The sequence below is a fragment of the Narcine bancroftii genome, chromosome 1 (genome assembly GCF_036971445.1).
Source record: "Narcine bancroftii isolate sNarBan1 chromosome 1, sNarBan1.hap1, whole genome shotgun sequence".
Lineage (NCBI taxonomy): Eukaryota > Metazoa > Chordata > Chondrichthyes > Torpediniformes > Narcinidae > Narcine > Narcine bancroftii.
Genome location: NC_091469.1, coordinates 86,206,427 through 86,278,515, shown reverse-complemented (window position 1 = coordinate 86,278,515; position 72,089 = coordinate 86,206,427). Strand labels below are relative to the sequence as shown.

Below are 72,089 nucleotides of genomic sequence, written 5' to 3'. Positions count from 1 at the left end.
AGTTAATCTTTCAACTCAGATCTCTCATCATGGGCCGTGAATTCTGTTACCCTTTCCAGAGATACTCCCTGACCTGCTAAGGGTTTTCTGAATTTACTTGCAATTTTATTCAAATCCATTTGGTACTGTTTTATTCCCAGCATGTCTCTATATTCACCAGATGTCCATCACAAGCTCCAATTATTATATTTTTCATTCTGAAATCAATATTCAGGCTTAAACACATTGCAATTGCATGAAACCTCAGCCACAACAGAATGCAGTGACAGGACATTAAAACATAAGTTTTATATGGTAGTAATTAAAAGAAAATTTGAGTTTTTGTTAAATTTAAATTGAAAGTGTTTTAATTATTTTTAAAATTTGGACATACAGCATGGTAACAGGTCATTTCACCCCATTAGTCCGTGACGCTCAATTTACACCCAATTAACCGACACCCTCGGGTACATTTTGAACAGTAGGAGAAAACCATAGACCCCAGAGAAAACACATGCAGACATAGGGGGAATGTACAAACTCCTTACAGACAGCGTGGGATTCAAACCCTGGTCCCAATCGCTGGCACTGTAAAGATGTTGGACCAACCGTACCGCAAAATTGGAGCATGGCTGAACAGTGTCTGAATAAAATTCCTCCACTATTTCAACAAATCACCAACCCTTTTACTTGGAAGAGTAAAATGGAAAGCAAAATTCATGACAGCAAATGTGGATTTTAAAGCTTTGCAGTGGTCACATCTGTTTTTGATCACTGATAATGCCCTTGGTCATCAAAATGTCATCTAATTTGTGAACATAATGGCATAAACTAGCTGGATGTCTCATGAAAATGTTGGTACACAAGTAGCTTCTCTGAACCATATGCAGAGCTGGCTGATTATGATGTGAATCAACAATATGAGATAGTGATTTGATCACAATTCTGTCGAGCTGAAGTTTCCAGTCCCTGAATCTCTGAATCTTGCATAAAAATATACCAGAACCAAGGAGCTGATTGTTAATTTCAGAAAGGAAAAACTGGAGGTATGGGATCCAGTGATCACTGGGGGATCAAAGGGGGAGACGGTGAGCAAATTTAAGTTCAAGGGAGCCACTATCTTGGAAGATCTTTCCTGGACCCAACAAACTAATAGCATCATAAAGCAGTCATGTCATCGCCTCTACTTCCTCAGGAGTTTGCGGAGGTTTGGCATGACATTGAAAACACTGTTGAATTTCTACAGATGTGTGGTGGAAAGTGTGCTGTCCAGCTGCATCACAGTCTGGTGTGGGGACACCAATACCGTTGAAATAAAGCCTGCAAAAGGTAGTGGACACAGCCCACAACATCACAGGCAAAACCCTCCCCGCCATCGAGAAAATCTACAAGAACGCTGGTGTCAGAGAGCAGCAGCAATCATCAAGGATCCACACCACCCAGCATATGTCCTGTTCTCGGTGCTGCCATCAGGAAAGAATTATAGGTGCCACAAACTCCCACCACCAGGTTCAGGAACAGCTGCTACGCCTCCACCATCAGACTCCTCGACAACAAACTCAATCAGAGATTCATTTAAGGACTCTTACTTTTGCACTTTGTTGATTTTTTTTCTGTCAATTTGTTTACTTGTTTACATCTGTATGTTGAGTACTGCTTTTTGCACTACCAATAAGTGGTAATTCTGCCTCGTCGGCAGGAAAAAGAATCTCAGGGTTTTATGTGATGTCCTGTACGTACTTTGACAATCAATTTGAAAATCCAAAATCTGAAAAATCTGTGAAGCAATGTAAATTATCATCTTACTGCTTCTTTCAGCTTCCTCCTTAAAAGACATCTGCAGAAAAGAAAAAGTGCATTATTTATTTTTATCATTTGATTTAGAAATAAGAGAGTGGATGGAGAAACCACACTGCAAGCCTCTGCAATATACATATTGGATTCATAGTGACATTGGGATGCGAGCCTGCTGATGTACTGGAAGAACTCGACACCTTTATTTGTGAAACCAGAGGCGTTCAGGGAAACTCTGGATAAAATGAGTCAATGTAACCCAATATATTTTCTATTTTTCATTGTATTCACAGCATTAAGGGAAGAATGCTTAAATTCAAAGTTCAGATTTATTGAGTTTCTACAGGGCATTACATACAACCCTGAGACGGAAAAGTACTAAACTGAAGAGGATTAGAATTAAAAGATAATTTTATAGGATTGGTGTCTGGGATGGAGAAATATCATAAAGAGGAAAGATTTATGAGAATGGAAGGGAATTCTTTCAGCAGATTGAATGGAGATTTACATAATTACAAGAAACCAAGATCAGGCAATTAGAAAGGAATCCCCTTATTTGAAATATCATTAACTGAATAACATAGAAATAAGGATTAGAAAACAACTGGAAAGTATCATCTTAAAAGCGGTGTGAGTCTGAATGGCGGTGGAGACAGAAAAATCACCGCCTTTAAAATCTCCCAAGATGACCTCTTGATGTTTCGTAAACTTCCGGGGCGACTGGATGAGAGCTGGAAAAATGCAGAGATAGTCTGAGGAGCTTTTTCTCAGCTGCCATGGGTAAAATGAACAGAATGGCAACCATCTGTGCTTTAATTTCTGGGATGTTATTATTCACTGTATTTGATCCACACATCTGGAATTGATTGCATCTGTGTAATGTAATAGAGAGTGAGGACTGAGGAATGTTGTTGAAGCAATTTATTTCATAATAATAATATAATTTAGGAGAGGATTCTCTGAGCAGTTTATAAAATGGTGATAGAGCTAGGCCAAAAGTGACTGTAATTTCCTCTGTTATTTCACTGAGCTGCTGCTCCAACTATGTTTCTCCTGTTGAATAATCACGGAGCTGTTATTTACAAGTACAAATTTCAGTTTGGCCTCAGAGACTTTCAGGGGCTCTTCGCCTTTGATCTTTTAAATAAAACAATGTTACTCCACAGAGACATTGAATGATAACAACATGGAATCAGACCCCTTCAACCCACTGAGTCCACATCAACTTTCAACTGCCTCAAGCCAAATTTATTGTCATCTGATTGCACAAGTACAACCCAACAAAACAGTGTTCTCCGGACCTCGGTGCAAGTCACGCAGTCACACCACCAGACACAACACACATACCAACAAACAATACATATGCAGGACATGTATTCCTATATACAAATAAATGAATAAATTAATATCGTTTCATGAATCTGAAAATCTCAGATGGTTAGTGGGAACAATTCCTTTGGTTGTTCAGCCTTCTCACTGCCCTTCTCACTGCCTGATGGTGCTGGCTCTGATCCTCCTGTATCTCTTTCCCAACAGTAGCAGCTGAAAGATGCTGTGAGATTTGCACACTTCTTCAGACAATGAGCCTAGTAGATCACGTTGATGAATTAATAAATTTTATAAATTTAAATTTTAAATTTAGACACGCAGCACCGAAACAGGCCATTTCAGCCCATGAGTCCATGCCGCCCTATTTACTCCCAATTGACCTACACCCCTGGTACGTTTTGAACAATGGGAGGAAACTGGAAGCCCCGAGAATAACCCACACAGACACAGGGAGAATATACAAACTCCTTACGGACAGAGTGGGATTCAAACCCGGTCCCGATCTCTGGTGCTCTAATCAATGCACCCACTGTGCTGAGGGGAAGGAAGACTCCAGTGATCCTCTCTGCCACTCTTATGGTCCTGTGAATCTATTTTTCTGCAGCCACAACACCACACTGTGAAGCAGCTTGCCAGTATGCTCTTGATAGAGCTCCTGAAGAAGGTTAACATGATAATGGCCAGTAAACTAGCCTGCTTCAGTCTTCTCAGGAAATGCAATCACTGTTGTGCCTTCCTGACAAGTGAGGAAATGTGGTGTGTCCACAAAGGTCACTAGTTAAAGTGAACTCCAAGAAATTTGGTGCTCATCACGCTCTCCGCTACAGAGTTATTGATGTATAGTGGAGAATTGTCCTCCTGAAGTCCATGATCATCTCCTTCATCTTGTCCACGTTGAGACTCATGTTGTTATTCTCACACCTTAACATAAGATTTTCCATATCGTTATTGCCGATGAGGCCAACTACTGTTGTGTCATCTGCAAACTTGATGACACTGTTGGGGCTGGATCTGACACTGCAGTCGTAGGTTAGTAGCATGAATAGGAGTGCGCTGATTATACAGCCCTGAGGTGCACCAGTGCTCAGAGTGACAGTGCTCAATGTTCTGCTACCGATCCGGTCTTTCTGTTAGGAAGGTCCAGAATGCAGATACAGAGAGGGGTTTTCAGTAAAAATCTTGACTATGAACATCCAGGCAATTAAAGACAAATTTGTCTCCAATCACTAATTCTGTGCTGTTCCTGATAGGTCAGAAATCTATGTGTAAGGGTTATATAATGACTGAAAATTACTTGAAAACATAAACTGCCAGTTTCTAGCAGTTTGCAGAAGTTTGTTGATATTCTTTTGAGTGTTTCTATAGTTTCAGTGAAGGTTAAAAGCTTTCTTTTTGACCATCTTAGAGAAACAATTTTAGCTTTGAATTTGCTTTTGTGTTGATAGAACCAAGAACATGGAGCTTTTCTAGATAATGTCTTTGACCATGTAATTTTGAGAGTGTCAATTTATTTATTTATTAATTAAGTATAATTCATTGTTTCAAGAATATGAATAAATAGTGAATAACTCAATGGTATTTTGGAATGGACTTTTCATTAGCAAGTCCAAATAAACAACGCCTACATGCTATTCTAAAGGGAGATGGAAGCAATACTGGGTTTGGAGGAAGGAAAAAGGTCATTCATTTACATAGTGTCCATACAGTCATTGAGGAAAGTAGTCAATGGGGAAGTCTGTCAACAAGGCCACTCCAAATCCCTTCATACATCATGGTATCTACCTCTTCAACCCAATACTCCAACACTCTAAGTCATGTGACACCCCTACAAAACTTGTATTTATGGCTGGATCTCTGCTGTCTTGAGTGTGTTGAGATACAAAAAGAATAATACTTCGCCCAAAAATTCAGAAATAAAATATGTAAACAATTAATTAAAAATTGCAGAGAACATGTTTGCTTTCATGTCTTCCTGATTATAATAGAACCCCTGCAAATGTTTTTAAACAATGAAAGGGAAGAGTTTGATGGATTTGTTGATACTATCATTGTGGAATGAATATTCATAATCCTTTTCTGTAGAAAGCCATGTTAAAGTGGATGGATGGAAGGTCAAATAGAGTTTAAACTATCTTCCAGCAAAGTAAAATACCAAAATTAAATGCACAAGAAATGTTAGATCTCTTTAATACTTGAACATGCATGCTTGGGTTTGCCTGAAGTTGTGTCAATGCATGAATGCGGTAATGACAAAATGGCAGTGTTCTGCCCTTGATATGTACTGGTAATGTATAAGTACTATGTGTGCCATATTTGTGCATCCAAGATACTGCAGGATATTGGATGAAGAAGAATCTAAGATTCTCACCATCCCTGACCAAATGATGTGTTCCCCTGTTCATGTCATCAAAAGGTACTATAGAAACTCTCAGGTCACCTTGAAATTTGTGTGAATTGTAAGTAGTGAATTAAGTAATTAATTACTTGCAGGAAGCACAGTAATCCAGCGTTCAATCAACCAGAAACACACAACTGGCAAAATAAATTAAGGAAATAAGTAAATAAGCAGATGTTAAAATAAATACAAATAAATAAAGTTTTAAATAAAAACTTTAATTAAAGGTTATAAATTGTAAATGTAAATGTTCTCTGAAGCAATACACAACCCCTTGGGAGCAAACATTCAGGCAGAGGAGCAACATGGTCATACCACCCACAGCAGCTGTTTTAATAAAGTTTCAATAAAGTTGTGTTTGAATAAATGGCGGTCCCCAGTATGAGACCTGGCCAATGTCACTTGCTGCTAGAGCGACTCACCCAGGTATCTCCCTATCCCTACCTGATAAGAGTCTTTATTAGTATATTATTAAGTATATTAGTAAAGCTTTATCTGTAAACTTGGGGGGGTGGGGGTTTATGGTGGAGGCAGGGTTAACATAGTGGTTAGTGCAACACTGTTACAGCGCCATCTATCGAGGTTTAAATTTAGTTACAGGAATTACTTGATTAAAGTGAACTTTACATAATTAAAGACTACAGTGTTGATTTTTTTTCCAAATCACTATAATTTACATTTTCCACTCGCTTTTGTCGTTTAAATGGTGAATTCTTAATGCAGGTGTATGAGTTAAGCATTGGAGGAATGAGTCTCAGTCAGATGGAAAATATGCATTTGCATCATCCGCAATCCCCATACTTGCCAGATAATGCGGATTTTACTGTATTTTAGTTATTCCTGGAATAGAATTACATCATGTAAAAGTTAATATCTTGATTAGTATAATTTTGATTTTCCTGACACTAAGATAGAATAAAATCTTCAGGTTCAGATTATATACTCTCAGTTTTATTACAAAAATTGACAATATTTCAATTAACTGTTGTACTAATTAGGATAAAAATGGTGTTACATTATATATAAATATGTTTATATTATATGTTATATTATATATGAATATGTCTAAAAGAGATAGATTGTGGGGGGATTTAGTGGAGGTCACTTCACAGATACTTACACTTAGCATCTCATTTAAAGTGCAAGAGCTTGGCTGAAGCCAGTCATGCAGGTACCAGTGGCTTTGCAAAAGATAATAAAACTATTTTGGAAGAAATTTTAAAAAGCAGGTGCAAATAAACAATCCAGGCTCAAAGTGCTGATAAGATCTTTCAAGGATTGGGTTAGCCCTGCATGAAGCTTTGGTTTTTATAAGCAGTGAGAGAGAGGAAAACAAACAAACAGAATTCTTCACTTAGAGAGAGAGAGACAGACAGACAGAATTCAGTATCACAGTTCAGCAGCAGGCTGAGACTGGAAGATGGCAAGCTGGCAAGCTTGTGGAAAAACCCCATTTGGAAAACAGGTTGAGTTCAGCCTTTTGAAAATCCTTGTAGACCTTATAAGAGGAAATGGCTGGCTAAAGTGTTTCTCTTGAAACAAGGGAAACGAGGAACTCTGAGGTGACCTGGAAGAAGAGGTTATCATTTGAAAAACCCATGATGGGGCAAGTTTCTTTGGCAAGACACTGAAGTGGCTGATCGGAAAGATACAGTTTGTGTGTGTCCAATGAGCAACAAATCTCTTTCTGGAACCAACAAGAATCTTTCTGAGTGGTAACCAATTACTTTTCAGCACTAGAGCCTGGTGAAAACTTCGTAAATATTAAATTCTGTGCACAGTATAAGAATTGCCTGAAACCGGTGAACTTGGAGGAAAAGAAGTGAGATGCAACTTTGAATCAAAGAACTTTCCTGAACATATACACATCACATACATGTATGCTTAAAATTAGAAGGGGATTAAGTTAGGTTAAGTTAATAGTAATAAGATAAAGTTTGATCTTTTTTTTATGTTTAAAGAAAATTAAAACAACTTTTATTTAAGTAACCTTCTGTCTATTGCTGCTGGGCTTTGGGGTCCTCTGGTCTTGTAACAATGGCAATATATAATTTTTAAATTTATTTAATTTAGACATACAGGATGATAACAGATCCTTCCAGCTCACGAGCCCATGCCAGCCAAATACACCAATTGACCTACATTTCCCATATGTTTTTTGATTATATCATTATTGAACAGAACAAGGAATTGTTATTATTTTGCAGGTAAAAATCCAGGTATAGATTTATGAATGTTGAAGCACTGGATTGAAAGGGTATTCTGCAAATTATTAGGACTAGGAGTGTAGTGAAGTGCTAATAATTCAATGTTATCATATTCAGAAGTTGTTGATGGGGACCATCTGAGGCATTGAACAGCTGAGATAATAAATCTTCTCAAATATCATGTCTTGTGTGGCCTTGCAGTATCCTTTGGGTGACACAGAAACAATTACAAGAACCTGCACCATCACAAATACCAAAGAAAATAACCACCATAGGATATCATACTTAAACAAAAATTCTACCTAAATCTTTTTTAAATATTTTTATTAAATTTAAAATATAAATCCTACAAAGTCTACTAATGTAACAAATAGCTATTTGTTACAAATAGCTATATAAATCTGTAGGATTTATATATTATATATGTATACACAAATCACAAATTAATACAAATGTAATTCAAAATGTCTATCTGAATTTGTTTATATAACATGATTTCTTAAAAATAATTCTGGATAAAGACCAAGTAAAATTGCCTAAATCAACCATACGTTAAATGGGTTTCTGTATTTCTCACTGTGTCATTTCTGGATGAACATAAATGACTTCCCATGATCACTTTAGTGCTAATGTTGAACAAAACCACACTTAGATCACCAAAATGCATTTATTAATGTGCCAATTCCAATGTACAATTAATTCATATTTATTTTCCTATTTGTTGTCTTTGTTATCTAATTCTGCATTTAATCCTTAGAACCAAAAAACCATAGAAGATTACAACACAGATAAAGGTCACTTCAGCTCTTCTAGACTGAGCCAAAAAAATTTTTTTGCCTAGTCCCATTGACCTGCACCCTGTCAATAGCCCTCCAAACCTCTCCCAACCATGCACCTGTCCAAATTCTTCTTCAATGTTAAAATTAAGGCTGTATTCACCACTTCAGATGGCAGCTTGTTTCACACTCCTTCCACTCTATGTGTGAAGAATTTCCTCCTCATGTTCCCCCGAAACATTTCCCTTTTCACCTTTCACCCATGTCCTCTGATTTTTATCTCTCCTACCCTTAATGGAAAAAAACTTATCTGTATTTACTCTATCCCCCTCATCACTTTAAATACTTCTATCAAATCTCCCCTCATTCTATGCGCCAGGGAATAAAGTCCTAACCTGTTTAACCTTTCCCTGTAACTCAGTTCCTGAAGTCCAGGCAGTAAATCTTCTCAGCATTATTTCTACCTTATTGATATCTTTCCTGTAGTTAGGTGACCAAAACTGCACACAATGCTCTGAATTTGGCCTCACCAATATCTTACACAACTTTATTGTAACACCCCAACTCCTATACTCAATACTTTGATTATGAAGGCAAATATGCCAAAGGCTCTCTTTACAACCCTATTCACCTGTGACGCCACTTTCAGAGAATTGTGTATCTGTATTCCCAGATTCTCTGTTCTACTGCACTCCTAAGTGCACTACCATTTACAGTGTATATCCTTTCTTGGTTTATCCTTCCAAAATTCAACACCTTACACTTGTCTGCATTAAATTCCATCTGCAATTTTTCAGCTAATTTTCCAGCTGGTCCAGATCCTTCTGCAAGCTTTGAAAACCTTCTTCACTGTCCATAACGGCCCCAATCTTAGTGTTACCTGCAAACTTGGTTATCCAATTACCACATCATTCCATTCATTGATATAAATGATTAAAAAAAACAATGGTCCCAGCACTGACCCATGAGATGCACCCATGGTCAGTGCCAAGAGGGGGAGAATGGCCCCTCCTTGGAAGGTGTGGTGCCCACATGCACTCACATGGCATGGCATGGCATGGCCCCCTCCTTGCGAGGTGCTGTACCCTTATACACTTGCAGTCAATGCTCACCGTCAGACCCACACCCACCCTCACCTGTGTCACTACCGTGCATCAAGTGTCACTAGCGTCAGGAAGAGGTTTATGTCTGCTTGGCAGGTAGCCCATTGCCAGCACCCCCTCTGCCCCTGCTGACCGAGTCTATGCTGAGCAAATTTACAACTGTCAAACTGTGCTCCACCCGATTACCCTAATGTCCTCATCCAACACTCATTCTGGCACTGACTCTTGGGACACCACTAGTCACAGGCCTTGAATGTGAGAAGCCATTGTCCACCACTTCTCTTTGGTTTCTCCCATCCAGACATTGTCAAATCTAGTTCAATACTTCACCAAGAAAACCTAGTGTCTGAACCTTCCTGACTAACCTCCCATGTGGGACATTGTCCAAGGCTTATAAAAGTCCATGTAGACAACATCTACTTTTTTGTCAATTTTCCTGTTAACCTCTTCAACAAACTCCATAAGATTGGTTAAACATGACCTTACATACACAAAACCATGTTGACTATCCCTAATCAATCCCTGGCTATCCAAATAATTGTATATTCAATCTCTTAGGAAAGCCTTCTAATAATTTACCTACTACTGATATCAGGCTCACTGGCCTATAATTTCCACGGTTACTTTGGAGCCTTTTTTAAACAATGGAACAATGTGAGCTACCCTCCATCCTCTGGCACCATACCCGTGGCTGAGGCATTTTAAATATTTCTGCCAGAGCTTCTGCATTTCCTGCACTAGCCTTCCTCAAGGTCTGAGGGAATATTTTGTCAGGCTATGGTGATTTATCTACCCTTATTTGCTTTAAGACAGCAAGCACTCCCCCCTCTTCAATCTGTATTGGTTCCATGACCTCACTGCTTCCTTGCCTTACTTTCCATGACTCTGTGCCCTTTTCCTGAGTGAATACTGTGCTGGTGAAAAAAAACTTAAGATCTCCCCCATCTCTTTTGGTTCCATATAAAGCCAACCACTATGATCTCCAAAGGGACCAATTTTGTCCCTTACTATCCTTTTGCTCTTTAATATACCTGTAGAAGCCTTTAGTATTTTGCTTCACATTGGCTGCCAAAGGAACCTCATGTCTTCTTTTAGCCTTCCTGATTTCTTTTTGAAGGTTTTTCTTGCATTTTTTATGCTCCTCAAGTTCCGCATTTGCTCCGTTCCAATTTCTGCTATACACCTCTCTCTTCTTCAAAACCAGATCCCTAATATACCTCGAAAACCAAGGTTCCTTACCTGCTAATTTTGCCTTGAATACTGAAAGGAGCATTTAAATTCCGTACTCTCAAAATTTCTCTCCATTCAGAGAGCTATCCCTTTTGCTAGGACTTTGCAGTTTTCTTTTCTTCTGCCCTCCCATCCATATCCACCTCTGAAATCTTGCATGTGGATCTGTGCTCCTCCTCCCTGCAACCCCCCCCCCCACCACCATTTTATTCAGGTGCCTGTCTGATTTTTGCTCATACTTTAATGAAGGGTTCAGGCCTGAAAACATTGGTTACATACCTTTGCTACATTTTTTTTTTCAAACTTTATTTAAAAGATAGAAAAAACCATAACGTACAGTATAGTAATAATCAAAAAAATGATTTTACAAAGATATATAGATATATAAAAAACAAATAATTTTAAAAATCCCAAAAAACCACCCCTACAGCCAGCTCCCTTAATGGGGGCAAAAAAATATATAGATTATATATATAAAAAGAAAATATTATAAATGTTAATAATATTTCAAAGTATATCTAAATGCATATATTTCAAATACGGAGACCACTTACTAACAAAAGAAGAATTATCATGTAAATTATAGGTAATTTTTCCATGACAATACATAATTTGAATTAATTGTGCCAGCGTAATATATTAATCTCAGTATCACCTTTCCAAGTACTAGCAACACATTTACACGCTACTGATAACACCAAATGTACAAAAGCAATTTGAATTTTATCTAATCCCATTCCCCTTAATGAATACAAATTTCCCAACAACAAAATCATTGGATCTAATGGTAATATAAAATTATATAATTTCTCCAAAACTACTTTAATTCCTTTCCAAAATGATTGAACTTTAACACAAGTCCAAACGGCATGTAGAAAAGTTCCAATACATGAGCCACATCTAAAACAAGAATCCAAATTACTAAATCCATTTTTTTTTTTAGCTTTTCTGGGGTCAAATATAACTGATGTAAAAAATTATAATTAAACATTCCATATCTTACATTAGTCAATTTAATTACATTATCCTGACATATAGTCTCCCGATCATCTTCAGGAAAAATAAAAACTAAATCACTCTCCCATTTAAGTTTAGATTTCTCCCAATCTGACTTATACATACCATCTTGTAACAAATTATACATAACTGAAATATAACCCTTTTTTCAGTATAGAGGAAATCAAAGATTCAAATCTTGACAAAGTAGGTAAAGTCATTTCTCTACCAAAATTATCTTTTGTCAAAGCTCTAAGTTGATAATACACAAACAAAGTATTTACAGGTATATCAAATCTCAATTAATTAAAAGAAAGAAATTTCCCCTCTTCAAAACAATTTTGTATTTTCTTTATACCTTTAGAGTCCCAAATCTTTAAATGATTAGTAAACATTGAAAAAGGAATAAACTGATTATTGTACAATGGAGTTAGAATTGATAATTTATCTTTTGACCCAAACACCCTGTTTTTTTTATCCAAATCTTTAATATCTTTAATCTTTCAATATCGGCTTATCGTATTTACTGTAATAAAATCAAATTCCAATGAAATATAAATTCATGTATCTCAACCCTAGAAATACACACCATCTCCACTTTAGCCCAGCTAGGAGGCTGATCTAAATCCATCAATCTACTAAAAAACTTCAACTGGGCCGCTTCATAATAATTTTGAAAATCTGGTAAATGTAGTCAGCCCAATGCATACTTCCATGTAAGTCTATGTAATGCCACTCGAGCTAATTTACCTTCCTATAAAAATTCTCGCACTGCTTTATTCAAATCTTGAAAAAAAAACCCTTTTACTTCTGCAGCTGAAGGACCCATACAGGCAGCATGCTGTTGGTGACTTGAGGAGAGGAACCCAGGCTGTGGGCTGCTGGACCCTGCAGTCAAGGGACTCACCCCAGGCTGCAGACTGCCGGAGACTGGCTCAAAACTGGCTGAATAGGTACGAGGTATCGGAACTGGGATGCAAGAGGGTGGCAAGGGTGCAGAAGGTGTCCTAATTGTATCGGAGGTTCAGATCTGCAGCTCAGGTAGCCGATGGTTTGGACTGGACTCTGTGTGGCTGTAGAGGCTGTTGGAGTGCTGGAGGCAAATCCACGGGCATTCAGTGACTGTAGGGGGAACTCTCATTTGCTATTCTCTCTGACTTAAGAGGTGCTGCAGACAATTTTTTCTGATGGCAAATCTGTCTGCTTTACAACAGACAAAAGGCAATTTTGTGTAATATAACACTATTTTTTAATTACATGCCAATACCTTGAATCTTGAATCTTGAATCTTGAGGTCCTCCAGCACTTTTGTTCATTCAAATGTTTAAAACTATATTATACTTTTGAGATAACCTCAGAATATGAATACAATGTAGAAGCATTAAACTTGTCTGACCTGGTGATGTTCATGTAGATTCATCAATGCAAGTGGTAAGAAACTCCAGAGCCTCACACTCTACTGTTGGATTCCAACACTGAAACTCCATAAGTGAAGTGGCACAGCAATTCGAGTTGCTGCCTCATAGTTCCAGTGACCCGAGTTCAATCCTAACCTCCAGTGTTGTCTATGGGATGGGGTTTGCACATTCTCCCTGTGAACATCTGGGTTTCCTCGATCTGCTTTGGTTTCCTTCTGCATGTCCACATGCACAAGATGGGAGATTAATCAACCACTGTAAATTGTCTCAAGTGTGTGGGTGACTGTGTTAGTACTGTAAAATCCCCTGTATCTGGAATCTATGGGATTTGGTAGATGCTGGATAAGTGAATTTTCCGGTTTCTTGAGATTTTGTTATGTGGATTGGTGAACTGATCACTAGGATGGCAATAATTTTAAATTTACACATTTTTGAACTATTTATTTTCCATGATATTTTTCCCAGTCGCTTGAGGCTACCAGTTCTTGAATTCCAGATAATGAGATTTCACTGTAGTTGTAGAATCTAAGGGAAGCTGATGGGAAGGTGAAAAAAGTTAAATAGGACTGGTGCATAATTAATTGATGCAATGTTGGTGGATTAAATCACCTTTCTCTTTGCAGTATAATCTGAGAACTTCTAATATAAATTCATGGAAATCTCAAACTTATGGACGTGTATGTCAATACTTGAGAGGGTCATGTGTCAGCAGAATATATCACGTGTTATATTCTGCTCTTTGTCTCATCTATTTGAAGGCTATTTCTTGTTCAGAATATCTACATAATGGCAGTTTGATGCATTCCAAAACCAACAATGTACTATGTGAAACAGTTTGCTCTGTGTAATAGAGGTTTAGCTATGCCACTCTGAGTACAAGATGGAAGCTTAAAATAAGAATTCACACACAAAGTTATTTTACAATAATGAATTGTAATGTGCATAAATTGCAGAACAGATGAGCATGATTATGCCAATATGTGGTCCCATCTCACATCAGGAGACACATATTGTTATTCTAATAGTTGAATGTAAGTTTTGAAAACTTTTTTTGCCATGATGATTTAGTTCAGCAGTGAAACATTCATAATACATCAGACAGGTTTGTAGTGATCGAGTGCTGGTGATCCTCCTAACCACTAGAGGAAGTTGGAGACTAATTTGTTGCAGCTTCCAGTAGATTCAGGTTAGATGCCTTCACACAGTCTGGAGTGAGTTGTTTAGCTAATAAATAGTTGTTTTAAAGGAACCCAAGTTTCTTTATTACAATAAAATAAACATCACATAGTATCAGGAGTGAGCATCAGTCAATATAGCAGCAGAGAAAGTTTGGAGAGTTTAAAGTCTCCTGATGTTGTAAATTGAATTGGAAATGTCGACCATGAGTGGAGGTTGTTTAAACAAAGATTTATGCTGTACCTGCAAACCTTTGGACTCAATGGAAAATCTGATGCATGGAAGATTGCACTGGTACTTACCGTGGTGGGACCTCAAGGAATAGAGGTTTTCAACACATTTATTTTTGCCGAGGCAAAGACCAGAGCAAATTCGACAAGGTTATTGAGATGTTTGATGAACACTGCTCACAAAAGAAAAATGAAAAGCTTGAGAGGTACATGTTTCACTTGCACCTGCAGCTGCAGGTAAAGTGCTTTGATTTTTTTTTAACGGACATGAAATTATAAGAAAGAACATGCAATTTTGGATTGCTGCAAGATCCAATGATCTGTGATCAAATTATGTTCAGGATTATTAATAAGAAAGTGAGAGAGAGGTCACTATGAGAGACAGAAGCTTGTCTTACCTTAGCTGGAGCTGTGAAAACATGCCACACCAGTGAATTAGCTCAGCAGCACATGAAAAAGTTCAATGAGAGTGAAAGGACTGGTGAAAACGAAGGCACAGTCGTAGCCACAGAGTTTGAATGCACACATCAACAGAGAACAAAACATAGGAAACAACAAAACAGAAGAGAGACAATCAATTGCAAACAATGTGGCACTCAGCATGCACCAAAATAATGCCCTGCCTATGGAAAAGTCTGTAATAAATGCAAAGGGCAGAATCATGCAAAGCAATGGTTTTTTTTTCCCCAAAAGGAACCAAAACAGAAGTGAAAATGTGCACACTATAAAACACATTAGAGAAAAAAACTGCTATAAGTTATACACTTTTCATTTGTATGGTAGTGCAGGAAGATTATAAACCAACAGACATTGAACAGCAAAGCATGAATAGAGTGGAGCAGGTCAAGTGGACTGTGTCATTACATACAAATGGAACAAATGTACCTTTCAAGCTGGACACGGGGCAAAAGTCTATTTGATCTGTGAGCACAACATCAGGGCAATGAAGATAAATCCATACATCCATGCAAATCCAGTACAGTTCAAAGACTACAATGGACAAAGCATCTACATGAGGTGAAAGTTAATGATAAAGGGTGTATTCATGGCAGAGACACACTCCAAGCCATGAATAACAATAATCAAGAAAAATCTCAGTGCAATGTCACCGAAAATCCAAGGATTGATGATGAAGCTACAACATTATGACTTTGAATTGGTGTACACACCAGGGAAATATATTGTGTTAGCTGATGCCCTATCCAGAGCAATGGCACAGAGAGAAGCATACAATTAGAGTTCCACAGAGACAGATGTGAATCTCCACGTGAATCTGATCATTGAATCTCTTACCATATCTGACATGAAATCCAAGCAGATCACAGCTGAAACAGAAAAGGACACAGTTTTATAGAAGGTCATCAAGAATCGGAATGAATGTCAGCCATTCTACAACATCAGAATTGAGCCGAGTATTGTCAAAGGGCTTCTATTCAAACAGAGCAGAATGGTCATTCCTCAATCACTGTGACAAGAGATGTTGAAAAGTGGTCACCTTGGAATGGAAAAATGCAGGAGGAGGGCTAGAACTGCTGTGTATTGGCCGGGGATAAATCCTGACATTTTTGACAGGGTGGTTTCCATTTGTGAGATCTGTTTGAAACATCACGCAAAGCAAACAAAGGAACCCATGATAATAACTGATGTACCAACAGATCCATGGCAGAAAGTTGGGACTGATCTGTTCCACATGGATAGAAAGAATTACTTGCTGGTTATTGACTATCTATTGAACTATCCAGAGTTTGCACTGCTTCCTAGCATGTCTGATGCTTGTGTGATCGAATCTATGAAATCAATCTTTGCAAGACATGAATTCCTCAAATTGTCTACAAGTGATAATGGACCATACTACAGCTGTAGAGAATTCCAGAACTTTTCAGAAGAGTATGATTTTCAACATGTGACTTCAAGCCCTCTGCATCTACAATCAAATCATATAGTTAAACAGTTGCTCAAGAAAGCACAAGACAGTGGCTCAGATCCATTTCGAGTGCTAGCGTCGTCACTTGAACATGGCGTGTCACCTGTTGAGTTTCTGATGGGACTACACACAACGCCCTATTCTGCGGACCCAAACAAGAACAAAATTTCGAAGATGTCAAATGGAAACGAAAGTGTCTGCAATGGAGACAAAAAGCAAACTATGACAAGTCAGCAAGAATCTTAGGGCCTCTGACACAACATGACACAACATTTGAAACAAAAAGGCTACAGTACCGGAGAAAGTAAATCCAAGATCCTACACTGTCAGAATAGAGGATGGTCAAATACTGAGGAGGAATTGAAGTAGCCTGCAGAAAAAGCAAGAGACACAGCAGAACATACAAATGCAGAAGATCCAGCCTGCACAGCAACAGAGGAAACACTACTAGTGCTAGACAGTGGTGACCAGTAGAGCCAACACAAGCACCCCCTGTGTTAAGGAGATCCACATGTGTTATAAAGGCATCTGACAAACTGAATCTCTAAAAGAAAAAGAACTGCACACTTAAAAAGTTTGTGCTGCTGATGTTGTGTTTATGTTTAAATTTAAATGAATACAATATTAGTATGTTGTGTTGTTAGATTAAAGGGGATGTAGTGATAGAGTTCTGGTGATCCTTCAGAACACTAGAGACTAGTTTGTTGCAGCTTTGGGTAGTTTCAAGATGGATGCCTCCACATGGCCCTGAGTTAAGTTGTTTAGCTAATAAATAGTTGTTTTAAACAAACTCAAGTTTCCTTATTACATTAAAAGAAGCTTCAGAAGATTGCTATCATTGAGATTTTCCTTTGATGAACACAATGTGTCAGGACAAAGCTAAATTTGCCATCTAGTCAAATTTACCTTTGATAAAAGGGACAAGCTGTTCATGAAAAGCTGCTGGGAATAATTTTGGAGGCACATTTAGCACAGCAGTTTCAAATCCAGCACTGTCTGTAAGGAGGTTGAACATTCTCCCTCATCTGCATGGGTTTCCTCCAGGTACTCTGGTTTCCTCCCACTGTTCAAAATGTACCAGAGTTGTGGATCAAGTGGGTCTAATTGGGTGGCACAGGCATGTGGGCTGAAAGGGTTTTATTACCGTGTTGAAGTCTAAAAAAAAATGTAAAATTAAAAATATCTGTTCCCTCACCAAAGTGTCAAGTCTCATGACAGTAGCATCCACAGATTTAGTACAAGGAATGTGATGATATGATTAATATCAGTTTTGCAATACAGCATGTAAAAAAAGTTACAGATCCTCTTCAAAAGGGTGCATAGCCTAAAGGTTCATAATAAAAATATGAAATGGGAAACAGTTTTGTAATTTACATAGAAGGATGCTTGATGTTTCTTTTACTTATTGAGGCTCCATCAATTGCCCTTCTGTAATCAATCATTAACATTAGTTCCAGCTGACTTGTACATACTGATAGAGGATGCAACAACCAGTTTGGTCATGTCAAAATGTGTTTTCCATTTTGATTCAACTAAGTACTGAAAGTGGAGAAATAAATAAATCTGAAACTTCAGGAGCAAAAGTGAACTACAAAACATGAAAATATATTTTCCATTAAGAAGCTTAGATGATATACATTCCTTCTCTGTAGAGCAGTGTTCATAAAGTTTAATTGCTGTAACTCAAGAATCCAGCAACAATAATGATCTTCATGGGTGGTCTTTCACTGGATTGCAAGCAAAAGAGGCCATGAATAGGATTTTTTTATAAGTGTTCAGTAAGTCAATTCTTATTCAATTTTTTCAATCGCCATCAATATTGGTCTAAATGATCCAGTAAGTTTTAATGCAAGGTGATTACCATGAAAGGTCAATTCTGTTTCTCCCCCCACAGTGGCTGATTGACCCGCTGAATGCATCAAGGTTGTTTTAAGTGTTTTACGATTATAACATCCAAAGGAATTTTGAAGTTAGTGTCTTAAAGATAACACATTCCTTGAATCACTGACAAATATCCTAGGAATTTGAAGAAGCCTGCAGTAATTTGTGGGGGATTGCTATTAATACAAAACTTGTTTTATAAGGATGGAAAGAGACCATTTTCTCAGCAGGCATCATTAGAACTAGTGTCATTAATTTGCTCCTGGTGTCCTTTTTATCTTTTCACGCCTCCTTATCTGCAACCTAAAGCATGCTAATGGATTGATAGGTTAGGTTGGTTAACTAGCTATTGTATGTAGTTGAATGACCAAGTAAGGGGGGGAGATGATAGAAATGTGACAAGAATAAAATGGGCTACAGTAAAGTTCATGTAAAATGGTTGCTTAATAGCTAGCATGGACTCAGTACAGCCTCCTTCTGTACTGAGTTACTCTGTGATTCCGTAACCTTTTTAACCATATAACCATTTACAGAGCGGAAACAGGCCAGGTTGATCTTTCGAGTCCGCACCGGTTCACTAGAACAACTCCACTAGCTCAAACCTCCCGCTCTCCGCCAATAACCCTCCAACCCCCTCTCCTCCACGTACACATCCAAACTTCTCTTAAATGACAGAATGGACTCTGCTGCAACTATCTCATTCGGAAGATCATTCCATTCTGCCACCACTCGCTGAGTGAAAAAGCCATCTCTAATATTTCTCCTAAAGTGTTACCCCCTTACCCTTAACTCGTGGCCTCTTGTTTCAGCCTCCCCTGCGCTCAAGGGAAAGAGTCTATTTATGTCTAGTCTATCTATTCCTTTCATAATTTTAAATACCTCTATCAAGTCCCCTCTCAGTCATCTACATTCCAATGAATAAAGTCCCAGTCTCCTTCATTTCTCCCTGTAATCCAGATGCTGTAAGCCAGGCAACATCCTTGTAAACTTTCTCTGCACTCTCTCCACCTTATCTATATCCTTTCTATAATTTGGAGACCACTCGAGGTTTTCTCAATTATGATATGATATTCCCATAATGTGCTTCAGTGGGATGAATTCTGAAGGTGGGTGGAGGTTATAAGTGGAGTGTCGGCGGACCCGTAAGGCTTTCTGGGCTGAAAAACACACAGGAGGCAAGATGCTGGTGACTCGGGGAGAGGCACCCACATAGGATGTGGGCTGCTGGCAACTGCGGTAAGAGGACTCACACCAAGCTGCGGACTGCTGGAGGCTGGCTCGTGTCTGACTGAAGGGGAACCAGGTATCAGAAGCAGGATGCAAGAGACCATTGGAGGCTTCCTGATCGTGTGCATCTGGAGCTCGGGTTGTTGATGGTTCGGAGAGTAGGCTGTGTGGCTGCAGAGGCTGCGGAACCAATGGAAGTGAAGCCATGGACATTCAGTGACCCTGTGGGATTCTCTTTCACTTCTTTTCCTGTGGTCGTAAAGGGCGCCAGGAATTTTTTGCTGATAACAAATCTTTGTCTACCTTATGGTAGATTAAAGGAAATTTTGTGCAATATTACACTTTCTGTTTTATGATATGACAATAAAATAATTTTTATTTTAATGGCCATTAATGTTGCTGACCAGGAATTAATTTCTAGAAGTTCCTTGGATTAATAAGTTAAGATGGCTAATATTTAATATGCAAATATTTTTTCTCAAAGAGATATGGACACACCAAAGGATAACTCATCAGCTGGGTTAGTAGGATAAAATACTCATTGGACTACAATAACATTATTGTGTATACAGTCACCACTCTGCAGAAAGGTCATGGTAGAAATAAAAGCGATTCACCATGCTACAGTAACACTTTTGGTTTCCAGAGTCAAGCAACTGGCAGCCTCGAGCAACCGGCAAAATAAATCAAGGAAAATAAATTTACATTTTTTTAATAAATAAGAATAAAATAATAGGTACAAAATACATAAGTTTAAAAATGTAAAAGTAAATGTTCTCTGAAGTCACACATAAATCTTTGGTGAAGATGGGAGCAAATATTCAGCCAGCAGAGTGAATTGGTCATGCTTTGCTCATAGCAGCTGGTTGAATTGTGTGAAACACCAATGGTGTCGCCCAGGATAAAGAATTGATTGATGCCGCTCGCCATTGGAGTGACTCTCTTAAAGTGTCTTTTTATCTCTGCTTAGTAAGGGTCACCCTGGTCAGAGGCTTTATGTGTAAACTTGGGGGATAGGGGGTTAATTATCTATAATGTTATTGTTTGTCTTTCAGGCAGCACCATGGAGGGGGATGAACCTGTAGATACAGCAACAGTTCAATGTTTTCAAAGAATGTGACAACATAAAGTAAAATAGTTTAAAGTTTATATATTCATGCAAGTGAAATTTGTTCTGTGTAAGTACAGTGTCATATTTTTGTCTTTTGTCTTTTAAGCTGTTCATTCTTAATGCAGGTGTGTTAATTAAGCATTGTACATATAAGTCTCAAGCAACCTGAAAATACACTTATTCTATATTTACCAAGGTTTTACTGTAAATGCAAACTGGAGGAACAATGCCTTGTATTCCATCTAGGCACTCTCCAACAAGATGGTGTTTTACTTCACAGTTTCTGTTAACCCCTCCCTCCCCCCTCTCTCTCTCTCTCTCCTTATCCCTTTGACTCCATTCCTCCAGCTCCCCACCCCTTTCCCTTTCCCTTCCTTCTCCCATAAGGGAGCTACCCTCTCTCCCCATCACTTCTCAAGCTTTTTTCTCTTCAACCTGGATCCACTCATGGCCTCTTATCTGTTATCCTGTGCTCCTCCCCCCCCCCCCCCACTCCTTCCTCCTCCTCTTCCCCTCTTCACTCACCCCACCCCACCTTTTTATTCAGACACCTGCCTGATTTTGGTTAACCCTGACAAAGGGCCCAGGCAAAAAAAAATGGCCGTGCTGCCATCAGGACTCTCTGTTTCTCTTTCTCAGTCTGAAATGGGCACTGGGCAATTTCCGTTGAAAGTGAATTTTTGTCTGCCTAATGGCAAACTAAAGCAATTTTGTGTGATATTACACCTGGGTTATGACAACGACAGATGCAGTGTGATCTGCTGAGTTTCTCCAGCAGGTTTGTTTATTGCACTCATTCCCAGCAACCGCAGACTTTCCTGTTTAACCACATGATATTATATTGGTTGCATTTACTCTTACTGGAATGAAGGAGGTGGAAAGATGATCTTATGGATATTTTCAAAAATACGAGGAGGACAATTGGATAGATAATCAGAATTATTTTCTCAGGACATCAAGGTCTGAAACTCATGGGCACAGGTTTAAGGTGATAAGAGAGAGCTTTAAAGTAGAACTGGAGGTAAAGGATAGGTTTTTAACACAGAGGATGGTGATTGGGATTTGGTGATCCTCCTGACCACTAGAGGGTGTCAGATATGGAATATCCCAGCTCGGGTTAGATGCGGAAAATGTATGTGTCCCATGAGGTCATGAGTTGATAATAAAATATAAGTAATACAAAATAAACCAAGTTTCTTTATCGCAATAGAAAAAGCATCACACAGTACCAGGAGTGGGTATCAGCAGGAGACATGGAAAGTGTGAAGCTGCCTGATGCTGTGAATTGGACGGGAATGTCAACCACAGGTGGCGTTTGTTCAAACAATGCTATATCTGCAAGCCATTGGACTTGATAGTCAACCGAATGCATAGAAAATTGCACTGCTACTTACTGTGGTGGGACCTCAAGCACTAGAGATTTTCAACACATTTATTTTTTCCAAGGCTGATAGTCAGAGCAAGTTTGAGAAGGTTATCAAGGTGTTTGATGGATACTGCTCATTAAAGAAAACTGAAAATTTTGAGAGGTCCATGTTTCACTCACACACACAGCTGCAGGCAGAGAGCTTTGATACTTTTTTAACAGACTTGAAATTGAAAGCAAGAACATGCAATTTTAGATTGCTGCAAGATTCAATGATCCGTGATCAGATTGTGCTCCGAATTATTGACAAGAAAGTGAGAGAGAGGTTGTTACAACAGACAGAGCTTACCTTTGCTCGAGCTGTGAAAACATGCCACACCAGTGAATTAGCTATGCAGCACGTGAAAAATGTTCAGTGAGAGTGAAAGGACTGGTAAAAATTAAGGCACAGCTGTGGCTACAGTGCCTGGATGCACACATAAACAGAGAATGGGACATACGAAACATCAAAAAGATGGAGAGACATTCAATCGTAAACAACGTGGCACTCAATATACACCAAAACAATGCCAAGCCTATGGAAAAGTCTGTAACAAGTGCAAAAGAAAGAATCATTGCAAAACAATGTTTTTCCAAAGAGAAACAAAAGTGTAAGTGTACATGCTTTTGAAGAAACTGCTCACAGTGATACATTCTTCATGGGCATGGTAGCACAGGAAGATTTCAAACCAACAGACACTGAGCAGCCAAGCATGAACAGAGTTGTGAAGGACAAGTGGATGCTGCCATTACATGAAAATGGAGCAAATATTCCTTTCATGCTGGACATAGGGGCAAAGGCCAATTTGATCTGTGAGTGCAATTTCAGGGCAACAAAGATAAAGCCACACATCCATCCAAATGCTGTTCCACTCAAGGCCTAGAATAGGCAGCACATTGATATGAAAGGCCCATGTAGATTCAAGGTGAAAGTTAAAGGTAAAGAGAATCACCTTATGTTTGTAGTAGTACCAGATGGACATGACTCACTGCTTGGTGACAAAACATGTGAAAACTTAGGCCTAGTCAAGAGTGTGTACCACATTAACAGCACCAATGCACAGACCAGTGTAGAGGAAATACTGCATCAATTTCCAGACATCTTCAAGGGGTTTGATATTCTTCCATTCACCTATAAGATACAGTTCAAGGAGGATGCACAGCCAGTAGTGCATGCCCCAAGGTTGGTTACAGCATCATTATAAAACAAGCTCAAGCAGGGACTACACCGAATGACATCACTAGGGGTCATAGAGAAAGTGGAGGATCCCTCAGAATGGGTGAATTCAATGGTGTATGTCAAAAAGAAGAACAGTGTGCATGGACCTGGTCAGGAAAAAGGGCAGCAAGGGAGGGAAAAATCAACCGTGGTTAACAAAGGAAATAAAGAAGAGTATAAAATTGAAAGCGCAGGTGTACAAAGCTGCAAAGAGCAGTGGGAAACTGGAAGATTGGGAAAACTTTAAGAGACAACAAGGGGTTACAAAGTGGGTAATAAGAAATGGGGAAAAGGATTATGAAAGTAAATTGGCACAAAATATAAAAACAGAAAACAAAAAATTTTATAAATATATAAAACGGAAGAGGGTGGCCAGAGTTAACATAGGCCCCTTGGAGGATGAGAAAGGAAAACTGGTAGCAAAAAATGAGGAAATGGCCGAGGCATTAAACAAATATTTTGTGTCAGTCTTCACGGTGGAAGACACGGCCAGTATGCTCAAGTGCGGAGTTAAGGATGCGAATGTTGGGGAGGGCCTTGTTACAAAGGAAGTAGTGATGGAGAAACTAATGGGACTAAAACCAGACAAATCACCTGGTCCTGATGATATGCATCCAAGGGTTCTGAAGGAAAAGGCAGAAGTTATAGTTGATGCATTGGTGGTCATATACCAAAATTCCTTGGATTCTGAGCAAGTCCCGGCAGACTGGAAGACAGCAAATGTCACGCCACTTTTTAAGAAGGGATGTAGGCAGAAGACTGGAAATTATCGGCCAATTAGCTTGACATCTGTAGTTGGAAAAATGCTTGAAGCCGTCATTAAAGATGAAATAGTGAAACTTTTGGAATGTAAGGGTTCAATCAGGCAGACGCAGCATGGTTTTAGAAAGGGAAGATCTTGTTTGACAAACTTGTTAGGCTTCTTTGAGGATATAATGGGTGCAGTGGATAGAGGGGAACAGGTTGATGTTGTATATTTGGATTTCCAGAAAGCTTTTGATAAGGTGCCGCACAAGAGTCTTCTCAGTAAGTTACAGGAAAGTGGAGTCCGGGGAAGTATATTGGCCTGGATTGAAAATTGGTTGTCTGACAGGAGGCAGAGAGTCGGGATAAATGGGAGTTTATCAGGTTGGCAGAGAGTGGTAAGTGTTAGGCCCACAACTGTTCATCATTTACATTGATGACTTGGAGGAGGGGACAAAATATGGTGTAGCCAAGTTTGCGGATGACACCAAATTGAGTGGAAGAGCAAATTGTAATGAGGATGTGGAGAGTCTGCAGAGGGATATAGTTAAGCTGGATGAGTGGGCAAAGGTCTGGCAGATGGAGTACAATGTTAGTAAGTGTGAGATTATCCATTTAGGCAAGAAAAATAAAAGAGCTGAATATTATTTAAAGGGTGAAAAACTACAGCATGCTGTTGTGCAGAGGGACTTGGGAGTACTTGTGCATGAATCGCAAAAAGTTAGGTTGCAGGTGCAGCAGGTTATTAAGAAGGCAAATGGAATGTTGGCCTTCATCGCTAGAGGAATTGAATTCAGGAGTAGGGAGGAAATGTTGCAACTGTATAAGGTACTGGTGAGACTGCACCTGGAGTACTGTGTCCAGTTCTGGTCTCCATATTTGAGGAAGGATATATTGGCTTTGGAGATGGTCCAGAGGAGGTTTACTAGGTTGATCCCTGGGATGAAGGGGTTGACTTATGATGTATTGTATTCGCTCGAGTTCAGAAGAATGAGAGGAGATCTTATATAAACATATAGGATTATGAAGGGTATGGATAGGATAGATGTAGGAAGGTTTTTTGAGCTGGCCGGGGAAACTAAAATGAGAGGACACAGTCTCAAGATTCGGGGGAGTAGATTTAGGACAGAGATGAGGAAAAATAGTTTTTCCCAGAGAGTAGTGAATGTTTGGAATTCTCTAACCAGGGAACTGGTTGAGGCTGCCTCATTAAACATATTTAAAATTCGGTTAGATAAATTTTTACATGATAGAGGAATTAGGGGATATGGGGAGAAGGCAGGTAGGTGGAGTTAGGTCATAAATTAGATCAGCCATGATCGTATTGAATGGCAGAGCAAGCTTGATGGGCCATTTTTGGCCTACTCCTGTTCCTACTTCCTATGTTCCTATGTTCCTATGACCCAAAAGACGTGAATGCCAATATAAAGAGGGAAAATTATCAGATTCCAACCATGGATGAAATTACAAGTGAGACGGTCGGTGCAAAGTTTTTCACCAAATTGGATTCATCCCAGGGCTTCTGGCAATTAAAACTGCATCAAGATAGCACAAAATATTGTACATTTAATACACCATTTGGTCAATACTCCTGTCTGAGGATGCCTTTTGAATTTCCTCAGCTCCTGAAATGTTCCACAGGACAATGGAACACATCATAGAAGGCATGTGTGTATATGGATGACGATCCTATGGGGATCCACACAGGAGCAACATAACAAAAGGCTCATAAAAGTGCTGCAATGCATTCAGAAGTATGGATTAAAGTTAAACAGAGAAAAATGTCAGATTGGTGTGAACAAAATCACCTTTCTGGGAGATAAGCTATCAGAGGCAGGAGCCAGACAAGAGCAAGATGAAAGCAATTCTAGAGATGCCAAGACCCACAGACAAAAAGGGTAAATTGACAGTGCTGAGAAAGATCAATTTCATTGGTATATTCATACCCAACCTATCTTCCAAAACAAGATGACAATTGTGAATTCAAGTGGATGGCCAACCACGAGGAAGAATGGGGACAATTGAAGACTGTTCTAACTACAGACCTAGTGCTTTTAATGTTCTTTGCCCATCCAGAAGAATAAAAATATCTACGGATGTTTCAAAAGATGGAATAGGTGCCATACTGCTTCAGGTTGTGGGAGAAGATTGGAGGCCCATTGCATACATATCAAGGCCGATGACCACATCTAACTGAATTTCTATATGCACAGATAGAGAAAGAGTGCCTGAGTTTGGTCTATAGACTCGAGAAATTCCATAGTTATGTGTATGGTCTACCAACATTCATAGCAGAGACAGACCACAAGCCATTAATATCCATAATCAAGAAAAACCTCAGTGCGATGTTGCCATATATCCAAAGACTAGTGATGAAGCTACAACATTGTGATTTTGAATTGGTGTACTCACCAGGGAAATTTATTGTGTTAGCTGATGCATTATCCAGGCCCACGACGCAGAATGAAGCACGCAATAAGAGTTCCACAGAGACAGATGTGAATCTCCATCAGATCATGATCACTGAATCTCTTCCTGTATCTGACATGAAATCCAAGAAGATTGCAGCTGAATCAGGAAAGGACATGGTTCTACAGAAAGTCATCATGAATCTGAATGAAGGTTGGCCTAGAGGTGAATGTCAGCCATACTACAACATCAGAGCAGAGCTGAGGAAGAATCAAAAGAGTCTGCTGAGTGGCAAGTGACACTGCAAGAACAGAAAAATGCAGAATATCCAGTCTGCACAGCAACAGAGGAAACCCTGCCAGTGCTAGACAGTCGTGGATGAATGAAGCTGACACATGCACCTGTGTTGTGAAGATCCACATGCATTATCAAAGCATCCAATAGACCAAATCTCCAAAAGAAAAAGAACTGCACACTTAAAGTTTGTGTTGTTAATGTTTATGTTTGTTTGTGATAAACTTTAAATTCAAATGAATATTGTATTGCCATGTAATGTTGCTTGATTGAACATCTGAAGGAAAGGGGATGTGATGAATGGGAGCTGGTGATCCTCCTGAGCTCTAGAGAGCACCAGATTCAGGAAGTCCCACCTCGGGTTAGATGCAAAAAGTGGATGTGTCGCATGAGGTCATGAGTTGACAATAAAATATAAGTTATATAAAAGAACCCAAGTTTCTTTATCACAATGAAAGAAACAGCACAGGCAGATTAAAATTAAAATGTTTAAAAGGCATTTAGACAGCTATTTGAATGGGAAAGGAGGAAAGGGATCTTATTGCAGACAACTGCAATTGACATAGATAGGCATCACGATGGACTGGGCAGGTGGACTGAATGGTCCTATTTCTGTGCTTAACAACTAAAATTCAATCTTTTTTTTAATAAGACAAAGAAGTACATAGACTATAGAAATCTACTGCACAGTGTTGTGCTGACCTAATGACTGACTCTAGCTGCCTAGAATTTCCCCACAGCAAAACCCTCCATTTTTCTCAGTTCCATTCACCAATCTAATAATCTCTTAAAAGATCATATTGTACCTGCCTCCACCACCATTGCTGCCAGTGGATTCCATGAACTCACCACTCTGTGTAAAAATTTTACCTCTTAAATGCCCCGTACTTACTCCCAAGCAATGTTCCCTCTAATTTTTTTTAAGTCAAAGTGCGCAAAAAATCTTTTGTGCAAATTTGTCCTGTGATAAAAGTATGTGCGCACTGAATGCTTGTACAAATGTAAATTTGAAATTTTTTTCAGAATAATTTTGGCAGTCTATCTCTCATGGCTAATAAAACTGTATTGGCATGTTTTAATATAATACATGTATGATTGCATTCTATGAAGTAATGTATTATAGTATTATAGATAACTACATTATTTTAGGTAACTTGTAACCTGTACACAAGGGGCTGAATTGCCACAGCACACAACCTACACACAATGGCGCTGAGACCGCCTCCTCACAGGAAAAGCGCCAGGGTTAAAGAGCGGACTGCAGGGAGCAGTGCAGCAGGTGGGGGGGGGGGGGGTTCACAGTATTGCTTTTGTAGCACAGTCAGTTTGAATAAAGAGTCAGTTATTGGTTCACTCAGCTCAGTGCAGATGTGTTCCTTTCTTTTTGCAGCACCATCGTATCGTGGGCGCTACAAACTAACCTTTTGTGTGCACCTTAATTTCCTTTGTGCACCTTAATTTCCTTTATGCACTGGTTGCAAAATGTGTGTGAGCGCGCACACAGGCACAGCTTAGAGGGAAGAGTGCTCCTAAGAACCTTAAAACTATGCCCCCTTTTGTTAGCAATTTCAGCCCTGGGAATAAGCCTCAGGCCATCCAAGTGATCTATGTCTCTCATCATCATATAAGACCAAGTTTACGCAACCTCTCCAATCTAGGCAGAAGCCTTGTACATTTCTTCTACCACCTCTCTATAGCATCCATATGCTTCCAACAGTGAGGTGACCAGAAATGAACACCATATTCCAAGTGGGTCTAACCAAGGTCTTATATAGCTGCAACATTACCTCAAAGACATTTATCTTTGATTGCATTTCCTACACTGCTGCCTAAATATTAACCACCAATTGATGTAATTACATCCCACACATTCAAAGCTATTGTCTTTTACAGAACCAAATGAGTATCTTCTTCTTCTTTGGCTTGGCTTCGCAGACGAAGATTTATGGAGGTGTAAAAGTCCACGTCAGCTGCAGGCTCGTTTGTGGCTGACAAGTCCGATGCGGGACAGGCAGACACGGTTGCAGCGGTTGAAGGGGAAAATTGGTGGGTTGGGGTTGGATGTTGGGTTTTTCCTCCTTTGCCTTTTGTCAGTGAGGTGGGCTCTGCGGTCTTCTTCAAATGAGTATAGCTGACTGTGAACAATGATTCTCCTCTGTTGTTTGTAAATGTCCAGCAGTTCTACGCTTTTGTGGTTTTTTTTTATATAGAACACAGGATATTTGTAACTAAATTACTTTGCAGTGAACAACAACTAATATAAAATGAAAATTGGCCACATTTACTGCTGCTACAAGTTTATTGCAGTACAACATGTCCTTTGGATATTACATGAGATAAATTATGTCGTGGAACTCTCTGGTTGATGTAGAAAATTTCAGGGGATGATGTGTTAATGTGCTACCATATAGAGCAAATATTTCATTTCTCATAGAAGTAGCCAGCTGGATATTTACTCGATTTGAGACAGGGAACTCTGCTCTTTTAGAAGGATGAGGTCAAATAGAATGCTACACTCATGGCAGCTCTAACTTCCTGTCAATGTTTGCAACTCCCAATTCGCTTTGAAATTTTTTTGATCTTCAAATCTGCACAGGACAACTGGCATTTTGAAATCAAGCTGTTAAGAAGAATGGTACTTCTCAACTTCTCACATAATGTGACATTTTCAATTAGAGCAGCTATCAACGTGTTTCATTATCTATCAAAGAAGGTATGCTGAAACGCAGGATTGTTAGTCAAACTCACATTGTGCTTCAGACTTAGCAGAACTTGCTTGACTTTTGAACTCAAAATTTTTCTTTCAAGTCAAGTCAAGTTTATTGTCATCTGACTGCACAAGTACAACTCAACAAAGCAGTGTTCTCTGGTCCTTGGTGCAAAACACAGACACACAACCAGATAACACACATACAGACAAAAAATACATATGCAGAACAAGTATTCATATATACAAATAAATTTTGCTTCATGAATATGAGAGTCTCAAATGTTGAATGTAAGCAGTTCCTTTGCTTGCTTAGCAGTCACTGCTAATGGGAAGAAGTTGTTTCTCAGTCTGGTAATGTCCACTCTGATACTCCTGTATCTCTTTCCCAATGGGAGCAGCTAAAAGATGTGTGCAAGGTGGAAGGGGTCCTCAATGATTTGCATGCCCTCTTCAGACAACAATCCTGATAGATCATGTAAACTGGTGGGGGGGGGGGGGGGGGGAGTGGTGGCAGGGAGGAAGACTCCAGTGATCCTCCCTGCCACTCTTATAGTCCCGTGAATTGACCTCCAATCCATTTCTCTACAGCAACCATACCCCATTGTGATGCAGCCAGCCAGAATGCTCTTAATAGAGCTTCTGAAGAAGGTTTCTATGATGGTTGCCAGTAGCCTTGTCCACTTTAGTCTTCTCAGGACATGTAGTCGCTTTGTCACCTCAAAAGGGACATTTTATTAACTGTGTTCTCAGCTTGTCCTGCTACCTCATGATTCTATAAATCTCTATAAGGTCACTCCTCAGCCACCTACACTAGAGAAGATAAGATTCAGCCTGTATATCTTCTCTTGTAATTCAAGCCTTCCATCCTGGCAAGATTCCTTTGAATCTCCTCTGCACCCCTTCCAAGTTAACTAATGTCCTTTCTATAGTTTTACAAGTGAATATTGCATGTTCTATTGATTTATCCTTGTGAAAAAAAGTATTTAAATAAGTAATTAAACAAACAAACTCTTTCAATGGGCTTTTACATCTACCAGAGTTATCAAGATGTGATAACAAAAATTCTGTAGTGATTCCTTTGGCCATTGTAGGGCAATGTTGCCTCACTATGGGAAAATTATGTTTATTGCTCATGGTGGAAGAAAGACATGAACATATAATGACAAACTGGTAAAGATTTATTAGCTCCTAGAATCATAGAAATTCTTACAGGAGACCTTACAGGGCTGTTAAAAAAAATAGTGGTGCTGTCAGAGATGTTGTATTCAATACCGCAGATGTTCTCGATGGTGGGGACAGTTTTGCCTGTAATGTCCTGGGCACTACCTTTTGCAGGCCTTTATGCTCAGGGCATTGTGTCTCCATACCAGACCATGATGCAGCTGGTCAACACACTTTCTATTATCCATCTGTAAAAAATTGCCACTCTCATCCCCTCCCCCAACTTCTTATATTTGTAATTTTTCCAATTTTAACTTATTAAAGTGTTACTCTGGGCAGGTGTCACTATTTCCCCTTTTACAGGAGGGCCACTACCTGGTGGTGCCACCCATACCTTTTGTCCAACATTCTCTAGTTCGGGGATGGGGGGCAATGACTGTTATTCCTCTGGAATAGGCTGTAATTCAGGAGCGTGAAGAAGTCGGTGGAAAGGTGTACCTCCTTTTAAAGGGCGATGATTCAAATTGTCGACTGCCTGCTGCAGCACATGGCACCATCCCTTCTGGGTCCCCAGTGATGTTTCCAAACGAATTTGTTCCTTCAGTAAGCCGTTCATTTGTTCAACTAACCCGGCAGCCTGCGGGTAATAAGGAATATGGTGGACCCATAAAATACCGTTGTCATTTGCCCAATCACAGATTGCTTTCCCGGAGAAGTGCGAGCCATTATCAGAGTGAATCTCCTCTGGAACATCATAATGATAAATCAAATGGTTTAGTCCTTGGATAGTGCTAGCTTGGTCAGCCGTCTTGGTGGGAAAAGTAAAAACCAGGCCCGAAAAGGTGTCAACCATTACTAGGATGTAATATTTACCCATACAGTCTAGCATGGGGCCTATGTAATCAATTTGCCAGACCGCAGCTGAGTGAGCACCCCGTTTTATTCGGCAATGCGGACCAGGTGGAACGGTATGGAACTTCACAAGCTGACATTCTGGGCATGTACATACGACCATGCGGACATCATCCTTATGGATGGATAAAGCATGTGTACGGGACCACATAGCTGATCCCTTCTCCCCCAAATGACCACTCTGTTCATGTGCCCATCGAGCCAGGGGGACGGTATCAGCACAGCTGATAGTGGCAAGCTGATCTGCTACTGCATTATGTTGAGCCATGTTAGTCGCCATATTGGTATGGGCATCAACGTGATAAACGGTTATCTCACGATGGTGGGAAGCATCCCACAACAGCTGCCACAACTCTTTGCCCCATACTGGGCGGTCATGTATCATCCAGTTGTTCTTTTGCAAATCAGGCATCCATACCACAAGTCCAATAGCCAAAGCCCAGGAATCAGTAAACAGGCGAAGAGGGTGATCATGGGGATCTAGTGGTAAAGTGACTGCCTTCAACTCAGCATACTGACTGGAGCCACCATCCCCCTCCTCCGATAAGTGAGTTTCTGACCTGGGATGGTAAGCCACCTGTTCGTGTACGCGGCCCACCCCTTCAGGCCCTCTGGTCGCACGACTCTGAATATACCACTTCCATTTAACAATAGAAGACTGCTGAGCCCGCCCGATCTTTAGATTAGCATCATTAGCCAGGACCCAATTCATTATAGTTAGTGCAGGTCGCAATTGAACATCTGCATCACCTGTCATTCTTTCAGTCTCTAGCAGGGCCCAGCAGGCTCGTAACTGTTGTTCAAAAACAGAATAACGAGCGGCAGCCTCGGGCATGGTACGTGACCAGAATCCCAGTGGGACTCGGCGACCCTCTTGTTTCTGCCAGAGGCTCCAGGAGGCCACATCATCAATATAATGGTGAATTGAGAGGGAAGGCGATACTGGAAGGTGGGTGAAGGTATACTGGCGCCCCTTCCAGGTAAAGGCGAACTGATCCTGTGAGACCTCAGCTATAAGAATACTGAAGAAGGCGTTAGCGAGATCAATGACAGCATACCATGTTCCTGAGTTCCCATTAGCAATGTTTTCAATAAGGGTGACGATGTCCGGAACTGCTGAGGCAAGTGGTGGGGCATGTTTGTTCAAAAATCGATAATCAACTGTCATTCTCCAGGAGCCGTCCGGCTTCTGGACCGGCCAAACAGGGCTATTAAAGGGCGACGTTGCGGGCCTCACTACCCCTTCTTCTTGCAGAGCATCGATGGTGGCAGTAATCTCTTCCTGCCCCCCAGGGAGACGATATTGTGTAATGCACACTGGTTTCATGGGGGCTGGCACCATCACAGGATCCCACTTAGCCTGACCCACTACTAGTTTTTTTGTAATAGTCCGAATTCCAAATGCAAATCCCCCTTGGCTAGTATTAAGGGCCGTACCGGCCAACATATTAATACCCAGGATACACTCGTCAGTAGCAGCCACCAGGGCATGTAACCAGACAGGGGAAGGGCCATCACCCACCATGGCACAGACTTTTATTTCCTTTGCCAGGGTGACCGCTCCTCCCAACCCCTCTATTCGAAAGACCGGTCCAGTCCAGAGGTCGGGATTACCAGGAATCACCGAGTGCTCTGCACCGGTGTCGACCAAAGCCAAGTATTGGCGATCATTACCCCCACCCCAGTGGATTGTTAACGGTATGTAGGGCCGCGGATCCCCGTGTGTGCGCCGTGTCTCGATGGAGTAGACACGGGAATCCTGCCCACACCTTCAGGCTTCAGAAGGGTTCGGGGGCTTCCAGGACCACATGCTATTGTTATCATTAAGAGCCTGTTTAACCCATTGTTTTACCTCATCATGAGTAACTGGAGCAGGAGAAGCCAGCTCGATAGAAGCAGCAGTGGGAGCAGAAAGCACAGCTGGGCCAGGAGGACTCAGCAGCTGGGGATGATGTTCCCCTGCTTTTTGCCTAAATCGATCTCCAATGGCAGCCAGCTCTTTTACAGAGAAATCACGGATCATTGACTCCTTCCGACCCCTGTTCCCACTTTGGCTCACAGGGTCCTCCACCCAGTCTAGGGGAGGAGGTGGAGGCCATCCAACAGAGGGAGTAGGCCATAGAGCATAAGCAGGGGTTTGGGTATTTTCCCCTGGGTCCACATGGGAAACCGGGATATCTATCCCTTCCATCTCTACCCTTACATCATCCCCCCTTCTGTCTGTTTGGGAAATCTGCTGCCTTATAGGGCGGGCATGAACAGCAGATGGAGAGGGTAGTATGTTAGACACATGCTGAGGAGTATCTGCATTATTACCATTGTCATTCCAGATATTCCCATCCCAATCCTCAATTACATCAGGATCATCACCATTCCTTATCATGGCATGAATATGATATGGATCGGGTTCTACTCCATGCCTTTCCTTATCTTCACAGAGCTGCTGCCGGAGTTTAATATTACGGCAAATCATTTGGACATGCTTATCTTCCCATTCTTTGGCTCTGTCCTGACTGGTGCGAACAATCTCGCTCATCATGGAACAGCATTGTCGCAGGACTTCTAGCTCCTCCTCTAATTGCTTTCTTTTGTACTGAGATTCTACTTCTCTTTGAATTAATTCTGCTTCACGCTGAACGGAGTGGCGTAATGCTGTGGCCAGCAACCAAAAACCATTCGTCAGCGTTCCCTTTTTATCAGGAAATTTACTTTCTCGAAGGAGAGTGGCAACCCGCTCTCCCAGAGGTGCACTTGATGAGTCTAACTTCTCATCCCAACTAATGGGTGGTCCCAACAAAGACAGGGTATTGGCCAACATGCCAAACCCATCGTCTTTGGAAGTCCATCCAGGAATCAAGAACTGCTCAGGGCTCACCTCTTTCTTTCGGCGAAACATCTTGAGACCAACCCTACTCGCAGCGCCAATTGTCTTGGGTAAACTTATACCTCTCATTTTGTTCATTTTAGATTGGTCACAGTGTTTGAGCTACCGAAAGAAAATAGACACACACACCGAGAGCAGTTCAGTTTATACAAATGTTTATTACTAATTCAAAAGCTGATTTCACACTACAATATGCAAGCCCTTCCCAACTATACTTATCAACGCTTGGACTGGTCCCAACTGCCGAAGCGAGGCAACGACTGCACACTTGTAGTAGGTTGTCAGGGCGCCGGTAGCAGCCTCTCCACCTCCCCCGACCGGGACGTTGCTCGGACTCTGGCTGTTCTTCCTTCTTGACAAGGGGTGTTCCCACCCCTCGGAGAATCTAAACTTCAGCAGCAGGACCACAGGCTTATATACCCCAAAAACAATTAATCATGCACCTACTCCTTCTAATATTTGTCAGTCAAAATCAAAACTGAACATTACATTCTACAATTTAGAAGATTAATTATTATGGAACCAGGATGTTATAATTTCCTGGTTTATCTCGTAGATACAAAGACTTATTAAAACTTCTCGAGCAAGACAGGTTGTGACCAATTCGTCAATTTCAGAGTGTTGCATTTGACAACTGCTTTCCCTGGGCCTCACAGTGGAATTCCATTTCAAAGTGTATCTTCAGATAAGTCCCCATGGCTGAGTTTAATTACATCTGCTAGTTCTGAAAGTAAGGTGACCTGCGTGTGGACCCAGTGTCGTCAGTTCCACATAAGCAAAAAGCATCTGGGTACATGGTTTTAATCCTCCATTACAACTTATTAAAGGGTTCTGACCAAAGAGGTTAACTGACTATTTCTACCCATGGATACTCTGTGACATGTTGAGTTCCTCCTGCGATTTTCTTTGTCAGCTTAGCTTTTGCAGCTTGTGTGTTTCACAGAAATATATAATGAGCTAGAACTAGTTTAAAACACTGAAAATTAATTCCATAATGTAGAGACAAAGTAAACAAAAGAAAAATAAGCAAATCACATACATTGGTATTTAGGGTCATTGCCCCTTCAAATCAGTGGAGCCAAGTCTGTTATGAATCGAAGGAAAGATTTGGATGCTTTAGAAAAGATGCAGAAGGGATTTCCCAGGATTTTGTATGGATTGGAGAACATGTAATATGAAGCAAGGTTGACAAAGCTAGGGCTTTTCTCTTTGGAGCAACAAAGTATGGGAGGTGACTTAATAGAGGCATATAAGATTGAGGGCTTAGATAGGATGGACAGGCAACATCTCTTTCCTGGGGCGACAATAGCAATACCAGAGGGCATTAGTTCAGGTGAAAGGAAGAAAGTTCAGGGGAGATGTCAGACATAAGAATTTTACTCAGGGAATGGTGGATGCCTGGTTTGTATTGCTGGAGGCTAGGACAATAGCGACATTCAAAAGTCTCTTAGATAGGCTCATGGATGTAAGAAAAATAGGTTATTGGTGTGTGGGAGGGAAAATTTTGCTTGTTCTGGAGTACGTTTCCAAAGGTCAGTACAACAGTGTGGGCTGAAGAGCCTGTACTATGACCTAATGTTCTAAATTCTATGTTTACTGTCATGATCTAGATCTAGTGAAAAGCTCCTCTCCCAGTTCCCACGCTGTTGGGCGACCAGTGTGGGCTGTAAGGGCGGGGACGTCCCCACACTGATCCCGCTGCCCCGTTCTCTCCCCACTCCCGAAATCAGTCCTCACTCTGTCGGGCAGCCGGCGGGAGCTGTCTCACACTGTCGTGACTGATTTCGGGAGAGGGGAGAAGGGGGCTGGCCGAAACAATGCTGGTACCTGACTCGAGCGCCTCCTTCTCCCCCACTGGCCACTCCAACCCCCATACTCACATGCCGGCCACTCCAGCCTCCTTCTCCCCCGCCGGTGCTCCAGCCTCCTCCCCTGCCTGCCGCTCCAGCCCCCGTACTCGCCTGCTGGTGCTCCAGCCCCCGTACTCACCCACCAGTGCTCCAGCCTCCTCCCCCGCTGGCCGCTCAAGCCCCGTGAGTGGGGAGAGAATGGGGCAGCGGGATCAGTGTGGGGACGTCCCGTGCGGATGTCCCCGTGCTGATAGCCCGCGCTGGCTGTCCCAGTTGACAGACGGCCATCCTGAATTGACAGCCCAAGGGACAGGAGCCAGAATACACTCAGATGCGCATCCCGGCGCAGCTGTCTTTTCAGGTGGCCAGCGCTGTGCCTTCAACACTGCCACCTGAACTGCAATTTAAAGGGACGCTTCTGCTTCTTCAGGCGCATTCTTAGCGGAGAATGCACCTGAAAAAGCCTTGTAGAGCACAAGTGTCTTTGTCCCAAACATTATGGAGGGCACTGTATATCCTTGCCTTTTATTCCCTTAGGTTTCATCTGACATTGCTCTGCCCTGCTGATAAATATCATCTGCAGTCCCTGTTAACAAAGACACCAGTTCTCCTGCTGTCTACAAAATTTCTAATCACACCTCCTCTACATGCCCATCTAACTTGTTAATGCATGTAGCAAACAAGAGTCCTAGCACTGATTGTTGCAGTACATCACATATCATGGGGACAAAGTCCAATTATCCCGATGCCAGTAATCCGGACATCTTGAAAATTCTTGCCTTTTGTGTGTGTGCATGCGTGGTACGTGCATATCCGTATGCGCAACAGATGCCCAGCAGGAAGACATGGCAATAAAATTAAAATTTTTGTACTTTGTATGAAAAAATGTTTCATTAATAAATTATCAAAATTTACCTGTTTACTCTCCTTTAATTGAATTTTAAAATTACTGCCTGAGAATCCAAAAATCTTGACCGACCCAATCCCCGAGCAGTCTGGATTTCAGTGTTTTTACTGTGACCTTTAAAACAGATACATGAATAGAAAAGGGTGAGAGGGATATGGACCAAGCACAGGCAAACGGGACGAGCTGAGATGGGCAACTTGATCAACATGAATATGTTGGGCCGAAGGCAGGGCCTGTTTCTGTGCTGTATGATCCCTTATGGCATACGTTCTACCAGTCTGTTCTTGTTGCTGTAATTCTGTTTGATGGAATTCCATTTACATTGATGTTCTTGGTGTTAGTGAGATTCCTGTCAGTTTGATTGGCTTTGATATTGCTCATACAGTTCCATTTGGACAGGGAGTCATACTGCTATTATTCCATGTAGTGTGATCCTGGTGTTGAGATACATCGTGATGTTCTATTTATGTTTTTCTGATGTTATTATTGCTGTTGGTGTGATTGCTTTTCTCCTGGTTCCTGTTGCTTTTATTCATTTGTAAGTCTTCCTTCTTGACATTCATTGTGTTGATGCCCTGGATATTGTGAAGCCTTTCAGTCACTAGTCTTGACTAGAGTGTGTTTCGCATTCACACAAATTATGTTGCTATAATTGAAGTTGATGAGTTTCCCTTTTGTAATAACCCTGCAGGTGTGTTTCCTGCAGATTATTTCACAATAAATCATTAATATTGATAAGATCCCTTTTGGCTCATTGCAGTAAGTATAACTAGTATTGTTGTAATTCCGAGTGATGGGGGGAGGAGGAGGAGGTCAATCACTTTGGTGAAGGTTAATGTTAGTCAGAGGTAATTGATACTACTGTCAATTATATTAGCGGTTTTGATATTATATGATTAATTTTGGTGCATGATGCTTGCATGAACAATTACATGAACAATTGGTATGTTTTTTGCACCAAGACTAACACTTTTTAATTACTTGCCATGCCTGCACAGTAAATTTCTGTTTCATACGTGGACACCCACATCTCTCTGTATAGAACATTTTGCAGTCTTTCTCCCTTTCAGGTTTTCCGACCAAAGTGCACAATCTCACATTATCCTCAACTAATCAACATTTTTTTGCTCACTCAGTCCACCCATATCCTTTTTACAGGCTGTGTCATCCTCACAGCTTGAACATAAACTTGATCCATCATCAAATTTGGCACCAATGTACTTGATGCCTTCATAAATCGTTGGTATAGATTACCAATGGAATTTCTGTGGCAGCCAGCAATTTACAGATTGTTACTAATAATAAGAAAACCTCCTGATAACAACAATACACAAAAGTGCTTGAGGAACTACTCAACTTGTCACCTGCTGAGTAACTCCAGCACTTATGTGTATTTTACTTGTTCTGCAGCGTGCGCACACACACACACACACACACACACACACACACACATATTATACAGCAGGTGATAATTACATTAAATAAATAAATATATTTGGGATCATTTACTAGGTTACTAGATACTGTTCATCAATCTTACAGCTTGTAGGAAGACACTATTTCCCAGTCTGGCAGACCAGAATTTTTTTTTTTGATGTTCCTTTACTTTCTTCTTGGTGCTACTGGGTTAAAGGTACTGTGTGCTGGATCAGAAGTGTCTTCAATAATATTTGAGCAACACTCCTGGTAAATATTGTCACTAGTGGAAAGGGAGACCCAAGTGATCCCCTTGAATGTTTTGATGTTCCCCTACATTGACCTCTTGTCCAATGCTTTGCAGCTCACATACCACACGATATTTCACCCTTAAAAACTTTTATAAACCTGTCAAAAATGACTTCCCTTTTGTTAAACAATGTTGGCTCAGCTTTATTGTGATTGATTTTTCCTCAAGTATAGAATCCAACACTTACCTAATATCAGATTTAATTTGTCTAAGGTTACCTGCTTTCTGGTTTTCTTCTTTATTCAATAGGCTTATTACATTTACAGTTTTCCAACAGGCAAGAAATTTTCCAGTATTTAAGAAATATCAGAAATGTATAACCAATACATCTCGCACCTATCCATTAAAACACCTGGACACACCAGTCTTTAGTCACATTATTTTTCCATGTATACTGTATATACTCATGTAAAGATCATACTCATGCAAAAGTCAATCTTGTGGAGCTGGAAACAGCCAAGAAAGACTCAGCCACCACATTGAAAGTCGTTAATGACTGTTTTTTATTCAAATTCAGCACGTGCCCTTTTAAGGGCAGCATGAGGTCAGTCACCTCGTGCATTGTGACATCATAATCGCTGCCCCAGGCGCACGCTGGGCAGGAGACTTGAGGCAGGGAGAAACCCTGACCGCCATCTTCCCATGGCTGCCCCGTCACGTGGCATTACACGCAGGGCCAGTTCGCCATGAGAGAGTGCACCACCACACAAGCCCCCCTCCCCCAGAACTGGCTACACGTCCCGCTGCTTTGACGGGCGGCCCCGGCATTTGGGCATGGCCATCTGCACCAGCCGTGAGAGGTCTATGTGCGTTGCCTTCAAACGGTCCACGGTGAAAAGTTCATCTTTACCCCCTATGTCCAAAGTGAAAGTCCTCCTGGACTGCTGGAGGACCTTGTATGGACCTTCATAAAGGCATTGTAGAGGTGGGATATGTGGGCCATGCCGAACAAATATGAATTCCGCCGAGTCCAGCTCTTTGGGACAATGTGTCGGCCGGATCCCATGATGCAAGGGAGGTGGAGGGCTACCAAGGATAGTTTCTTACGGAGATCCGCCAAAATGTTTGCGTGCTCGGACATGACATTGGGCTCGGGGCCAAAGAACTCACATGGCAGCGAGAGCGGTGCACCGTAGATCAGATCCGCAGAAGATGCCTGTAGGTCCTCCTTGGATGTTGTTCTGTTCTGATGCCGAGGAGAACCCAGGGCAGTTCATCTTCCCAGCCTGGGCCGGTGAGGCAAGCCATGAGGCGGATTTCATATAACGATGAAACCTCTCCACCAAACCATTTGCTTGCAGGTGGTAGGCTGTGGTGTGGTGAAGTTTAACCCCCAGGAGTTTCGCCAGCTGAGCCCAAAGCACAGAGATGAACTGGGTGCCCCTGTCACTGGTGATGTGCGGTGGGACTCCGAACCTAGCGATCCAATGACTGACTAGGTTCCTGGCGCACATCTCTGCAGAAGCCTCTTTGATGGGAACGGCCTCTGGCCATCTCGTGGTCTGATCAACTAATGTGAGAAGGTAGCACGCTTCTTTGGACACCGGCAGGGGGCCTACGATGTCAATGTGGATGTGCTGAAATCTCCGTACCTCCAGGTCGAATTGCTGGATTGGGGCCTGCGTATGCCGGTAGACTTTGGAGGCCTGGCACCTGGTGCAGTTCCTCACCATCTCGGCCACCTCCTTTTTGAGCTCATGCCACACAAACCTCTCTGCCACCATTTGCACTGAAGTTTTCACCGAGGGGTGGGCTAGGTCATGGACTAGCTGAAAACCCTCGACCTCCACTGCGGTGGGACTACCGGGTGCAGCGAGCCAGTGGAGACGTCGCAGAGCAGCATGTCCGGGCTGTTGGGCAACTGAATGTCCTGGAGCTCGAGGCCAGAGATAGCAGTCCGGAGAGCCTGCATCTCTGTATCCAGCTTCTGGGCTTGTGCCAGCTGTGTGTAGTCAAGGCCGGGGGCGATAGTATTGATTGCCGGATGAGAGAGCGCATCCGCCATGATGTTGTCTTTGCCTGCCCTGTCCCGGATGTTGGTGGTGAACTCTGACACATTGGAGAGATGGCGTCGCTGGCTAGCCGACCACGGATCTTTGGTCATCACGAGTGCTTGTGTGAGGGGGTTGTGGTCCGTGAACACTGTGAAGGGCCTGCCCTCCAGAAAGTATTGAAAGTGCCAGATGGATAGATACAACGCCAAGAGCTCCTGGTCGAAAGCTCTGTACTTGAGATCCGGCAGGTGCAGCTGTTTGCTAAAGAAGGCCAGCGGGCACCACTGTCCGTTGAGCCACTGCTTGAATACGCCCCCTACCGCCGTGGCTGAGGCATCCACCAAGAGCGTCATGTGTGCCTCCAGTCGTGGGTCCACCAATAGAGTTGAATTGCGAAGGCCTCCTTTTGTTGTGGCAAAACTGGTCTCTGCCTCCTCCATCCATGTCTCCTTTGTGGTGATCAAAGCAAACAGTGGTCGCATGGTACGGGCAGCGTCGGAGATGAACCAAAGATAAAAATTCACAATCCCCATGAACTCTTGCAGGCTCTTGAGGGTGGTTGGCTTGGGGAACCGCTGGACGACCGCGAGCTTCTCTGGCGTCAGGCAGCCCCTGCTGCCGAGATGGTGTGCCCCAGGAACTGCAGCGTCTACTTGCCAAACTGACATTTGACCACGTTGTCCATGAGGCCAAACACAACCAGTTGAGCAAACAGGGTACGGAGGTTGGCCTTGTGCTCTTCACAGTTGCAGCTGGTAATAAGGATATCATCCAGGTAGATAAACACAAAGCCCAAGTCCCTACCCACTGCATCCATGACGCTCTGAAATGTCTGGGCTGTGTTCTTGAGGCCAAAAGGCATACATAGGAATTCAAAGAGGCCAAAGGCGGTGATAATCGCTGTCTTGCCGATGTCCTCAGGATCTGATGATATCCCCGCACCAGATCAACCCTGGAGAAGACTTGCGCGCTGTGGAGATTGGCCGAGAAGTCTTGAATGTGTGGAACCAGGTACCTGTGTGGTGTGGTCGCATCGTTTAAATGCCAGTAATTGCCGCAGGGTCTCCAGCCCCTGGAGGATTTGGGGACCATGTGGATAGGGGATGTCCAGGCACTGTCCGAGTGACGGACGATCCCCAACTACTGTAGTTGGGAAAACTCCCCCTTTGCCAGCTGCAGCTTCTCGGGCGGAAGTCGTCTGGGCTTGAAGTGCAGCAGGGGGCCCTGCGTGGAGATATGGTGGTATACCCTGTACTAGGTTAAGGAGGCGCTGAATCATGGTTGAAGGATGGTGGGAAACTCATGGAGTATGTTCAAATACTCATCCCTGGAAGTGGCGATGGTGGCATTCTCAGGCCTGCAGGCGTTCATGGCATCCAGGTGCATTGAATGGAAGGTGCAAGCATTAACCAGCCTCTTGCCTTTCATGTTGACCAACAGTCCGTGTACCCTCAGGAAGTTGGCCCCTAACAAAGTAGTACCCACTGAGGCTAACACAAATTCCAAGCGGAATTTCTCATTCCCAATCTGGATCTGCACCCTGCAGGTACTGAAGGTCTTGATGGTGGAACAGTTGGCTGCCCACAGGGTGGAACCACAAGATTGGATGGGTGCCTTGACGGTGGTGGGGGGCAGGATGCACAGCTCCGCTCCTGTGTCCACCAGGAAATGTCGACTGGTGGACTTGTCGGTAACGTGAAGGAGGATGTCCACGTGGCCAGCTGTTGCAGCTATCAACGGTGGCTGGTCGGGTCATTTCCTCTGGTAGTCACAAGGTTGTCAGCACTTACAAGCTTGTGCTCCCCAGCGCTGATGGTAAAAGCACCGGGTGGAATGGTGCTCTTCCAGCTTGTGCTTGGGGGAGTGTTGCGGCCAGCTGGCTCTTGGACGCGCAACCTGACTGAACCTGGCAGTCCCCAAGCCCATCAAGGTGCAGGAGTCTGGAGGCATGCTGCTGAGGGGAGAGCCCAAAAGTGCCAAGGAGCAGGTTCATGATGGCAGGATATTTACCCTCGGCTGGTTGTGTATTAGACTGTCCACCATTTCTTCATCCAGAACACTCACAACATGGTAGAACATCGCGACATCTGCCGAAATGTTCCTCAGTTGAAACTGCACCTCTGCCTGCCTGAACCACATATGTGGGCGATGGATCGAGAAGGGGGTCAGTTTGATGGCAAACGCATTTGTTTCTTCTGGATCCATGTTCTTGAGACCAGAGAGGCGTCTGGGCTCAACGGGGTCAGCAATGTAGTGCTGGACTCAACCAAGAAAGACTCAGCCACCACACTGAAAGTCGTCAATGACTGTTTTTATTCAAATTCAGCACGTGCTCCTTTAAGGGCAACATGAGCTCAGTCACTGCGTGCATTATGATGTCATAATCGCTGCCCCAGGCGCACGCTGGGCAGGAGACTTGAGGCAGGGAGAAACCCTGACAGCGCCATCTTCCCATGGCTTCCCCGCCATGTGGTGGCGTTACACGCAGGGCCGGTTCGCCATGAGAGAGTGTGCCACCGCAATCTCACCAGAAAATATGGAATTTTTCATGTTTTGTGTAAAAGTCGACCCTAGTCTCTCACTTCGGCCTGGGCCACCCGCAGGCTGGACTCCCAACACCTCAGTCACAAATTCATGCCTTGGCCTCAGCCACCCGCCTACTGGAGTTCCCGAGGTCTTGAACAGGGACTCTTGCCTTGGCCCCGGCCACCCACCTATTGGAGCTCCTGATACCTTGAACACAGATTCTCACCTTGGATCCAGCCACCCCCGTCCCCCCCACCCCCCACCCCTGGCCATTAAAGCTCCAAATGCCTCAAACACAGACTCTCATCTTGGCACAGCTGCCCATCAATCGAAAATCCCAACGCCTCCGATGACGCAGATACTTACCATGGCAGTACATGTGTTTTGATGTGAAGGCTCTATATTATTACTTAATTCGCTGTGTTTTTGTTCTTTATTTATTTAGAGATCATTTGAACGGCTGCTACTGATATGGTATTTTGGATTCTAGTGTGAATTTCAGCCTCACAAAAGGAGTATCGATGTAATAGTCAACTCCTTAAATTTAACATTAAAAAATGGTCTACAAAATTCAACTTTTACAGGAGAATATATGGAATTTTCCTATGTAATAATAAATGTTTAAAGTTCTTCCTTCTCCTTTCCCCCCAGAATGTCTTCCACCAAGATATAACGTACTTGTCAGTGTGAAGGATTTCTTTATTTTGTGCTCTTAATTCCCAACTTTCATCCTTTTTTAAATATCTGTGGAAGCTCTCACTTTTTATTTTTGTATTCCTTAATTTTTTTTCCCCCTTTATCAAAGTCATCCTTTCCTGATTTGTAAAACTTTCTCACTCTTCCAGTATACAACCAACTTTCGAAACATCACGAACAGCAACAACATTAATTGGGAATTACATCAACAAAATACAATTTGAAGTAAAATAAAAAACAAAAATAAAAATGAAATGAGGAATTATAAGGGTAATGACACGAGTAGAAAGCATACCTAATCACATAAAAACATTTGTTCAATGCAGAAACACAGCAAAAATTATGGCTGATAGACCTGCCAACACACAGCTCCAATCACGCTGGTTTGATCTGGATTTTGAGTCTGTGTAGAGTTTGCATGTTCTTTCAGTGATTATATAGGTTTCCTTTAAATGCTCCAGTTTCCTCCCACATTCAAAAGATACATAGATTAGGAGGTTTTTTGAACAAATTATCTCTTGCATTTGGGTAAGCGGAAAAATTTGAGGGGTTGGGAGAGAGTGAGGTTAATGCAATTCTGGGGAGAATAAAACGGGATTACTATAAGATTACTGCATAAGGGCATGTTTTACAATGGCACAACCTCTGTCAGGCCCACGCTCCTGATATATGGTTACCTGGTGAGGAAGTGGGGTTGGGCACTTGGGGGATCTTCTTGCCGGGTTGTTGATGGGCCTGGCCGAGCTGGCCATTCACAGGTCCTCAATGAGCCAACTGCCTGACCTTCTTTCGAGGTTACATTCATGCCTGTGTGTCGTTAGAGTAGGAGCACATGGAATCCAAGGGCCAGTGGGCAAGTTCTGGGAGCAGTGGATTCCCCCCCACCCCAGGGAATCGAATGTGTGATAAATAATAACAATGGGATTTTAATTTGAAAATGTAAATTGTATGTAACCAAGGGATGCCATTGATTTACCACTTCTCACAAATTTTCAACAATGCCTATAGTATGTATGGATGTAGTTCGTGTATAGTTTGTGTTTTGTCATGTTGCTGTTTGAATAAACTTTTGTAAAAATAAATAGTACAACCTCAGTGCACAGAAGGCTGTTTCCATGTTATATTTCTCTATATGATTAAAAAGAATCAGGATAGCAGGGATCACACCAACATTAATAACTCCAACAAATGAGAGAATTAATAACTGTTGTTATTCCTGGTTTCATTGCTGCCTTTGCCATTCCTCCAGTGTGATTTCAATTGGCATAATTTTTATTGGTACTTGTACAGAGAGTTGTTGCTTATTGATTCCAGGTTAAATATTGTTGCTTCCAAGGATGTTGCCAATCATTGTATTCAGATCATTGTTTGTTTACCTACCAATGGAATCTACTGATGTAAAAGCTGTTGGTGTGACAGTGTAGTGGTTCACATTGCTGTATTTTTTGTTGATGTAATTGATAAATTGTGATTAATGTTTGTGAGATTGTGTTGGCATCATGGCTGTTGGAGTGATTACTGTTGTACTACTGTTAATATGATTAATATTAGCATCATTCCTGGTCCTTTGACAATTGCAGAGCCCTATTCATTTTATTCATATTTCTGTTATTCCTTTGACTAAGATACCTGTTGATGGGGTTGCTGCAAATCTAATTTCTGTTCCTCTGACTTTTCATTGGAATTACCATGGCTGTGGCTCTTCATGGGATCTGCCTGCTATTTGTGATTCCTGTTGCTGATGCTGTGGCAGGTCTGATTCTTGTTTATATTGTTCTTTTTCAAGTTATTGCAATAGCTGTCATTAATGTTGGTAAGTTCCCTCAAGGCGTATTTGCTGTTTAACAAACTTGGAAAAATGGAAGCAGGACAAAACCATTGGGCCCTTCTAGCTTGTTGCACATGTCGATACTCTCTTGGCTGATCATTCATCTCAATGACATAATCCCACTTTCTCCACCATGTTCTTCAATGCCCTTGGTGTCTCAAAATCTATCTCCTTAAATATATTCATCAACTTGACTCTGCAGACTACAGCAGTAGAGAATACTGCAAGTACATCTTCTCATTGGAGGAACTTCTTGTCTCAATGCTAACCATCTTATCCCACATCCTGACACTGTGACTACTGCTTCTAGAAACCCAGGCACGGGGACACTGCATCCGGCCAATTTTAATGAGATTTCCTCTCTTCCTTCTAAATGCTAGTTAGGCCTCCATGAGCCAGTATTTCCACAAACAATTCCTGTCCACAAAACCAATTGGCCTGATGGCTTTGAACTGGTGAGAACTTTGAAGCTGGCAGATTTAATTTTGTAACATAAGATTGCCAAATGTTGATGGGATAACTGCCAATGAGATTCCTTTTCTGGGATTCTGATTAATGAGATTGATATGATTGGATAACTGTTGTGTGATTTCCATTAATACAATTATCACAGTTGGACTGATTGATGTGATGCCATTAATATGATTCTGTTTGGTATGATTAATGTTAATGCAATATTCCCCAGTTCTATACCTGCTGTTGATCCTGTTCCTACCAGTTTAATTGATGAGCTGTAATTGATGGAGAAGATTCATGTTGATGTGGTTGGCATGCACCATCATTCTATCTGGGATTCCTGTTGTTGAGGTTCCTACAGAAATTTACATTGATAGGATTCCTGATGAAGAGCCTCATGATGATGGGATTCCCACAGGAAAGATTCCTATTGAAGGGATTCTTGTTCATTAGGATTGCGGACGAGAAGAATGCTGATGATATTCCTGCTGGTGATATTTCTATGAATGGGATTCCAATTAAAATGATTCATGATGATGTAATTTCTATTAATAGGATGTGTCTTAGGGGGTTGGGGAAGGCTGTTGATTTTAAGAGATTCCTGTTGCTGTGATTCCTGTTAATGTTGCTGGGATTCCCATTGATGGGCTTGCTGTTCATTAAATTATTAATTTCTTTTGGGGACATTTGAGGTGTGGGAATTCCTGTGGATAGGATTCCCATTGGGGAGATTCCTGTTGCTGTGATTCTTGATTATGGGTTTCTTATTGGGAATATTCTTACTGATGGGATTCCTCTTGATGAGATTCCCATTCGTGAAATTTTGGTTTGATGGGATTCATTTTGATGGAATTCATGTTTATAGGAATTATGTTGATGGAATTCATGTTGGCAACACTTCTGTGGTCTAACTTCTTGTCAATGGAATTCCAGTTGGGGAGAATCCTGTTTACAAGATTCTTGCTGCGAGAATTCCAATTAGCAATATTCCCCTGAATGAGATTCTTGTTGAAGACACCTCCATTGATGAGATTCCTGTTAGTGTCATTCTCATTTATGGAAGTCCTGTTAATGGTGTAATGGAAGATTTAAACCGTGTTTTTTTACTTTTGCAGTCTTTGCTTCTGCAAGGCTGAGAACCTGCTTGTTTTTTAGAATCAGCAGACATAATCTAATTTATGCCATGAGGCCCAGGATGCATATGAATTAGTAGACACAACAAAATTCCACCATGGGGCCCAGGATGCAGAATCAGTAGACATTATCTAATTTACACTCTGAGGCCCAGGGATGCATATGAATCAGTAGACATTATCTAAGTTCCACCATGAGGCCCAGAGATGCAGTTTTCTTTTGTTGGTCGCAGACTGTCAGGAGACCCTAAAGATAATTAAATCATTTGTTCAAAGAGATAAACAACTTTCAGGTAATATAAGCCATGGTCCCATTGCTGAAGTTTGAGACTCTCTGAGAGGTGGCAAAATATCTCAGCAAGAAGAACTTCGAGAGTCCAGCTAACGTCCCGGTTGAGGGAGGTTGAGAAGCTGCTACCAGCGCCCCGACAACCTACTACAAGTGTGCAGTCATTGCCTCGCTTCGGCAGTTGGGACCAGTCCAGGCATTGATAAGTATAGTTGGGAAGGGGTAGCAGATTGTAGTTTGAAATCAGCTTTTGAATTTGTAATAAACATTTGTATAAACTGAACTGCTCTCGGTGTGTGTGTCTATTTTCTTTCGGTAGCTCAAACACTGTGACCAATCTAAAACGAACAAAATGAGAGGTACAAGTTTACCCAGGACAAATGGTACGACTGCTTGGAAATCCTTGATGATAGCTTTCTTCTTGGGAAGATTCCTTTGATAAGATTCCTGTTGATCAGCTTTCTATTGTGTGGTTCCAAATGGTGAGATTCCTTTTGGTAAATACCTTGTGATATTCCTCTTGAAGACTTGTGTTAATGGGATACATCTTCATGGGATTTGTGTTGGATCGGGTTCAGTTTCTAAGATTCCCACTGCAGAAATGAATCAAAGTATGCTTTCTGTTAGCAAGAAATATACTCATTGGATTCCTGGTGATGGTATTCCCATTGGGAGATACATGATGATGAGATTCCTGTGTTCAGGGTTCCTATTCAGGTGATGCCAGCTGATCAGCTTCCAGTTGATTGCATTACTTTGAAGGACATCCCTTCTAGTTGGGGTTTTTGCTGTGGAGATTCCTATGACTTGAATTCCTGTTTGGGATATTTCAGGCATGGGAACCTTGACCATAAAATCCCTGTTGTGATTCTTGTCAATGGGAATCCTGTTCCTGGCATCCCTGTTACCAGGCTTTTCTGTTGAGGATCCTTCTGATGGCAGTATTAGTTTTGAGAAGATTCCTGCTGGGGAAATTCTTATTGTTGTGAATCCTGTTGATGGTTTTCCTGTGAATGAGATTTCTACTGATGGGGTTCCTTTTCTGTTTGAGGGGTCGGGAGTGGCAATCCCTGTTGATGGGATAACTGCCAATGAGATTCCTTTTCTGGGATTCTGATTAATGAGATTGATATGATTGGATAACTGTTGGGAAGAATTCCCCAAAATGGGATTCCTGTCAAGAATTCCTGTTACTGGTATATCTGCTGATGAAATTCTTGTTTGGAGATTCATTTAGTTCTATTTTTCATGGTGTGATCACTTCTGGGTTGCAAGATGACTGTTGGCACATCGGATGCTATTGCTGCCGTGGATGGGATCACTGCCGAGGATGGAAATAGCAGCTGGAGGGAGTGGCAGATTAACCATGAGGCTGAGTAGATTGAAGCCATCACAGGGGTGCAGACCTGCTGGAGCAGCATTCTCAACATGCGGTGCAGCAAGAAGATGTCAGCATTTTTACCCATAATGCAAAGAGGTGCAGAAACTGTTCCATTTTGCCTGCCTTAAAAAGAATACACCATCTGCAACTAAACCAGATGATCTCCCATAATGACAGCATCATGCACAGCACCCGCCCACTCATCCCCTCTCCCTATCTTCCACCAATGCTTGACTTTGGAAATGTGTCACTCTCTTGGACTGCCTCCAGGCCAATCACCACCATGTGTCCCATTCTCCCCGTCAGATTCAGCAATGAAAACTGTCAATCATGCTCCCTCACACCTGTGTGGTGGACACCCTGAGGGGGAGGGGACCACTTTTCTTTTGCAAAGTAAAAATAGAGAAATGCTGGAGGGTCTCAGGTGGTCTCGCAGCATCCACTGAAGGGTAAAGACTATGAACTATCACTATATTTATGTGGAGTAAAGTTTTACTTTTTTTTAAAAAGACTCCCTTCTCCTGTGTTATTTTGTATCAAGACTGTTTTTTTTTAACAACTGAATTTATTTATGTTTTTGTAACTAGCAAACTTTCCAAATTATTCGGGGCTAGCAGACGGCTTCTGTAAGGAAAAATTTTGTTTGATTGTAATAAAGTTTGGCACTAGACATTTTGGCACTAACAGTTAGACTACAACAATTTTTTCACTTATTATATTTATTATGAAGTGAGGAGTGGTGCTTCGGGCTGTCGCTCTATCACATCAAGTAGACTTACATGGCACTATGGGCATTGGAGGCTTACCAATGCTTGCCTTTGAGTAGGCAGACAGTGGGAGTAAACCTGCTGCCGAGCCCTTTTGGGATGGTGGAGATGGGTTGTCCTAAGGCCGGGGACCAGATACCGATCCCCTCATGATCTCTGATCACCCTTCGCTCCCAGTCCACCTCTGCCACTCGGTCCCCTCCACCCAGTTCCTTCCTGTTCCCATTGACTCATTATTCCCTTTTACACTGACACTCTGATCCAGGAATTAACGGAGAATTTACCGGGATAGGGTCCAGTGGAAAAGAAATACTGTCCGAATGCTGGCATTAAATGATGTCATTTCAAACTGGGGATTAACCGCCTTTATATCCTCGCATTTGCTGACGCAGGCGTGCTGATAAAACCAGTGGAAAAGGGACAGCAGAAAGTCACTTGCTTCCAGTTGAAGGTAGAATACTCCGAAGCCCAGGGATGAGCAATTAATGTCCCAGTTAAGGGTAGCCAAGTGGAAATGGCTCAAAGGGCACAGCCAATTAACTGGGATGCCAGTGGAACAGGGGCTATTGACTCAGTCATCTCTGGTAAACCTCCAGTGCCCGTACTGCCGTGTCAGCAGCTTGACGTGTTGGAGCAATGGCCTCTATCCCAAATGCAGGGTCCCGCACAACAGCCTGAAGCACCGCTCCTTGTTTCATATTAAGTATAAGAAGTGAATAAATTGTTGTAGCCTAACTGTTAGTGCCAAGTAACAATTTTAATCAATGCTTAATATTTATTATATTTCATGAAAATTATATTGCATGCCATGTCCTTTATCAAATGTGAGAGCCGGTGTCAAACTGCAAACGCCATGTCTTTTTTCTTTGTCTTGGCTTCGCGGACAAAGATTTATGGAGGGGTATGTCCACGTCTGCTGCAGGCTCGTTAGTGATTGACAAGTCTGATGCGGGACAGGCAGGCACGGTTGCAAGCGGTTGCAAGGGAAAATTGGTTGGTTGGGGTTGGGTGTTGGGTTTTTCCTCCTTTGTCTTTTGTCAGTGAGGTGGGCTCTGCGGTCTTCTTCAAAGGAGGTTGCTGCCCGCCGAACTGTGAGGCGCCAAGATGCACGGTTGGAGGCGAGATCAGCCCACTGGCGGTGGTCAACGTGGCAGGCACCAAGAGATTTCTTTAAGCAGTCCTTGTACCTCTTCTTTGGTGCACCTCTGTCTCGGTGGCCAGTGGAGAGCTCGCCATAGAACACGATCTTGGGAAGGCGATGGTCCTCCATTCTGGAGACGTGAGCCACCCAGCGCAGTTGGGTCTTCAGCAGCATGGATTCGATGCTTGTGGATTCTGCCAGCTCGAGTACTTCGATGTGGGTGATGAAGTCATTCCAATGAATGTTGAGGATGGAGCAGAGACAGCACTGATGGAAGTGTTCTAGGTGATGCCGGTAGAGGACCCATGATTCGGAGCTCTGCTGGGACCAAGGAAAGCTGCCTCAGGACCTTCGTGATTCCATCTTCATCACCCTGTACAAAAACAAAGGCGAGAAATCAGACTGCTCAAACTACAGGGGCATCACGCTGCTCTCCATTGCAGGCAAAATCTTCGCTAGGATTCTCCTTAATAGACTAATATCTAGTGTCGCCGAAAATGTCCTCCCAGAATCACAGTGCGGCTTTCGCGCAAACAGAGGAACTACTGACATGGTCTTTGCCCTCAGACAGACGCCATGGAGTGAAACGACTATTGTACATGTTTGCCATATGTAAATTACATGACCTTTCCTGGTTGATTCTGCCCTCATGGCGGCTCGGGACTCCCCCCACCACCCCCTTCTTCCCCATAAAGACTGTGGTGCCACAAGCCTGCCCCCCAGTTCGAGTCCGGGTCAGTGGGAGTGCCCAATGCAGGGATGCTGTCCATCTCTTGTAAATGAAAGCCTTCAGTCTCGGCAACTTCAGTCTGTGTGTCACTGATCGTGCATCTCGCCAAGGGGGCTACAAAATATCTTTTTTTTTCCGCCCAAAATATCTGGCGCCAAACTGCAGGCACCGAAATGTCCGATTCTGCAACCAAACACGAACTGGTGTATTCCCAGCACATACCGGGCGGATACATTTAGAATATGGGAGGGCATCCAACAATTTCCCTTTATGCTATTAAACAAGTGTGAGGACCGTGGGGTAAGGTCGGTGGGAGCCTTACTAAAGCTCAGCCGAGGGGCTGAGGTGGGAATAGTTGCTGTGGGATAGCTCCTGTGCATGGGAACAGCTGCTGAGGATGGGATCGCTGCCCTGCTCCTCTCCCGGGCTTTGGTTGGGAGGAGGAGGTGGCGCCTCCTCGCCTTCCTCCTGCGGATTGGCAGGAGGCAAGGCGCTACCCCCCCCATCCCCCCCCATCCATACCCAACCCTTCGTCACGATGCACGGCGCATGCTCGCCGCGCCTCCCCCGCCGCAGCCGATGACTTGACCGAACCGGGAGCCTCCGCACCAGCGTCCCTGAACGCAGGGAAGCCGCGGCCTCAGTCTCCGCCGATGGGCTGGCGGCCGCCCCGCTGGATTGCAGCCAGCCTCGGCTGAGGCTGCGGCCAGGCGCTCCGGTTCCCGCTCTGCTTGCGAGGGGAAGGTGCGGGCAACGCGGCCGGTCCAAGGATGAGAGGCGCCCGGAGGTTGGTCCATCTGGTCGTCTTCTGCCCATTCTCCAGGGCTCTGCAGGTACCCGGGGCTCCGGGCTTTTCATTTGGGGCAGGGAAACGCGCAACGCCACAGCCGAGATCCCGCCATACGAGAGAACCCGGTTCTGAGCTCCCAGCCATTGCATACTACATGTATGCAACCCCGATGAACGTCGAAGCTCGTCGCCAGAGCTTTATCGATCAAAAATTTGACACGCAGTCGAATTGGGAGACATTAAGACAGGTAGCCAAAAGGTCTGCAAAAATGTTGATTTTCAAAATGGTCTTAGAACATAGAGATGTGCAGCCTCATTGGGCCAGAGTGTTGTGCCTCCTTTAACAAACGCCTAGAATACCCTACTGCATAACCATCCATTTTTCTCAGTTCCATGTACCTATCTAAATGTCTCTTCAAAGATCCTATTGTGCCATCCTTCCCATTGCTGGCTTTTTATTCCATGCACCCACTACTCTCTAGGCCTTTTCACACCGCGGGCGTGCAGTGACCCTATTTGGACTCGGATGAAATTCCAGGGAAGGCAGAACCTCCTGGGCCTTTCAGACCGCAACCCAAATTCCCTGTAATTTGCCCTCCCTGGCAATTTAGGGAGGGGTCCTGCCTCAGTGATGATGTAGTGAGTGACCCATTATGCACTCACAGGAAGTCCTACCAGAAGTCGTAAGACTCTCAAGTGGCTTATGAGTCCAATCTTGGAAAGTGGCGCACTGAGCCAAGATGCCAGTGCATCCAATTGTTTAACATACTTAACGTTGCACTCCAAAAAGCACATGATACTTCACAAATCAACCAACGAGTTCCAATTGCATGAAAATCACGATTGGAGATTATTGATTTGTTGCAGCCTTCATCTGCCTTCACAGCCATTGAGTTTGAAGTAACTTGGTCTGCATGTTCCACTGTTGAGGTCTTGGTTGGATTGTTCTTTGTCAGGGATCTCACCCTCAGCCTTACTGCCATGGGTGGCCCTACCAGGAGCACAGCTCCAGACGGCATCGTTCTCTGGATCTCAGGACCATACAAGCTTCTCCGCCATGACGAGGTGACAATCCACGGAGAGGTAGAGTGTATATATCTGTATATACACAATCTCTCAGAGAATCACCCCAGATATTTGCACAGGTTTCTGGGAAGTTGAACCAGAAATTCCAAATGCTAGTGTTTATGTGGCACGTAATCTGTCTTTAGCAATGGCACCATACGTCCACAGTCAATGTTTCTCTATTTCAGCTGATAAATTTCCTTTTGTGTTCTGCATTTTAATGTGCATTCTCTCCTGACCACTGCAATGAAAACATCTCACCTGAGCAAGAAGAGCTGATGGTTCCCACATTGTTGCTCATGTGATCTCAGTTGCATCATAACTTAGTTTCAAAGACTCCTGGAGTGTGCAAATGCAGACAACACCCATGAGTGCAAAACACAGTGCCAGAAAATCATTTAACATTTAGCTCTTATGGATGGATATAGGTGGAAGGATAAAAGAGCCTTACATTCTCCCATTGTCTTCCTGGATTTCCTCTGGGTGGTCCGGTTTCCTCTAACATTCCAGAGATGTACAGGAGTTGGTAGGTCAATTGGCCAGGTAGGTGTAGTTGGATGGTGTGGATTCATGGGCCAGAAGAACCTGTTACCGTGCCGTATCTCAAAAAATAAAGTATTGCTCTCCTGTGTGGAGGGATGCTGCTGTACAATCTTCTGTATGAAAAACATAACCCCAAATCTGTATTAACACTGCAGAATAGTGGAAGCACTGCTCTACTGTGAAGCTTTACTGAGGCAGCATTGCGTCATCCAAGGGACAGCACTGAGGGAGTCCCATTCTGTCAGAACAATTGAACTGAAGGGGTGCTGAACTGTAAAAGACCACTTCACTGTAGGATATACCCCAATAAGTGAGTGTTGGATGTACCCATAAATCAGATATGATGTTAAATCAAGATCCCATCTGCTGCAGTAATATTCAATGAAGAACCCAGCTCTTTTCCTGAATAACCTAATCTGTATTTATCTCTCATGCAACATCTAAAGCTGATGATCTTGTCATTTACCCATTTTTGTTAACCCACTAGACAAATTGCTTGGATATTTCCAAATGTCAACAGTAACCAGACTTCCCTCTACTGCCAGAGTTACTCTCCCACACCCCTCATCACTTCTCAGCTTTTTTTCACCTTCACCTATATCCATCCATAACCTCTTACCTGTTAGCCTGTGCTCCTCCCCATGCTCCTTCCTCTCTCCTCTCCTAACCTCCTCAACTTATTTATGCATCTGCCTGCTTTATGCTTATACCTTGATGATGGGCTCGGGCCTGAAACGTTGGTTACCTCTACTTCCTCCGGTTGCTGCATGGCCTGCTGAGTTTTTCTAGCATTTTTATGCATGTTACACCACAATCCCAGCATCTACAAACTTCAAAAGCACTTAGCTGACAGTCGAGCCCATGGGCACCTGTGACATTGCAGGCAGGATGTCAGTGTACTCTTCATAAAGACAAGATCACAGGAGCACAGTAACTGAAGCCGTAGCAAATAAATTAGAGGTGATAGGGAAAAGCATTTTTTCCCCAGTCACAACTCCCAATATTTTATATTCTGCTTATGTGACTACAACTCAATGGTTAAAATTTCAGTCTTCTCACACTCACCCATCCACCCAATTTTCTTCTCCCTGATCACCTTTCCCATCTCCTCACCCTCCCCAACGTCCTCCTCTCTCCATCTGGTTCCACCTATCACCCTCTATCCTAGCCTTTCCTTGGATGCTAGCAATATTTTATCTCCCTCCCAGACCTGATGCAGTATCTTGGCACATTATGTCAACTTACACCACTTGCCTCTGCACATGTTGCTAGAATCCTTCCCAGAATTCTGTTTTTTTTTTTGCTCCACATTCCAGGATCTGTGGTCTATTTTGCCTTCAGTTACAGTTCTGAAGTTGCTTTAACAATAGCTTGGTGAGCATATAACACTGGCTTGTCCCCTGTGATGATAAACACAAATCAGTTTATGTAATAGTTTCAAGCCCAAAATGATCTGCAGTCAACATTGTCGAAACAATCAAACACAGGAATAAAACACAAAAGTTTCTGCAGATTCTGAGATTGAAGTAAAAACACAAAGCTGGAGAAACTCAGCCAAACAGTGTACTTTAAATAGCAAAGATAAAGACACATCACCAACATTTTGGACTTGATCAAAATGTAGGTAGTCACCCAAATGGTGGGGGAATCAAACACAGCAACCTATTTCAACAAAAACAAACCCAACAGCAGCAATGAGTGATACTTTGGTGAGATTTGTTTTAAGGTTATTTCCAGAATTCTGGAAGAGAATTGTTCTCTCTGAAAGGGCTTTGGAAATTCAGAAATAATTTTTAAAAGGGAATACTTTTAAATACTTAAAAAGGAACCATTACAGGGCTTTGGCAAGTGATCCAGTTTCAGATCCAAGAACCTCCCATTGTGCTGTAAGCTTTTTTTTAATTTCTCTGTTCTAGAAATGATGCTGAGAGATCTTGCACACCCAATGGAGAATGCCAATGGGGGTCAGTTTAATGGCACTTTCCGTCATCTCAAAGTCACAATCTTGACCATTTGCTTATTTTCCTGTAGCAGAGTTTGAATCGGCAACCAGAAAACAAAGATTTCCCTGCTGGGATTCTCCAGTAGTTCCTTTAAAGCACAAGATGCCTTAATTGTTATTAAATACAGAGGTAGTTCAGAGTTCAGTTCTGTGTGGTGAGGGAGGTTTGTCGATTTGAAGATTCCAGTAAATTTCAGCCTGCTGCTTGGCAAAACAAGGAATAGACATTTTTACTTTTTTCTCTTGACAACAAAATGTTTAATTAAACTGTGTTAACTCTTTAAATTTAAACATACAGTAAAGTAACAGGCCCTTCTGTTACATGAGCCCATGCTGCCCAATACCCCTAATTAACCTACATTTTGAAGGGTGGGAGGAAACCAGAGCAGCAGGAGAAAACCCATTCAGAGACGAGGAGAGCGTACAAACTCTTTACAGACAGTGCCGGATTTGAATCTGGTTGGCACTGTAATAGCTTTGCGCTAACAACTACAGTAACCATGCTGCCACATTTCTGAGATCAATTACAGTTAAGCACAGAGTGCATGGGCCAAAGCCTAGTTCAATACCAGGCTATAGGCCATATCAGTGACTCCAATCGGTGTTTTAATTTGTTCACTGTATAATGATTGCTGTCTCCACATCTACATTTAAAAATGTATTGTTCTGCAGTTCAGTCTGCTCTGTCTCCTCAGATCAGATTGGGTTTTTACCTCATCTCCCAATATGCTCTCTTTAAAAAAATAATATTTTCTCTTTAACCAAGTTATTTGTGAGCACTCCTCTCCTGGATGAACAAAACTTCCTTCCCACCAATGGATTCAGCAAACATCCCTATGTAATGGACGCATATAAATTGCTTCAACTACAGAATATAAATATGGCCTAGAAATTCGTGTAACATCAGAGTTTGGATTTATTGTCAGAGTAAATACATGACATCACATACAATACTGAGATTCTTTATCCTGCAGGCCAGGCAGAATTACCACTTATTTTGGTAGAGCAAAAAAAGTATACAATACAGAGAAGAAGAAAAATGATTAAGTGCCAAAATAAGACTCCTTAACTGAGTCCCTGACTGAGTTTGTTGTTGAGGAGTCTGATGGCAGCTGTTCCTGAACCTGATGGTGGCAATTCCCCCTCATTCCACCAGTTCAGTCACAAATCACAACTCAGTGAATGCAGCTCCCACTGCAAATTCTTTTCCACAGTATACAGAAGTGACACATCCAGCCACTGAGCTCAAGTGTCCATCCTCCTTGGGATCCTTTTTTTTACCAATGCATTCTTGAAATTGGCAATTTTGTCTTTTTACAGTGTGTCCCTGGTTGGTGATTCCACATTTGTTATTCTCTCTGTAGTTATTAATGCAAATTGTGGCAGTGGAGCTGTGTTTTCAGGACTTTAACTATTTGTTTTTTTTTGTAGAAGCGTCTTCCTGGTGTCAAAGTGAAGTACCTGTTCTTAATGTGGTTAGGAATCCTGCTCGGCAGTTGGGCACTCTACATGCATTACTCTTCCTATTCAGAATTGTGCCGAGGTCACGTCTGCCAAATGATCATTGTAAGTTACTCCAGGTTTGGACAAATCAGCCCTTTTTAATCAATGCGTAATAAAATTGAAGAGTTGGTTCAATAGTCAGTGCTGAATTATTAAAGAAATCATTTATTTTTTAAAAATTAGTGAGTGAGTGAAATATCAGAAGTAAAATAACAAAACTACTTTTAAAATGGCCAAGATTTGCAGCTGATAATGTTATTCTTTTCATATCCTCTCATAAAGCAGCACAGTTAGCGTAGCGGTTAGCGCAACACTGTCAGGACTTGGATTCGAATCCCGCACTGTCTATAAGAAGTTTGTATGTTCTCTCCGTGTCGTTGTGGGTTTCCCTGAGGGCTCCGATTTCCTCCCACCCTCCAAAGTGTACTGGGGGTTGTTGGGCATTTGGGTGAGCTGAAAGGGCCTGTGCTATATGCTTAAATTTTTAAAAATAAAATTTTAAGTGTGATGTGTTAAAGCCATAGCCTGCATCAGGACTGCATGATATTATAGTGGGCTACTCCACGGGCCGACAGAGCAAATAGTCGTCGAACACTATGATCGAGCAGGCAGCACGCGGGATGAGACGCCCACTCCCATGGGCGACAATAGCAGTCGAATTGGTCAATCACAGCCAGCGGATCGCAGGGGGTCCAATCCAGGCCCGTGCATCCGGGACACCCAATCAGCAGTCGACCTCACTCAAGCCATAGCCCGGAGGTGACACGGCCGGCTGCCTATAAAAGGTACAGCTGCAGCCAGTAAAGTCAGTATCAATTACATTCCCTTAGTGTGCAAGTCTTCTTTCTACCTTGAGCTAATAACCCAAGCTTTAACCGTAGCAACCATGCTACAGTGGTGACCCCGACTGGTCCAAACAGCACCTTGGACCCAGTGATGGAGGAACAGACTACAATCAACACTGTAGCATTGAAGCTACCAGGCTTCTGGACATCACAACCATTGGTGTGATTCCAGCAGGCCAAAGCACAGTTTGCCATTCGCCGGATCTCCGCAGACGACACATGCTACTACCATATAGTCAGTGCCCTCGATCAAGACACAGCAGACCCTGACATACCAGAGTACCAGACAGTACTTAACGGCCTGCAACTGGAGGACATCTAGATCGCCCCAGGTAACCACATGCTGCTCTGCAACACCTCAACTGGTAAACCGCACCCCATCATTCCGGTCACATGGAGGAGGCGAGTTTTTGATTCAGTCCACAATTTGGGTCACCACGCTCTCAGGACTACAATTAGAATGGTGGCCAACAGGTATGCCTGGCACGGCCTCCGTATAGAGGACACTCAGTGGGCCAAGACGTATCCAAGGTCCATCCTTTCGAACTAGCATGGTATCATTTCAGCCACGTGCACATAGACATTGTGGGGCCCCTACCTGTATCAAAGGTGGACGTTATCTATTGACCATGGTCGACCTGATGACTAGATGGCCAGAGGCAGTGCTGCTACCTGTAATCTCCATGGAGACATGTACACGGGGCATTTACTGAACATCTCAGTGGCATGTTTCGGTGTCCCTGAACACTTGACATCTGAGGGAGGGCCCATTTCACTTCCAGCCTGTGGACAGCCTTAGCCTTGGGGAACTCAACTCCACAGCATATCACCCGCAGGCCAACGGGCTGGTGGAGAGGTTCCACAGGTACCTGAAGACAACTCTGGTGGCCTGACTCACCAAACCAAAGTGGGCAGACGAACTCCCTTGGGTCCTCCTCGGCATCCGCATCGCCCCGGAAGAGGATCTCAAGGTATCCTCTGCCAAGTTGGTCTATGGTACGCCCCTAGTCATCCTGGATGATTACATTGTCTCGACTGTATGAGCACCTGGGCTCACTAGCTCCAGTTAAGCCCCAGAGCTCTCAGGCAAGCCAACACTTATCCCAAAAAACTTTGCAGACCATCACTACATTTTCATCCAACATGGGGCTCACCAGCCACCCCTTCAACGACCTTATGAAGAGCTATGCCACATTGTCGGACACAGCGGCTCCACCTGCTTGTTGGACATAGGTGGCAGGGAGGAGACCTTCGCGCTCAACTGGCTAAAACCGGCCCATATTTGGATGTTAACCAGCCAGTTACTCACCTGACCCCACAGTGCAGGGGTCAGCCGCCAAAAGACAGTGTCCTGATCGGGGGGGGGGTGGGGGTCATGTAGTGGGCCGACACAGCAAACAGTCGTCGAACATGACAATCGGGCAGACAGCACGCGGGAGGAGATGCCCACTCCCATAGGCTACAGGAATAGCAGTCAAATCGCCCAATCAGCCAGCAGATCTCAAGAGGTCCAATCCGCGCCCGCACAGCAGGGATAACCAATCAGCAGCTAGCCTCGCTCAAGACGTGCCCCAGTAGTGACATGGCCGGCTGCCTATAAAAGGCAGAGCTGCAGTCCAATAAAGACAGTGTTGATTACACTCCCTTGGTGTGTGAGTCTTCTTTCTACCTCAAGCTATAACCGTATTTTAATATCTACATCACTTGCGAATTGAAAAATATAACCATATAACAATTACAGTACGGAAAACAGGCCATTTTTGGCTCTTCTAGTTTGCACCGAACTAAGTACCCTCCTCTTGTCCCACCTACCTGCATCCGGCCCATAACCCTCCATTCCCCTCCCATCCATAGACCTTTCCAATTTTTACTTAAATTACAAAATTGACCCTGCCACCACTTCTCCAGAAAGCTCATTCCACACAGCTGTCATTCTCTGAGTGAAGAAGTTCTCCCTCGTTACTTCTAAACTTTTGCCTCTTAACTCATGACCTCTTGTTTTAATCTCTCCTACTCTCAATGGAAAAACCCTATCCACATCAACTCTCTCTATCCCTCTCATAATCTTAAATACTGCTATCAAATCCCCTCTCAACCCTCTATGCTCCAAAGAATGAAGACTTAATTTGCTCAATCTTTCTAATCTAGATGCTGAAACCCAGGTAACATTTTTGTAAATCTTCTCTGCACTCTCCCTACCTTGTTCATATCCTTGCTATAATTTGGTGACCAGAACTGCACACAGTAGTCTGAATTTGGCCTCACCAGTGCCTTGAACAGTCTCAACATCACTTCCCAACTCCTGTATTCTATGCTTTGATTTATAAAGGCCAGCATACTAAAAGCCTTCTTAACCACCCTATCCACCTGAGATTCTACCTTCAGGGAATGATGCACTGTTATTCCTAAATCTTTCTGCCTCACTGCATTCCTCAATGCCCTCCCATTTACTACATGTCCTGTTTTGAATATTCCTACCAAAATGAAGCACTGCACACTTACATCTGCCATCTTTCAGCTCACTCTTCTCAGCAGTCCAAATCCCTGCAATCTTTGAAAACCTTCTTAATTATCCACAATTCCACTTATTTTAGTGTCGTCTGCATATTTACTAATCCAGTTTACCACCCCATCATCCAGATCATTAATGTATATGACAAACAGCAAAGGACCCAGTACAGATCCCTGAGGCACACTGCTTGTCTCCTGCCTCCAGCCTGACAAACAGTTATCCACTACGACTCTGGCATCTCCCTTCCAGCCACTATCTCAAAATTAATAGCTAATGACTGAACCTTCCTAACTAACCTTCCTTGTGGAACTTGATCAAAGGCCTTACTGAAGTCCATATAGACAACATCCACTGCTCTACCCTCATCAACATTCCTAGTCACCTCTTCAAAACATTCAACAAAATTGGTCAAACATGACCTTCCACACACAAATCCATGTTGAGTGTTCCTGATCAGACCCTGTCTCTCCAGATACTTATATATACTTTCCATTAATTTACCTACCACAGACATCAAACCTACAGGCCGATAATTGCTAAGCGTGCTCCTTGAACCCTTTTTAAACAAAGGAACCACATGTGCAATATCCCAATCCTCCGGCACTATACCCATTTCTAATGACATTTGAAAATCCATTGTTGGAGCCTCTGCTATTTCCTCACTAAATTCTCTCAAGGTCCTGGGGAAAATCCCATCGGGACCTAGAGACTTATCCACCTTAATATGCTTCAAAAGCTCCAGTACTTCCTCTTCCTTAATCACTATAGTGTCCATAATTACCCTCTTTGCTTCCTTTACCCTGCACAATTCAATATCCTTCTCCTTAGTGAATACTGAAGAAAAGAAATTGTTCAAGATCTCCCATCTATTTTGGCTCCACATAGTTGTCCGCTTGGATTTTCTAAGAGACCAATTTTAGCCTTCACTCTCCTTTTGCTATTAACATATTTGTAGAAACTTTTTGGATTTATTTTCACCCTGCTTGCTATAGCCACCTCTTTTAGGTTTTCTAATTTTTTTTCTTAATATTCTTTTTACATCCAATGTATTCTCCGAACAGCTTTTTTCCTTGTTTCTTATATTTATTGTAGGTCTCCTCTTTTTACGAACCAAGTTTCCAATATCCCTTGAAAACCATGGCTCTCCCAAACTTTTGACCCTGCCTTTTAACCTAACAGGAACATAAAGATTTTGTACCCTCAAAATTTCACCTTTAAAAGACCTTCCTCCCTCTTGAAAACCTCAGCCCTAGGCCCTGACCTATACTTTTCCATAATTACATCGAAACTAATTGCACTATGATCACTGGACTTGAAGTGTTCCCCAACACATACCTCTGTCACCTGACCTATCTCGTTCTCCAACAGGAAATCCAACACTGCCCCTTCTCTAGTTGGTACCTCTACATATTGCTGTAAAAAACTATCCTGCGCACATTTTACAAACTCCAATCCATCCAGCCCTTTCACAGAATGGGGTTCCCAATCTATATTTGGAAAATTAAAATCTCCCACTCTCACAACCCTGTGCTTATTACAAATATCTGCTACCTCCCAACAAATTTCCTCCTCTAGTTCTCGTTACCCATTAGGTGGTCTATAATACACCCCTATAAGTGTAACTACCCCTTTCCCATTCCTCAATTCCACCCATATAGCTCCCTTGACAAGCCTTCTAATCTATCTTGCCTAACCACCACCCCTCTTGCCTCTCCAATTCTAACACAACTAAAGCAACCAAATCCAGGGAGTTAGCTGCCAATCACATCCCTCCTGCAGCCATGTTTCACTAATCACTACCACGTCATACTGCCAAGTGTCTATCCATACCCTCAGCTCATCCACCTTCCTTACAATGCTCCTAGCATTAAAATTCTTACTTCTTACTCTGTTTACCCCTATCTTTACAAACAACTCTATGAAGTTCTTTTTCTATCATCTCCCTCTTCTATATCCTGGTATCCAAAATTCAAGCAAGTGGAAAAAGAGAAGAAAAAAATTAAACACGACTTGGACTTGTCACTCACAGACGAGGACTGGGGTACTGCTTTAAATTTGATTAATGAATCCTCCTTCTGTGTGCAACAATGTTTATTGCAGTTCAAAGTGGTGCATAGGGCACATATTTCAAAACTTTTATATTGCTTTTATTCTGATATGTGATATGTGTAAAATTTTCGAGGCTTCATTGATGCATATGTTTTGAACTTACCCTAGTTTAGAATATTTTTGGAAAAATTATTTTCAAACTTTAGTAGTGATTTTTAGGGTCAAATTAGAACCCTACCCCTTAATTGCTCTGTTTGGTTTTTATCAAGAAGAGGAAATATTATTGATTTAATCTCAGAAGCGAATTTTAGCGTTTACCTCATTGATAGCTCGATGGGCAATTCTGATTAAATGGGGAGACAGCGCTCCACCTATTCATACTCAGTAGTTACAGGAGGTCACGTCCTTCCTAAGTTTAGAAAAAAAATCAGACATAATGTTAAACGTATAAAGATGTGGAGCCCCATTCATGAAGTATTTCCATAATTTAAAGAATTAGGGGGTTTGGATGCACCTGACCAGCACTGTCTGTTTTCTGAATTTCCTATGTATATTAGATATGCAAGTTTGCCTTGTTTAGAGGGAAGGGGCTTTTTTTCTTTTTTTAAATATTTTGATATAATGGGTTTGATTGGGAAGAGTGCACACAATTTGTACTATGCATGATCAGGGTTTTATTTGAAATTTACAAATTAACTGACTTTTCTTTTATATTCCATCTTATACATTGGATTTACTTATGTAATTTTTTATTAAACTCAAAAATATTTCAAACACAAAAGAAAAAAAAAATGAAATAATAGGTGAAGATGGGAGCAAATATTCATCCAGCAGAGTTCCTAGGTTGGGCTTTGCTGATTGAATAAAGTTATCCACTGGCCACCGAGACAGAGGTACACCAAAGAAGAGGTACAAGGACTGCCTAAAGAAATCTCTTGGTGCCTGCCACATTGACCACCGCCAGTGGGCTGATCTCGCCTCCAACTGTGCATCTTGGCGCCTCACAGTTCGACGGGCAGCAACCTCCTTTGAAGAAGACCGCAGAGCCCACCTCACTGACAAAAGACAAAGGAGGGAAAACCCAACACCCAACCCCAACCAACCAACTTTCCCTTGCAACCGCTGCAACTGTGTCTGCCTGTCCCGCGTCAGACTTGTCAGCCACAAACAAGCCTGCAGCTGACGTGGACATTACCCCTCCGTAAATCTTCGTCCGCGAAGCCAAGCCAAAGAAGAAATATGAAACAGCAATGGGGGGGGTCTCCCAGGATGAAGAGCTGGTTGATGCCGCTCGCTGTTGGGGCGACTCTTTTCAAGTCTTTCCTAATCCTTGCTTAGCAAGAGCGTCCCTGGTCAGAGATTTTATCTGTAAGCTGGGGGAGGAGGGGTTTAATTATAATGTTATTGTTTGTCTTTCGGGCAGCTCCATGGAGGGGGAGGATCCAGCAAATGCAGCAACAGTTCAATGTTTTCAAAGAATGTCCCTGAAAATAAAGTAAAAAGCTTGAAGGTTTATATTTTCATGCAAGTGAAGTTTGTTCAGTAGAACACAGTATAGTATTTTTGTCCTTTAAACTGTTTATTCTTAATACAGCTGTATTAGTTAGGCACTATAAAAGTCTCAAGCAACTGAAAAACTCACTTATCCGGCATCTACCAGTTGCCATTGGTGCCAGATACCAGGGGTTTTACTGTACTTTTTTTTTAAATTTAATTTTATGTAACTTATTCTGGACTGAGCTTCCATCACATGATTCTGAACTCAAAAAGAGGAACTCAGATAAACTAAGAGAACAAAAGATTAAAAGGGAACCTAACATCAGAAGAGAAACTGGCCAAGTTTTAGGCTCATTGACCATAACAATGAGTTATGTCATTGTTTACAAAAGTGTGTGGGATGTTTCATGCATCTCAGATTTGGAACCTTTCACTGTAGGTAATAATTATTAAAAGCACTCTAAATTGTGTGAATTATTTTTCAGTGTGATCGTTATAAGAAAGGAATTATTTCCGGATCTGCATGCAAGGACCTGTGTGAAGAAAGCAAACTATTACTTCAACAATGCCTATCATCAAACCCTGTGAATCAGGTACTCGATTTATTGGTGAGACCAATACCAGCACTTATGCAATGGTTAACAACAAGGCTCCCAAGAGGGACTGGGAGACATGTTGATGCATTGGTACAATAACGAGGCAGGCCAGCACTTACCAATGTCCTGCTAAATCTAAACTGTTCACTTCCCTGGCTCTGAACTTGGGTTTTCTACAAATCAGATACAAGATATCAGACTACCTTGTCCCCAAATTGTCATGGAGTGAAAATTATCACCTGAAACTATGGACCATAGACACAAGTTTAATTTAGGATGCAATTCCTCCATTCAGAGAGCACATAATCCACAAGTGTCAAGAGTGCTAAGGAAATTCTGCATTTGATGGGGATATTGGTGAATTTTTTTTGCCAAATAGGATTTTGCAGGTTGTTCCAATGGAATGAGAAAATTGACAACAACTGACACTTATTAATAAAGTGTACCATCCAGAAGATGGAACTGGTCATTTTTTTAAATTTAGACATACAGCAAGTTTGGCATAGCAGTTAATGCAATGCTCTTACAGCACCAACAAGTGGGACTTTGGTTCGAATCCCATGCTATTTGTAGAGTCGGTACGTTCTCCCCGTGTCTGCATGAGTTTTCCCCGGGGATTCGGTTTCCTCCCACTGTTCAAAATGTACCAGGGGTTGTAGGTTAATTGGGTGGCACTGACTCGTGGGCTGACATGGCCTTTTTCTGTGCTGTATGTCTACATTTAAATTAAATTTAAACAGGCCCACAAGTCCGTGCCCCCCAAATATACCCAATTAACTTACAACCTTGTACGTTTTGGAAAGTGCGAGTCACCTAGAGGAATCCATGCAGTCACAGGGAGAAGGTACAAACTCCTTACAAACAGTGCCAGATTTGAACCAGGTCATTGGTGGTTAGCATTGTGCTAACCGTGCCATCCAATCAAACATCAGAACAAAAACACAGGAGATGCTTTGTGCTTGACATGTTGAGGGTCTTGCCTTGAATCTGGAATCACCTACCATGCTGTAAATAAAAAAGAATTTAAAAAGATTCTGTTCTCTGTCCAGTTCCCAGCTGAATTCATCTTTTGTATTTCCTCCTTCACAATTCTAACAAATCCCAGGAATCATCAAAGAAAACTCAATTCTAGGCTTTTGCCAAATCACAATAAATTATATTAGAGGTGAGTGACTTAGAATATGATGTGCTGTGTTTTTCAAGACGTTAAGCTATGACCAAAGAGAGTTAGTTAATGTGTCTAAAGAAACCGGATGTGCAACCATGGCTTTGCCTTTAGAATCTTCAGAGGTAAACGTGCATAGAATTTTTGAGAAAAATAATTCTGTCCCTCAGAACAACAACTTGAATTTATATTCCATTTATAAATTGAAGCAGATACAATAGTATCTTTTCAGAGGCTTCTAGATAGATACATGAATATTCAGAGAGTAGAGTGATATGGAACGTGAAAGCAGAAGAGTTTCAGCTAAATGCAGATACCATGTTCAGCACAGACACTTGGGCCATTGGGCCTGTTCCTGTGCTGTACTGTTCCATCGATAGATTTTCAGAGTGAAGGTATTTCTCAGAAGCAATAACAGGCAAAATTTGGGTCCAAGTTACCAACAGTGACATCAGATTCTCTGGTGTAATTTGAACAATAATTGAGGCATCACTAATGTGAAAACTAATATGGGTGAGTGGTATTTGGAGCGAGTTGGGACATGATAGGTAAATCTTTGAATGATCAAAATTAAACAGTGTCCAATGTTCAAAACCATCGGGGACAGCCTGCAATAGTTGAGTCCCAATGAAAGATTAATATCAATGAACTTGCCCAAACATATCAGCTTACATCCTCATCATGTGTTAAAACACACCACTATCAATTATTTTGACATACAGGCAATGTTGCTCTATTAACAAATATAGCAGCAAATTTGTCCAATGAAATATCTCATAAACAGCCAAGGTAAATAACAATATGTGCTTTAAGAACTTAATTTGTTGATTTCTGAACTTAAAGTCTGAAGTACTGCATTTAGTTTTGGCCACCACTCCTTAAGAAAGATCTCATGACCCCCACCAATCTCACTCCCGACACCCCTCCCCCCCCCCCAAATCTAAGACCTGACGCGGTAGCAGAGGTGCAGTGCTGCCAAACTCGTTGTTCACCCTTAAACCCCCCCCTGTCCTCACCTACCACCACCCCACCAGCCTCCATATTCAACACCATTATCGTCTGGAATATCCAGCACTTACTACAGGATCCTACTACCAGATACATCCTCCCCACTCTACCTTCTGTAAGGATCGCTCCCTCCGTGATACCCTCATCCCTCCCTACTAATTCCCCCCCCCCCCTCCCGCCACCTGCCCCTTTGACCGCAGGAGATGCCACAATCACACCCACATCTCCTGAGCAGTTCCAGCTGTGTGGGGGATTATGGGTGAGGAAAACAGCCATTACTCCCACATTGAGCCAGCTGCCATCTGCTTCTCTCCCACTGGGTGCTCGGAGCCCTTTACCACACCCTCCTCTGCCTGGCAGAACTTTTCATCACTTTAAACAACTCCTTTAACTTGTCTCACTTTGTCCAAATCAAAAGAGTAGCCGTGGGTACCCGCATGGGTCCCAGCTACACCTGCCTGTTTGTGGGCTTTGTGGAGCAATCAATCAATCAATGCTGCAAGCCTACATAGGCAAGACGCCTCAACTCTTCCTCCGGTATGTCGATGGCCACATCGGTGCTGCCTCATGCACCCGCAATGAGCACATCAACTTCATTCACTTAGCGTCCAACTTTCACCCCAATCTCAAACTCACCTTTTCTATCTCTGACAACCCTCTCCCCTTCCTGGATCTGTATCTCCATCTTGGGAGACAAGCCTTCCACTGACATACATTATAAACCCACCAACTCCCACAACTACCTTGACTACATTTTCTCACACCCTGTCCCCTGCAAAGATTCTATCCCCTTCTCTCAATTTCTCTATCTCTGGCGTATCTTTTCCCAAGATTAGGTCTTCCAGTCCAGATCTTATGAAATGTCTGTCTTCTGCAAACATGGCTTCCCCTCCACCACCATCAACTCAGCTGTCACCCACATCTCTTCCATTTCCTGCTCATCTACCCTGGCCCCCTCTGCCCCCAGATGCAACAAACATAGAATCCTCCTTTATCTTCACCTACCACCCCACCAGCCTCCACATTCAACACCATTACCCTCTGGAATTTCCAACACTTACAACAGGATCCACTTCCAGACACATCATTCCCTCTCCACCTTCTGTAAGGACCACTTCCTCCATGACTCCCTCGTGCACTCATCCCTTCTCACCAATCACGCCCCCAGCATCTTCCCCTGTGGCCACAGGAGGTGCCACACACGTGCCAAAACCTCCTCCCTCACCATGGTCTGGGGCCCCAAACAGGCCTTTGAAGTGAAGCAACACTTCATGTGCTGGGCTGATTTACTGTATCCGGTGCTCCCCTTATGGCCACCTCTGCATCGAGAGACTGGGCACAGATTGGGAGATCACTTCGCTGAGCATCTTCACTCCATCTGCACCAGTGATAGAGACCTCTCAGTAGCTATTTCAGTTCTGTGTCACACTCCTACATTCACATGCCTTATGTACTGTCCCACCAAAACTACCCACAAATTGGAGGATCAATGCGCATTTTTCCATTTGGGCACTTTCCAGCCAGATGCCATTTAACATCAACTTTCCCAATTTCTGCTAACCTCCTCTCCTCTTCCCCCTCCCCCACTCTTTCCAGTTCTCCTCCCTCCCTCCTTCCTTTGATCACTGCTGTCCCCTCCCTCCTTTCTCCACCATCACCTCCTGCCTTTGCAACCACCCCCCACTCTTGTTCAGACACCAGCTAACAATTTTCCATATCTTGATGAAGGGCTCAAACCCGAAACGTTGGTTATGTATTTTTACCTTTGCTATATAAAGGACACTGACTTGCTCAGTTTTTACAGCTTTGTGTTTTTACAGCTTCCTGTAATGCTCCCATGCTTTAACCTTCCCCTAGGTTTACAGTGGTGTCTGGAGAGGTAAGGAAGTCATTATTAAGTGTGGGATAGAAGATGCCTTCAGAGCAGATCTAAACCCAGAGACTTTACCTCGGAGAGACCTTGCGCTCTTTGACAAACCAACCAGAGGCACCTCAATGGACGAGTTCAAGGAGATGCTGCTAAAATTCCTGAAGGTTGGTTTAATAGAATTTCTTATCAAGTGTCCCTGATTTGTAAACTAATCTGATGGATTCAATCAGATTCTGGATCTGTCACGACAATCGACATGGTTTGAGGCAACTCAAATTTTAAGGTAGATTTCCTTCACTTGCCAAAGGTTGAGTATGAACACATGCGTTGGAATGCTGACAAGCTGTACTGAATGCCTCAAAGGTGAGCATCATCCTTAATATAACAGAAGGGTCATTATCAATACACACATAAGCTGGAGAACCTCAAAAGATACAGGAACATCGATAGGAAGTAAAGGTAACCAGCATTTCGGGCCTGAGCCTTTATTCAGGATTTGTTACATTTTACTTCCTGTGATGCTGTGTGACCTGCTGAGTTTTTCCTGGCTCTTTTGTGAGTTGCACTTCATCCCAGCATCAGCAGATTTTCTCATTTAAAAAGATCTTTAACAACTCTGTCAGTGACCTGCAAAATCTTGATAAATTTGGGGAGACAGAGCCAGGCGGGTGGAGACATTTACTTACCTCTCTGCAACCCATATTTAATTGATAGCCAATCATAAATATTAAAACCATGATTTTAAAAGTTCATTCAAGAACCCCTCAAGATTTCTAAAATGTACAATCACACCTGTCCTCCAAGTAACAAACACTATTCATCCCAATAAACCCACTATCTAAACTACGAGTGAGGTAAGGCAAGAACTAGAGGACACGAAAGGGGAGATGGTTAGGGGGAAAATAGAGGGAACTTCTTCATGCAGAGTGGTGAGAATGTGGAATGAGCTGCCAGCTGAAGTGGTGAATACAGGCTCAATTTTGATATACAAGAAAAATTTGGACAGGTATATGGATAAGAGGGGCTTGGAGGGCTCTGGTCTGGGAGCAAGTCAATAGACTAGGCATAGACCAGGTAGGATGAAGGGTCTGTTTCTATGGTTCTAGGTAGCTTAAGAACATCTCCACCAAAACTATTTGTACTTAATGAACCCTAAACCAATGATCTAACCACCTACTTTTGCCACTTGGTTTAAATTAATTTGCACACTCATTGAACTCCCACGGACATTTTGTTCAGAAGATTCACATAAATCTATGCTGTTTTCTTGTTCTTATTTGGAGTCTGCAATGCTGTCAATCACAATGCTTTTATTTTATTTCAGGCCAGTCTTGGAGATCAACAATCGCTCGGAAACCTTGTCACTAGAATAATCAGAATGGCTGACATTAACCAGGACAAGAAGGTGTCCTTAGCAGAAGCAAAGTCCATTTGGGCTTTGCTTCAGCTCAATGAATTTTTATTGCTAGTTTCTCTGCATGAGAAAGAACACACAGCACAGTTGCTGGGCTTCTGTGGAGACTTGTACATCACCGAGAAGATCCCCTACCACTCCCTCTATAGTCTCAAGGTGCCGCATTTCCTTGAGGCAGCTTTGCCCTCAGTGGTGCAGAAGAGCCTGAACCAGTGGTTTGCTCCTGCATGGCCCAAGCGAGCAGAAATCACGATCGGACTCCTTGAATTTGTGGAGGAGATTTTTCATGGTACTTATGGTAGTTTTTATATCTGCGACACAGACCCAAGCAACATAGGCTACAATGAGAAATACGATTTTAAAATGGTCAACCTCAGGAAGGTGGTGACAGAAATGACTCTTAAAGATTTCTATAAAGGGCGTCATTGTGAGCACAACACAGACTGCACACATGGGAAGGACTGCATGGCAACCTGTGACAAACTCGTGAAGCAATGCAATACTGAACTGATACAGCCAAATCTGGCAAAAATTTGTGGTTTACTGCAGGAATATCTGCTGCACGGGGCACCCTCTGATTTCAGAGATGAATTACAGAGGCACTTACAAACCTGCATGACACTGAATGGTTTAGCAAGCCAGATGGAGGTACATCATTCACTACTGTTGAACAACATCAGAACACTACTTTGGAAAAAGATCTCTAACACCAAATATTTGTAAAACTATCAGAGGCTCTCTATGCATTGTATTTGGGAGCCTTTAATGTAATTTATAAATTAGTATCAATTGTGACAACCACTTTGTGAAATTCTCAGCAAGTAACTGTAGGTCCCCTAGTAAGACAATTTAAAACACCTTGTCAAACCTTGTCTGTTGTAGTATGAGGGATGAAAATGTTATTAAAGGTGAAATATAGCAGATGTATTACAAGAAGCATTTATTTGCTTGCGAGTTTTTGCTGAGTGTCAGGGAATTACCTCTCTGGTTTCATTCAGAGTACAAAGAGTTGAATCTTTGGCTTGGCTTCGCGGACGAAGATTTATGGAGGGGGTAAAAAGTCCATGTCAGCTGCAGGCTCGTTTGTGGCTGACAAGTCCGATGCGGGACAGGCAGACTCGGTTGCAGCGGTTGCAAGGGAAAATTGGTTGGTTGGGGTTGGGTGTTGGGTTTTTCCTCCTTTGCCTTTTGTCAGTGAGGTGGGCTCTGCGGTCTTCTTCAAAGGAGGTTGTGAATAGTTCACAATATAACTTCATAATCTTATATAGAGGATTAAGCAGGATATAATGCATA

At 42.5% G+C, this 72,089-nt stretch overlaps 1 protein-coding gene across 8 annotated transcripts; it reads left to right on the top strand.

Moving 5' to 3' along the window:
• The first annotated feature begins 28,448 nt into the window (after positions 1-28,448).
• On the top strand, positions 28,449-71,719 carry dipk1b (divergent protein kinase domain 1B). 8 transcript variants are annotated; one of them, XM_069932308.1, is made up of 5 exons: positions 28,449-28,893; positions 57,769-57,903; positions 65,229-65,351; positions 69,370-69,546; positions 70,707-71,719. In XM_069932308.1, exons 2-5 carry the CDS (start codon positions 57,808-57,810, stop codon positions 71,517-71,519), a joined length of 1,209 nt encoding a protein of 402 aa, XP_069788409.1. In that variant the 5' UTR covers positions 28,449-28,893; positions 57,769-57,807; the 3' UTR covers positions 71,520-71,719. The 8 variants fall into 8 exon arrangements, with proteins under 8 accessions (XP_069788409.1, XP_069788369.1, XP_069788387.1 ...); XM_069932268.1 differs by lacking the exon at positions 28,449-28,893 and adding an exon at positions 52,479-52,771; XM_069932286.1 differs by lacking the exon at positions 28,449-28,893 and adding an exon at positions 52,482-52,725.
• The last annotated feature ends 370 nt before the right edge of the window (positions 71,720-72,089 follow it).

Excerpts from the sequence above, each read along its gene's own strand:
- dipk1b (XM_069932251.1), top strand. The coding sequence starts at position 53,709 with ATGGGTGGCCCTACCAGGAGCACAGCTCCAGACGGCATCGTTCTCTGG. Across the intron at positions 53,811-57,768 it reads AGGTGACAATCCACGGAGAG|AAGCGTCTTCCTGGTGTCAA; the intron begins GTAGAGTGTATA and ends TTTTTTTTGTAG. Across the intron at positions 65,352-69,369 it reads ATCAGGTACTCGATTTATTG|GTTTACAGTGGTGTCTGGAG; the intron begins GTGAGACCAATA and ends ACCTTCCCCTAG.